Here is a 66,001-nt window from a genome sequence, read left to right on the forward strand (position 1 = left end):
CAGAGTCTCGTTTTTTCCAAATTGATTGGAAACACATGTAGACTAACACTTTCACCTCCCTTCTTCCAGTAGGTGGTGCAGGTAGGAACCACACAGTTTGGCATTGTGCTGTTGTGTTTTAAAGAAGCTGTGATCTGCTGTGTGTGGGAATAAGAAGATGTGGTGCAAATACTCACCCTCTTGCAGTGACTTTGGAAGAAGATCACGAGTGTGAACCTGGGAAATCGACACTGGTCACCGCTGCGCTACGTCGTATAAGCTCTGCATTTTAAAATACAAGAAGAATTAGAATTACCTAGATGCTAAGCTATAACACCCACCCACCCATTGATAGCCACACAAACACAGACAAATTCATCCATCCATGCACAAATATACATGCATCCATTCATTCCTCCACACACACATATACACGCATCCATACACACACCCTCATCCATCCTGCCTCGCCCATACACGCGCCCGCCCATTCTTTCATCCATTCATCCTGCCTCATCCATCCATCCATCCATCCATACATGCATCCCCGCAAACTTATACAAGCATACATACACACACACCCATGCACACCCCAAAAAAATTCAAAATTTTGGCAGTGTATATATAATAGTAAAAAAGGAACTGTCATCATGGATTACAAGCAACATGTAATACTGCTAGTGAACCAACTAATAGAGATGGACAAATAGAGAAAGAGAGAGACAGATAGAAAGAGAAATAGTTAGAGACAGATAGAAAGAGAGAAAGAGATACAGACAGATAGAAAGAGAAAGAGATAGAGACACAAAGAGAGAGACACACAAACGAGAGAGACAAAGAGAGTGAGAGAGACCGATAGAGAAAAAGAGAGAGACAGTTTTATAGATAAAGAGAGACAGATAGAGAAAAAGAGAGAGACAGAGAGAGAAAGAGAGAGACAGAGAGAGAGAGAAAGAGAGAGACAGAGAGAGAGAAATATATATATATAGAGAGAGAAAAAGAGACAGATAGAGAGAGAGAAAGAGATAGAGACAGATAGAGACACAAAGAGAGAGAAAGAGACACAAAGAGAGAGAGACACAAAACGAGAGAGACAAAGAGAGTGAGAGAGACCGATAGAGAAAAAGAGAGACAGTTTTATAGATAGAGAAAGAGAGAGACAGATAGAGAAAAAGAGAGAGACAGAGAGAGAGAAATAGATAGAGAGAGAGAGAGAGATAGAGACAGATAGAAAGAGAAAAATATAGAGACAGATAGAAAGAGAAAGAGATAGAGACACAAAGAGAGAGAAAGAGACACAAAGAGAGAGAGAGAGACAAAGAGAGTGAGAGAGACCGATAGAGAAAAAGAGAGAGACAGTTTTATAGATAGAGAAAGAGAGACAGATAGAGAAAAAGTTAGAGACATAGAGAGAGAAAGAGAGAGACAGAGAGAGAGAAATAGATAGAAAGCTGTATCGCGCGAGCACGCTGAAGCGGCTCGTCCTCAGAGCAGAAGACCCGTCTAAAAAAGCCAGAAGACACCAAAATTAGACGGAGCCATGGAGACGGGGACGCCAGCAACGGAGTGGGTAAGTGAATAACTTCTGTATGGCTCATATTTAATGCACGATGTATATTACAAAGTGCATTAATATGGCCATACAGAAGTGCTTAACCCCACTTGCTTTCGCGAGACAACCCCTTTAAGAACTGTCTTTTGTCATGTAAAGTCCATCTCTAGAGACAGAGACACTAAGATGGATTGCAAGTAATGGTGGTGGGGGGTCTTTGCTTGATGTCACCTTTTGCTGCCCACAGAAGTCTATAAGGAGGGGGAGGGAAAGAGAAACGTATACAGAGATGCAGCTGCAGATTTTAGTAAGTGTTTTCAATCTCACCCCAAAGCTGGATTCACATCTGCACTGCTCAGTACTGCTGTGTAATGTCATCCATGATGCTGTTACCTATGAGGATGTGCTACAGAGATGGACAAGAAGATATCCTGCTCAAAGTCACCAAACTCACCGTGTAGTCCCAGCCTTAAAGGAGATGTCTCGAGGCAGGAGTGGATTTTTTTTTATTGCCCAGTCCCCCTAATTAAGCATACATTACTAAGCCCCCCTGTAAATGACTTTTCTAGCTGGTTTGTACTTACCGTTCCAGCGTTTCAGCAACTTATAAAAATTTTCCCAAGATGGCCGCCGGCTCTTTTCCCGTCGCTTGCTGTAGCCCGACGTGCGCGCTCCCGAGACGCTACCAGCTGTGTCTCCATTACAACCAGACGCCCCGCAGCCGCCGACCGGACCCCTGGAGTGAACACGGCCGACCAGTCACCCACCGCCAGGCAGCAGGTAACCGGCGCAGCCCCCCCCATCGCAGCGACAGCCCCCCCATCGCAGCGACAGCCCCCCCATCACAGCGGCAGCCCCCCCCGGCACAGCGACAGCCCCCCATCGCAGCGACAGCCCCCCCATCACAGCGGCAGCCCCCCCCCATCACAGCGGCAGCCCCCCCATCACAGCGGCAGCCCCCCCATCACAGCGGCAACCCCCCCATCACAGCGGCAGCCCCCCCGGCACAGCGACAGCCCCCCCATCGCAGCGACAGCCCCCCCCATCGCAGCGGCAGCCCCCCCCATCGCAGCGACAGCCCCCCCCCCCATCGCAGCGACAGCCCCCTCATCGCAGCAGTAGCCCCCCCGGCACAGCGACGACAGCCCCCCCCGGCGCAGTGGCAGCCCCCCCATCGCAGTGGCAGCCCCCCCGGCGCAGCGGCAGCCCCCCTGGCCCATCACTTACCTAGGCGGCAGGACGGCGGGACAGCTGGGCGGCTTCTTGGGACAGCTGGGCGGCTCTGCACGTTCCTCTAACAGAGGATGGTACAGAATGGCCGCTCCAGCGCGCTCCCGAGCAGTGACAGCTCGTCTGCGCATGCGCAGAAGACCTGTAGCGGAGAGCACACTGAAGCGGCTCGTGCTGAAAGGAGAAGACCGGACTGCGCAAGCGCGTCTAAAAAAGCAAGCTGCCAGCGAATTTAGACGGAACCATGGAGACGAGGACGCTAGCAATGGAGCAGGTAAGTGAATAACTTCTGTATGGCTCATATTTAATGCACGATGTACATTACAAAGTGCATTAATATGGCCATACAGAAGGGTATAACCCCACTTCATTTCGCGAGACAACCCCTTTAAGCAGTAATATACTGTCACTTTTTGATGTTTGCTTGTTGGAAGGAGAAAAGCTGGGCAAGTATAAGGATCTGTGCAACTTTGCAAATGGCCAAATTCTGATCGCTAGAGCATCTCCAAAATGGTGGGTCTTTTGGGGTGTTCCTGGTGTACAGTGGATAGAACCCACCAAAAGGGGAATGGGCAACCAGGGCTCATTGATGCACAAAGGCTAGCCCATCTAGTCTGATCCCACCAAAGAGCTATTGTAGTGCAAATTGTTGAAAGAGTTACTGTGGGCTGTAAGAAAAAGGTGTTGAACATACACAAAAAAGACTGTATTATTTTCCAATGGACTCTCATGCTGTACTTGCATTTGGTTAAAAATGTATTCAATATAATAATACATTTCATTAAAAATTCTGTTTAATGAGAAGATCAGTATGGAAGTGTGTTATATGCATGAGGAAAAAACATTTACAGGCTTCCTGTGCAAAGTATTTCTCTGCCTCGCCCCAGAAGAACACACTGCCAAATGCATCAAATAGACTCATTCTTTAAAAACGATGTTCTACTTAAAATTGACACAGTACTGTGCCTAATGCAGCACTGAGCCCAGAAAAACATATATATTAAACATTAGTGCTGCACAAACTAAACATTTGAACCGTTTCAGCAAAAAGTTCAGTTAGGTAAGAACCTGAACCTCGGGTGATTCGTCTTGGCTGCACCCACTAAAAGAAACAAAAAAATCAAAAAAATGAGGAGAAAGAAGGAAAAAGGATGGAATCTTTTTTGCTTTCTTTCTCTTTTTTTCCTTTGTTTCTTTCTCTCGACTAACTTTGCCTTAAAAGCAGCTCAAAAGTATTAGATATACAGCTGCTTTAGTAGTATTGGTGAAATTTGGGTTCAGTTAAACTAATTTGGACTGAACCAAACCGTTTGCTTAAATTCGGTGAACTAGCAAATGCGAACTGTACAAAAGTTCGGTCATGACGTACATTTTCTTTTAATATAGTGTAGTAGACATGATAATTAATTAGTATAAAATGTCTATCGATTTGCACTAAACTAGACGCATTATGTGTGTTTTGTGACTTCAGCCTAATGTGAAACTCTGCTGCATAAGGAAAGGGTTAAATCACAGTGTTATATGTTATTGCTTGAGGGTCTTCCCAGTCCTCCCCATCCCCCACACAGAATCTTCTTGAACAAAGAGATATCTACTTTCAGTTTCAGATTCGAGCACATGTTTGTGAGACAAAGACTTGCTTATACATTGGACTTGAGAGAAGGTGGGCAGGAAGGAGGGGGGATTCTATATGATCCGACAAATGAGAATCATAAATGTTACTGATGTAATCTGTTAAACGCCCATAAAGGGCAGGTGTTATCCTTTTCAATAAAAGGCCCTGTCTGGCTGTTTCTAGGCAGAGAGCCATTTTGAGCATGAGACTGATACCTCGTGTTTGACCTGGTCAGTGTGCGCATACTGCTTCTACACAATTAGGAAGCTACAAAATACCCCGAAACCTGCTGGAGAAAAATAAATTCTGTGAGGGTTAATGTGTCGGAAGGGCGGACTCGGCTGTTTAGGTCTGAGGGAACACGCCAGACACTTGCTCCTAGGTAAACTAGTGTGAGGTTAGGAAAATTTATGATACGTATATTTACCTTTTATGATTGAGCGTGTTATGTTCTCATATGTGAAAAGGTATATACGTGTGAAGTATAGCCGTGCTTTGTGACGGCTGACTCCAGAAACTCTTGGTCATTGAAAATAATCGTCAGTCTCTGTGTATAGCTAAAATGTCCTGTCCAGACGGATTACTAGTAGGGTTGATATAAAGGTAGATGAGATATATACCTTGAGCCGTTGTGGGTATTCTCCAGTAATCCCGTCTGTTTGGTATTATAGAAAGAATGTGCAGTGTTTATTATTGGGGGGGAGGGTGCTGATAAGAGAGTGGACTGAAGTTAAGCCACTGAGAGCATTTCTCAATTAACCCTTTCTGTTTCCTTTGTCTTTCCCTGTGTTTTGTAGAATTAATGTGCATTGTAATGTGAGTGGGAAAGAGAGGTTATATTGGAAGGATTTGAAGAAAGCAGATTTTACAAGAGAAACACTACTGTGTCCAGAAACTTTGAATAGGATAGAATGAGAAGGTTAGGCGTAGACGCAGGTTGTTTAGAGAATAGAGTTGAGCAGAGTTTACTGAACAATGGGAAAGGACCAGGAAAAGTTGCAGAAAGAAATGTCAGGTCATGGACAGATAAGCAGAAATGAATATGGTAAGATAGATTGTAGAAAGTTTTCAGAAGATGAGCAGGAAGCCTAGCAGAAAGAAAGGCGTTTTTAGCTAGTTTTTTGGTATAACGTAGTTAAGAGATTCAAGAGGAGAAAGCATGTAGGGGGGTATGTGTATTGCTTATGAACAATGTAATGCCTTTGTGTTGACTACAGCCCCTCCCTGTAATGGCGGCCGCACTTGCAATGTTTACAACCCCACATAGTGTGACTCTGCAGTAAATGTAGTGAGGCCTGCCCCCACCCTGAAGTTACTTCCCCCCATGTTCTCACTTTCAGGGTGTGTGATGTTACTTCCGGTCCCTCCCCATCCGGGACAGGACCTGGCCCCGCCCCTTCCTCCTCCAGCGGCCATTTTGCCTCACCTGGAAGTGCTGCTGCCCCTGGCCCCGCCCCTTCTTCCGGGAGCCATTTTGCCTCACCTGGGAGATCTGTAGCCCCGCCCCTTTTCTGCCTCTGGCGGCCATTTTGCTGCACTTGGGAGGCCTATATTCCCCAATGCCACTGTATCCAGTGCTAACATCATGATTGTCTGAAGTAAGGTTTTGTTTGACCAGACTTTGTTACGCTCCAAGATGTGGCCACTTTGGATGCGTGATAAGTTCAGGGAAACAAACCTTTGTGAAGATGCAGCTTGGGACATAGTAGATGACTAAGCTGATTTATAGTGCATGGAAGATTGGAGTTGATGCATGGGGGGGCAGAGGCCGGGAATACATGACAGGGGACGCTCTCTCATGTGTTAAAAAATGCTAACTGCGACCTGAAAAGAAAAATTTTTTTTTTTTTTGTAAGGAGATTTTCGCTCAGACTTCGCTGCATACAATGTCACCTTGACCTACAAAGTGTTTGTTTTTGTGCCTCTTGGTTTACTAGTTTGAACGCAATTACTCTTTTTTTCCATTGAGTATTCCGGTTCAAAAGGGGGGAGGCATAGATGATCTGGGTCATAGATGATCTAGGTGTTGTAGATCAGCTGTTGGGTTTTTAAAAAAATAAATGGAATAAGATAACAAGATTCCGAGCCATGTGAAATAGAACATCAGTACGATTATTTAGTACTAATTCAGTAAGAAACTGCAGGTATGCAAACAGTTATCAGAACCTCTGTTGATAATGCATATGTTGAGCTTTTTGCAGATGGTACCAGGGTGAGGATTGATGACTCCACATCGGATATGCAGTGGTCACACAACAAGATGTCCTAGAAGCAGAAGTTCTGCCTCCGCATGTCTCAGCACAAGAAGCGGAATTGAAGGCCCTCACTGAGGCGAGTAGAGTGGCGAGAGGTAAGACCGGCAACCCTTTACAGTGACTCCTGGTATGCATTTGGCATAGCTCATGATTACGGCCCAATATGGAAGGCCAGACAGTTTTTTACCTTAGCAGGACAACCAATTGAGAATGGTGCAGCGGTACAGAGTCGCATGGAGGCCCTACTGCTACCTGACAAAGTTGAGAGTTCGCACCGATTCCTACACTGGAGAGGCGAGAGACGACACCCTCGCTGACAGCGCAGCAAAGGCAGCGGCCCTTAAGCCGTGGAAGAAAGAAGAAAAAGATACTGACGGCATGAGTCAGTGGTAAAAACTTTGGACATTGACAAAAATTTGGACTTTGATATGCTAAAGACTTTTACAGTTACAAGCCAGCAAGGAAGGAAAGGATAAATGGACTAATATGGGAGCAGCAGAAACAGGACAGCGTGTGGTGAACAGTCAACAGCACTTGCCTACCACAGTTCCTGTATCCCATGATGGCCCAGCTGATGGACGGAAAGACCCACGTAGTAAAGCAGCAATGACGACAACGCTTGAAAGAGGTTGGGCGACTTCTAGGTTCTCTGTAGCTGCTGCATCATTTGTCCGGTTTAGCATGATCTATGCCATGGGTGAGTCAGGGCAGAAGTAAATTTGCCACATCACACTTGCCTAGACCACTCTACCCATTTTCAGGGATTGCAAATTGACTACGTTCAGCTCCCACTTGTTGGGAAGTATGAATATGTGCTTGTTGTTGTTGATGTCTTTGCAGGTTAGAGGCTGACCCTGTTACCAAGGCGTACAAGTAGGTAACCCCAAAGAAGCTCATGAACGAGGTAAACTGTGAATATGGGGTACCAGAAGTGATTCAGAGTCAGACAGAGGTACAAACTTCGCAGGTGAATGTAACATGTCATGTCTGCTCTGGGTGTATCCCAGGCCTTTTACATACTGTACCATCTTTAGAGTAATGGAAAGGTGGAGAGACATAGTGGCACGCAAAAAGTAAGATACTTAAAAATGACGCCACTTTGGAAAGACTGTCATCCAATAGCCTTATACAGTGTTAGATATGAACCCAGGGGGGATTATACATTATCTCCCTATGAGATTGTTTGGGCTAGCCCCAAGGCTAGGTCGTTACTATCCTCAGTAGTTACAATTACAATCTGATGTGTTGACTGAGTATGTGATTTCCGTTGTTAAAGAACTAACCAAAGCCTATGCACAGGTGTTCTCTTCCAGACTCAGAGGCAGACACTGGGACACATATCTTGCAGCCTGGGGATTGGGTGTGCGTCAAGAAGTTCCTCAGGAAGCACCCTCTTGAGCCCCGATTTAATGGCCCCTACCAGGTGCTTCTGACTACTGCCACAGCTGTGAAACTAGCCGAAAGACTTACATGGATCCATGCTTCATACTGTAAGAAAGCTTCAGATCCGGGAGACCAGTCTTAGTTGTGACAAAGACATTACTCTGGTTAGGGCTAGTGAGAGAGGGGGGTGGCAACTGGAATCCTTAGTCGGAAGAATATGAGGGTATGGTTACCTTCTAGTATAACTCGTCCAATGCTCAAGTAGCTGCATATTCCTTCGACTATTGTACTGTGGTCCCGTGTCTAGGCGCAAGATCCCACCGCAGGCCAGATTTAGCTCAGTCCAGCTGGTTATAGGACTTATATACCCGGGGAATACAATATGTTTGCGCCACTGATAACGCCTGGGGAGAAGACTGCCGTTATCGGGGATTAGTGGGATGTAACGCAGGAATAGACTGGTCCTATAAACCGCAAAGTGCCTTAAATAAGAAAGACAAGAGCGGGAAATCCCTAATTAGTCGTATAATCCTCCTTGAGAATAATAAGGACAGCGGGTATTGGAAGGCTGAACTTAGTATGCTGCTTGGTTTTAATGCGGTTTTTACACTAACCATGGGAGATCCAAGCCCGGGGGACGGAGGGACTTATAGTCTGTGGACATACCGGTACGGGAGGACAGATCCCTTAGGGAAGTTTAAAATAAGGCGTATGGTAGATGCACCCGAATGGAAGCCTTCACTTAGTCCCGTGCCCATAATTAACCCCCTCCGCCGTAAGATAAAGACCTTGAGGAACATGATGATCATAGCTGACCCTACCTTTAGTGGACACCTTGACAGTAGCGACTGGCTACTCTGACCAGAATCTCTGGTTGGAGTTGATGAGGTACAATGCTAACAGGAGCAACAAGTCTAACTGTTGCGTGTGCGGTAGTGCCCGACTACACTCGGGGATGGTCCCCCTAAATCTCCCTGTAGATGCTGAAGAGTGGTTTATTAGTCTCTTCACGAACATTTCCGCTAATTACACTGTCCGTGAGAAATGGAAGAAGGAATACTCTATAACTACTTAAGTGTTTTGCACCGGAGAGAGTATTACTGACTACCCTGGAAACTACACCTGCCAGGCAAATAGGCAGGGTGGAGGGAGATTTTTTTGGGGGGAACTAACCAACGGGTATTGCTCCTCCTACAGTACGATAGGAGGGGAATGGATGCAGAATCAGGTCCAGTCCTTAGGAGACGTTTACTGGCTTTGTGGAGACATGAGGTAGAGGACCCGCCTGGAGGGTAATTGGACAGGGAGTGTGCCTTAGTAAAGCCCTTATGCTCCTCCACATCCTGTCAGACAGCATTGAGGATAATGAGGTTACCCCCAATAGTTAATTTATCTTGATCCAACTCAGTCTGTGTTCTGTGGTTATCCTGTCATGTTGGTCTATCCTTGTTTTCCGCATAGGTACGGCGGTTCCTTCCAGTCTTGTCACTAGGTAGTGTAGGGTCAGGGTGAGGCGACCTGGACGTGTTCACCATTAGGACTATCTCCAGGAGGGCCATTGGTGTGGGTGAAGATTAGGGAGTCCCACACCGTGCGTACCTGTGCACACTACTAGTATTGTAACATTATACTAGAGCGAGAAGAGAGACCCCTGGTGGTAGTTTTGATCTACACGTATACATTGACGTCATAGGATAGCCAAGGGGGGTACCTGACAAATTTTAAAAATTAGAGACGAAGTTAAAACTAGATTCAAGTCCATTTTCCTGATCATTATGGTAAATAAATGTTGACTGGATTAATTATGCTTTATTATAATTAGCAGTGGTTTATAAATTATACTAGAGATGCCTTATAGGGACTAGTCAACCAATAGGACCTACCTCGACTATGACTTTTTTTAAAAATTAGAATGGCCTTAGATATGACTTTAGCTAAAAAGGGGAGTGTCTGTAAGATGATAGGGGAGACTTGTGGTACCTACATCCTAGACGACACGTGACCCGCGGGTAAAGACGCAGTTGCCATTAAGAAGCTGACCGCGCTAACTAAAAAGAGCTAACTTTTGGGACCAGCACTCGCCATGGATGAGCGGGTGGTAAAGGATCCTGGCACAGACGGGCGTCGCTGTTGTATGTGAACTGATGATTACCTTTTCTGTTCTAGTCTGCTGTGTTATCCCCTGTGTCAGAGAGACCTGTGAAACTGATGCTGGAAAAGCCGTTCCCACCATGAGTTTGCTGGATGCATCCCCAGAAGGAGTGGACAAGTCCTACACCCCCTTGAAGACTCTAAAACGAACCTTCAACGCGCTCCAGTTATAGGCTTACGCGCAGAGAACTGTGAAAATCAGATAGAGAGTTAAAGGATAGACATTTTAAGGGGGGATTGTAGTAGACATGATAATTAATTAGTATAAAATGTCTATCGATTTGCACTAGACGTATTATGTGTGTTTTGTGACTTCAGCCTAATGTGAAACTCTGCTGCATAAGGAAAGAGTTAAATCACAGTGTTATGTTATTGCTTGAGTGTCTTCCCAGTCCTCCCCATCCCCCACACAGAATCTTCTTGAACAAAGAGATATCTACTTTCAGTTTCAGATTCGAGCACATGTTTGTGAGACAAAGACTTGCTTATACATTGGACTTGAGAGAAGGTGGGCAGGAAGGAGGGGGGATTCTATATGATCCGACAAATGAGAATCATAAATGTTACTGATGTAATCTGTTAAACGCCCATAAAGGGCAGGTGTTATCCTTTTCAATAAAAGGCCCTGTCTGGCTGTTTCTAGGCAGAGAGCCATTTTGAGCATGAGACTGATACCTCGTGTTTGACCTGGTCAGTGTGCGCATACTGCTTCTACACAATTAGGAAGCTACAAAATACCCCGAAACCTGCTGGAGAAAACCGTAATCCAGATCAATAGTAGTCTGTGGGTGATGGATGACACAGAGCGTGATCTGTGAGCAATTTATCGCTGGGAGATCATTGCCCGTGGACAGACAGACTAAATGAGAAAATATAGGCTTCTACCTCATTGATTTTTTTTTTTGGCTTCCTCTGGATGGACATTGGGGGAAAATAAGCTGAAGTGGTTGGACATGCATCTTTTGGCCTTACACACTATGTTGTTATTTTCCTTTTGCACATGGAGCTGTTAGAACAAGCAGGGGCGTAACTATAGAGGATGCGGTTGCACCCAGGCCCAGGAGCCTTGGGGGGCCCATAACTACTCTCTTCTCCATATAGGGAGCCCAGTACTATGAATAAAGCATGATAGGTGGGGGCCCTGTTACAGGTTTTGCATTGGGGCCCAGGAACTTCAAGTTACGCCTCTGAGAACAAGTGTGATAGAGCCACCCTTATTGTGGCAAATAGGACACAGCGAGTCTTCCTGTTCTCTGGGTCTCTGGCAATTCTGTCCCTAAAGCTACTCACATACCTTATATTAGCTGTCAACTCAATTAGTCAACAATAGAGATGAGCAAGTATACTCGCTAAAGGCAATTGCTCGAGCGAGCATTGCCTTTAGTGAGTACCTGCCCGCTCGAGACGGAAGGTTCGGGTGCCGTCAGCGGGCAGGGAACTGTGGGGGAGAGCGGGGCGGAACGGAGAGGAGATCTCTCTCTCCCTCTCCCCCCCCCCCCCCCGCTCCCTCCTGCTGACCGCTCCTTCGCGCCGGCACCTGAACCTTCCGTCTCGAGCGGTGAGATACTCGCTAAAGGCAATGCTCGCTCGAGCAATTGCCTTTAGCGAGTATACTCGCTCATCTTTAGTCAACACCTATTAACCCTGACTTCCCCACACGAGTTAAGCATGCATGTATTCTCATTGGGCTTATCACCCTTGAGAACAATGTTCCCCATCCTTCTTTAAGTGACAGTGACAGGAAGAGTTGGACATTACTGTACACAACTTGATGGGTTCATTTAACTTTTTTCTAATATGCTTTCTTCATCTTTCATTTTTAGATGATCTCTACTAAATCATAGAAGCAAGCTGATTGGTTACTTTTCAGCAGTGAGACGCTGACCAATAAGCAAGTTATCCTCTATCCTGTGGAACTTGTGATTCTGGTACAACCTCTTTAAAAGAAACTAGGTCTGGAATGTGACTAGTCATCTCGCTCAGATTTCACCTTCTTGTTCTCAGGGTTTTTTTGAGCCCATTCCAGCAGGCTATGATACACATTCCCATCATACATCCCAAGAGCCGATAACAACTGTTCATCTGTGAAATCAAAAGCATCAACCAGTAGAACTGCATCTTTCCTACAAATAGAAAAAGAAAATGTTTTAGAGTTGAGTAAATTTAAGTTTCTCCTAAATTTCAGTCTATTAATATCAATAGGATGCAACTCTAGTCACTGCACTTCAGGTGCCAACCTGCACCAAACCTCATGGTTACCCACCAGAGCTCAGCCAGGAGGCTCAGGTAAGCTGTAGTGACCACGTCCAGCTGTTTCCCTGATAGGTACCCATGTTGTAAGAAGTCACCAGCACTTGTGACTATTCCATGTAAAGCATACAGATCACAGAGCCGCTTCAGAACGGCTTTAACATCAGGCTGATCGGTGAGTGAATTCAGAGCCGAGATGAAAACCTTCACTGATAAAAAGTGTGAATGAGCCTAAAAGACATATAACCCCATTGACTGGATGCACTCAATGGGAAACCTAATGTATTGTGTTCACCGTGTATACATAACTCACTAATGCTGGGTTTACATTAGCATTTTTAGGTTTCTTAAATCTCATCTACATGGCTTGTAGTGTAAATGCTGCAGATTTTCCATCTGGAAATTCTGCAGCATTTCCATCCTGTGTGAAAATCCCCCTAGGGCAGTCTTGGAGACTGGAAAAAAAAATTAATTTCACATTCTCTGTATACATTGCAAAAACACGTACCGTACATTCATTTCTAAAAGACTTCTAACTGAGGTTAAAGGGAAAGGGTAACTAGGGTTACCTTACAGTTCTTCTTACTCATGATGCCACCGTTCCTCCCTGTGTGGTGAACCTTGAGACGGAAATAAAGTAGTCCATGCACATGGATAACTTTCTGAGGAAAATGGGGACAGTCTGTAATGCCTGTTTACTTAAGTCCAACAAAGTTCCAACAACAACAGTGACAATCCAGAAGAAGAATACTTTACATTTTCAGAAGGTGATGTGACAAGGAGGACTCTTGAGGTAATCCAATCAATCCACAGTCTCAGTTATCTGTGAGATTCTGCTCCAGGCAACACTCTCTCTCTCCTCTCCTACTCTCTATCAGTCATACAGCAAAAGTGGAGTGATTTACCACAGGATACCATACAGAACCTGTATGCCTCCATGCCCTCCTGTATCACATCTTACATCCAAGCTAGAAGCAGTACAATAGGGTACGAGAGCCACCATGGCCGCCTATATCACATCTTGTATCCAAGCTAAAGGCGGCTCAACAGGGTACTAGAGCCTCCATGCCCTCCTGTATCACATCTTGCATCCAAGCTAGAGGCAGCCCCACAGGTTACTAGAGCCTCCATGCCCACCCGTATCACATCTTGCATCCAAACTAGAGACACTACAACATGGTACTGCAGCCTACATGCCTGCCCATATCACATCTTGCATCCAAGCTAGAGATGGCCCAACAGGGTACTAGAGCCTACATGCCCACCCATATCACATCTTGCATCCAAGCTAGAGGTGGTACAACGGGGTACTAGAGACTCCCTTCAAATGTTCGGATTCCATAATAAGTTATCCCTTTGCTCTGATATTGTAATCACTTACTTATATCGATATTACAATCACACAGAGAAAGTTACATTCGATTCTGACAACTCCTTCTAGGTGTGTGTTTTTTTACAATGAGTGTATGTTAATCAGAGCTGGCACTCGATTAACCATTGAATGACATAATTGAATGGCTGTGATTGGTTCATTGAGCGCCGCTTCTGATTGGCTGACATGGCGCTCGATGAACCAATCAGAGCAATCGCTTGCTGAAGGCGGGGTATTCCATCCCCGCTACCAGAAAGAGAATACTTTGTAGGCGTTCAGGAGTACACGGAAGCCTGCAGTAGAACCACAGCCCAGCACGAAGGATCCAAACACAGTTTTTCAATGTAGTTTTGCTAGGGCTTATTTTTGGGGGAGGGCTTATATTTTTACTATCGGGGAAACACAGTATGAAGCTCAGCCAAGAGACTAAACTTCATAGGCCACCGTAGCTGGCAGACCCAGAGGCTGTATTCAACCAACCCATCAGGACCTCACGATCACATCAGGGTGGTCTGATGAGTGACAGAGGGAACCTTTTAAATGCCGCAATCACACTGACCATGACGTGTGAGGGGGTTAAACACCTGAAATCGGAGGTTTCTTCGATACTCGGTGTTACAAGTACCAGGCTGTTATCCAAGCACCCGCTCCCCCTGGCACAAGAGCCCAGCCAAGCTTCTGATGCAGCTGCCATCAAAAGATGTAAGGGCGGTTATTAAGGGGTTACAGCGACAATTCTGCTAAATTAGGCAAAAGAATAGGGCACATGCTTTTACAGAAAGAAATTGCATGCACAGCAATTCCTTAATTACCTAGTGATAAAATCTATTTCCCGCTGTCCTCTTATGTGAAGGAGCTCCAGTCAGAAGTACTGCAATGCATTACCATAGCGATCAGAGTTTTTGCAGCGTCCGAGGAGCGCGTCTTGGCCTAGGAGACAGCGGGGTTTAGGTTAGGGCCTCGTCACGGTGGCACTACCATCTCCCACCTGGAGGGTAACCCGCTTGCATTGACCCCCCAAAAATATCAACAATACAACAATTAAATTAAACCGTACCCCCTTACACAGTCACTTATGCCCCATTTACATGGGACAATTATCATGCAAATTTCATTTAATCAAATTGTATCTAAATGCAAACCATCATTTACTATTCGTTTGTTTCTCACTTTCAACCAGCATAAAAATCCTCGCTGTTTCGTTCACTTATCGCTGCGTCTAAACGCTCCCCGCTCAATGTGTCACATAGAATGGGAAGCACTGAGCAAGGAGTTACCAACAAGTGAGCGATTCTCAATGATGATCTACCTGTCTAAACGTTCTGCAGGAGTGCGAACAACTAGCGGTGACGTCACCCGCTCCTGCAGAACATGTAGCTGACAGTTGTCCAATGCTAATGGGTCTTTAGAAACACGGATGTAGTTTGGGTAAGAGCATAAGTAGTGTGCAGCAGCTATATGTTTCTATAGGGCGCTCTTGTACAAAGACAACTAAACCAATTGAGATACAAGAGGTCTTGTAAAAAGCGTTCAGGGTGTCCAAAGCAAGTGCAGTGAGCTACCTAGAAGTGAGGGGGACACAGTTGTCACTTATCACGTTAGTTCTACCATTTCCTTCCCTGTAAGGGTAGCATGGGACCTGTCCAAGTTACTACTAGGGGGAGGTCACGGGAAACCGCGGTTTTAACCTACAGTTTGTTGCCACAGGTGACGCCACCGTTCCTTCCTCTGCGGTGAATCCGGATGATGGAATAATAGTCCACACACACAGGGGGTCGTTTGAAACAAAGCCAAGAAAGGATGGCAGTGTTACTTTACCTGTAAATCCAAACAGAACAGTTCAGCAGGTAGATAGGTCAAAACAAGTCACTGGTGCAGATGCAGTTTATGGTGCAACAGGGAGGAAATCACAGGATGAATATCGGGCCCACAGTCTCAGTTATGTGTATGACTCCGCTCCTGGCCAAAACACTGACTGACTTGCACATCATCTTTGCAATCACATATATGAAGCATGGTCACCTGACTTCCAAACTCACAACATAAAATGATACATTTGCAGACAGAGACAGCTCATTTGCAGACACTAACCTTTTCATTCCTGCAAACTGTAATACACATTCTGCTGATTCATTTCCCATTCCAAGACAATGTACAAGACAATACAGACAATATACAGCAGACATTTTATAGGGGTCCTATTAATTCTTTGCCACTACACAATCAGATCTCGCAACTTATTTCCATAGTACCAGATACAAAATCAGAACTTTGGTCATCACAGCCTGCATAGTCACTTCTCTTTATCTAAGCTCTTTTGATACATGAAGTCTGTTATAAAATTCTATATCATTCCAAATACTGACATTGACAGCTCTAAAATGGTTGTCATTTTGCTCATATTAATAGCTTAGTTAATTATAGCTTAGTTAAACACAAATCATCCTTCCCATGCACAACGGAGGAACGGTACATGGTAAATGGTATTTAGGGACCAAACCCCCTGAAGAAATGCAAACCCCAGAACAGACCCCTATATGACTTCCCAGCCCAGATTCTCTCAGTAATGGCGGCATCACACGAACGTTTGTGCTGCGTAATTGTACATGAACGAGGTTTGAGTAGGATCATAATCAGTGTGTTGCTTGCGCTTCTGCACATATTACTGTAATTTTTGTGCACACAAGGCCCATTCACACACACTCTTGAATTTAATGGCTGTTTAAGCCTTATGAGGTTCAGCTAGGATGAGGTTCTGGGGTCGGTGTGAGGGTTCTTTCTCCTCAAGACATTGCATTGTGTATTTGTGCTACAAAGTTCCAGTTTTGTCTTCTCTTTCCATAGAACATTTTCCCAGAACCATTGTGGAGCATCCAGGTGTCTCAGGAAAGCTAGATGAGTAACAATGTTTTTTTGGATAACAGTGGCTTCCCTCATGGTGTCCTTCCATGAATACCATTTGTGTTCACTTGGTTTTCTATTAGTGGACACATGGACAGAGTTTATTTAGCATTTTCTGGAATCTTCTCTAGGCCTTTTGCTGTTACTCTTGGCTTCTTTGTCACCACTTTTAGGATTACCCATTGTGCTCTTGGAGAAATCTTAACAGGACACCCACCCCTAACATTATATTCACACTGCAGATATTTGCAGCGGATTTGACATCGAATTTACATCAAATCTGCAACAAATCCAAAATGCTCCATTGCTGTCATTGAAGTCACATTTTTTTATGCTGGCTGATATGAATTTTCTTCATTTGTAGATAATTTCTCTAACCATGGATTGATGTACACCAAGATACTTTGCAATTTCTGTAGCTTTTTCCAACCTTATGTGTCTCTGTATTATGCATTGTGAGGTCTTCTGAAAGTTGTTTGCATGAACCAGTCTTTCTTGAAAAGACTTTGTGTGCTTTTAATTAATGGGCAAGGCACCTGTTTAACCCACGCTTCCATCTCATTTCCTTAAAGGGGTTTTCTCATAAAAAAATAAATAAATCCTATACTCACCTATTCCTCCACAGGCGGTCTTCTTACAGCATCTTCTCCTTGCTCATCTTCTGCAGTCACCAGGGTCACGTCTCCTCCTGCCGTGCCGGTTTGTTATGAAGCCGGCATTGCTCACATTCTTCAGTGAAGGTCACATGACCATGACATAGCCTTCACTGACTAGGAAGGAAGCCCAATCTATTGCCGAGATTACATGCATGAGTAGTCTTTGCAGAAGCTCGGCATTTCCCCTGCTGGCCTGTGAACTGTGACGTAGTGTACATTGGCTGTCAGGAAGGAGACTGCCTGTGAATGTATGCTTTGACACAGGAAGTAGAGGAATCAGCCAGCTGGAGGGGAGGTGACTCCCCTGTACTGCAGGAGACAGGAGAAGATCAGGGAGGTGAAGATCTGGTAAGTATACTGACAGGGAACGAATAGGTAAGTACTGAATTTTTTCTTTTTAATGACAGAACCCCTTTAATTGAAACTCTTTTTGCCAATTAGCTCTTGCAGAAGTCACAGAGGCTCGCTTAAGGGCCATTTACACGGAAAGATAATTTTTCAAACGTTTGAAATTTTTAGCGATCTTTATGCATAGAGTGTTAATGGACACTAATGTCCATTAACACTTTATAATCTTGATTTGCAGGTAAAGGGGCCTCCAGGAGCTGTTTGCAAAGCCCAGCATGTGATTACTCACACACCCAGCTGTGCACACAGCTGTACTGCTCTCATCAGGGCTGCCAGTAGAATACAATGTAATCTCTGGCTCCTGTGGAGAACACAGCATGCAGTCTGTTGAGAGATTCTTTTTCTCTCTCACCTTATAATCATTGTTTAGACAAAAAGTGCATGATGGCAGTATTTACATGTAGCGATTATCACTCATTTTCAGTTGTTTGAACAAATTTTGAGCGATAATATTGCATGTAAATGGGTGTTTTCTTTTTCTCTCAGCACGGTGAATATTTAGTTAAAGGGGTTCTGTCACTAGAAAAAAAAACAATGCTTACCTATTCCTCCCCAGGCAGCCTACTTACCACATCTTCTCCTCACTGATCTTTTCTTGGCTCTTGCAGTTTCCCATCGATCCACAGTCAGTGGGGAAGCTGGAAAGGTGCACGCTTGTTGTCCAGACTCCGACTCCAAAGAATTAACCAGTAATCATCAAGACAAGTAGAGAGCATGCAGTACTCAGGAAACTTCTTGGTAGAAAATCATATGTGCAGATGTATTTTTATTCGGTCCACTAAGCCACGTTTTGACCAACTTGAATGGTCTTTATCAAGCTTGAGTGCTGCCTTCTCTCTACTAGTCTAACCGATTCTTCGCTGTCTTGTCGCGCAAGTTTCTATACTTTTGCAGAGAAACAGAGAGCATGCACAGTCTCTGCAATAGCTCGGCATTCCCTGCTAGGCAGTTAACGTTACGTCACTACTGAAGTAGCGAACATTGCCCAGCAGGAAGAAGAATGCTGGCAAAGGACACATCATAACAAGATGAAGAGGATCTGGATGGTTTGCAGTGAGGTGACCCAGGGACTGTAGAAGATGCTGTAAGAAGATGGCCTGCGGAGGAATAGACACGTTTTTTTTTCTTTTTTAATAACAAGACCCATATAATGTGCTTCACCCTGTGCCAGCACTGTATTGATGCCTCCACCCTGTACCAGTCATTGTTCTGGTTGCCATCCACTGTAGGTTACAATATAAACTCCTTGCTCTCATCCATAAAACTCTCCACAGCGCTGCACCACCCTATATCTTCTCCATATCTATCACCCTACCCTGCTTTGCAACTTGCTAATGATTGTACTCCAAGGGTGCCTTTACATGGGCCAACTGTCATTCTAATAGCAGCTGGAAACAGTCACTTGTGTATGGTTTTAGCATAAGAATAACTATTGTTTTTGCGCTTTTACACAGAACAAATGTTCTTGATTTGTTCATTTTGCGGGTGCTGAAGCGCGTCTCTCTGCAAAATTATTGGCTCGTTGTTGGAAGACGAATGATTAACCGCTTATACCAGATGATAAGCAACCAATCAGGGACTATTTTTAGGTGAGCTGAAACCAAGTGACCAGTGAACAAATTCTATCTCATCATCCTGCTGGTGGTCTTGTTTATACGGCGCAATGATTGCTTACATTTTCTGTTTTGAGATATTATTTGAAAGACAGTTGTCCTTTGTAAAGACGCCCTAAACTCATCAGACAGAGAACAGAAGAATTGGAAGAAACACAAACTAAGGATTTGTTTTAAGTAGAGGAACTCTTTTTTAATTTTTCAATTTTTTTAATTATTAATATATCAATGGTAAAAGGGGGAAAGGGTAGGAAGAAAGGGGAAAGGGTAAAGAAAGGGTAAAGGGAAGTTAGGAAGTAGAACGAAATGTTCCGCTGTTTTCATCTTTTTCAAGATGACTATGTTTTCCTCTTGGGATCATCAGGCCAGTTTCAGGTGTAGACTGGACCCTAGAAGAACAATGAAACATAAGAATACCTGAGTAGATGCAAGTAACAAAGCCATCTGTTATATCATCACGATAACATTATAATAAGCCACCCTTATAAAAGAGATACCCGTGTGAAGGTACTCTCAGAGGGAGAAAATCGTGCGAGTTTTGTGCATTGTAAAACGCACAAAATATCCTCGAAAATACAGCCCGTTATTTCTGATGGGTATATTTACATTGGAGACTTTTCTCTGGCAGCGATGCTGTAAGACGGAAAAATCACAGCATGTTCTATTCTCATGCAGATGTGCGTCTCCTGCTCGGCACACAGACAACGGGGAGTCCGTGTGTTGTGCGATGCGACTTCTGTCCGAGAATGTTGGGTGGAACACGCTCTCGCCCATGTGAATTCAGAGCTCTTCACAATAAATCATGTGGCACATAAGTAGATTTGGTTTTGCTAAAAGATTTTTAAAGTTTTATCAGTCTTCATCCAACTGAAAACAGCAAACTACAAGTTCAAGTTTGTACAAGTATATTAAACTCCTGCTCCCTCTCCACCCCTCTCTGGCTGTCAGCAAGGTAGAAGGCAGGAGGGGGCGGGCGCTAGTGTGCTAATTTCCTGCCCCCTCCCCTTGCTGGAAGCCGGCAAGGGGAGGAGAGGGGGAGAGAAGAGGGAGGGAGTTTAGCAGAGCCTCTGATAAAGTCCCTCCCACCTCCCTTTTTTCGGCAGCTCCCATAGAAGTCTGAGGGACTGGCTGCCTTATTCCGGCTGGAAGATAGTTCCAGAACTGTCGTTTTTGACCGGTGTAAAAATAGCCGGCCAGAATGCACACTATATGCTCAATTTTTTGTGGCCGGCCTTTTTTACAGACAGGAGAATCATCCATCTGAACTGATGCATTGGGATTCAGTGCATCAGATGGTCGCATATATCGGCCAGTCGGGAAAACTTGGCAGAAATACGCTGCCGTGGAGAAAAGAGAAAGGGAGAGATTTGAGCGATGACGATATCTGTATAGCTGCAAAATATGATAAAGATATAAAAACAACAGGAACAAATGATTACCTTTATTTAGATGGAACGCTTGTCATTCAGCCATTTGTCTTTGAGGAGTGTCTTCAGAGTAGGTCTTTTTCGCGGGTCTGGCTGCAGGAGTTTCCTTATAAAGTTTACAGCTCCTGATTTAAAATTACATTTACAAAATAAATCTGAGTATATATTCTTGTTCTAGACTATAGATGAGCGAGCATTGCCTTTAGCGAGTATCTCCCCCGCTCGAGACGGAAGGTTCGGGTGGCGGCAGCGGGCACGGAGCTGCGGGGGAGAGCGGGGTGGAAAGGAGGGGAGATTTCTCTCTCCCTCTCTCCCCCCTGCTTCCTCCTGCTGACAGCCGCCACTCACCGCTCCCCCACGCCGGCACCCGAACCTTCTGTCTCGAGCTGGGGAGATACTCGCTAAAAGCAATGCTCACTCGAACAATTGCCTTTAGCGAGTATACTCACTCATCTCTATTCTAGACACTACAGAGACAAGTTCTGAAGGCAATGCTTTATGTCCCATGTTTGATGGTAACAGCCCCCTGTCATACACTGAATGTTACCTTTAGACAGTTCTGTTGGGAATACTATTTGCCTGTCTTTCAGTTGGTTGACAAAGTTATTTCCGATGTTTAGCTCTGAATTATAAGGGAACTGGCCAGTCAGCATTGCGTAGACGGTGACTCCACTGAAATAGAGAATACAAATCAAAGAGGTAAGTTAGAAATTATCCATATTGTTGTACTTGTACAATTGGGCTAAATGGAAGCTTTTAATAGAATCCATCATCAGTTTTCTGCTGCCGAAGGACGGTACTGGCTTCTTCTTGCCCGGATCATCTACTCTGCCAGGTCTCTCCCTGTTTGTGCATAGAAAGAGACATGTCCGTCTAGGCGAACTGGGCAGGGAGAAGCCTGCGGGGCCTGAGGAGTCCTTATAAAACCAGCTAAGTCTACTTACATTGACCAGACGTCAACTTTCGCATCGTACGGTTTGCCCATAAGTAGTTCTGGGGCCGCATAAGCTCTTGTCCCGCACTGGGTTCTAAGAGGCTGGGGGCATAAGCCATAATAGCTGATGGTGTTGCTTAGGCCAAAATCTGTAAATTATAAATAAATATTCATAAGAAGTGATTCCTAATTCTATATAGATTCACATCCTACACAAATCTAGAAGGAATTGTATCTAATTTATCTACAATTCTGCTCTTTCTATGCCTAGGAGTCTTCACTGAAGCATTCATGGAAGGCGCTGTGCGGGGCATCAGCAGGAAAGTTACTTACCCACAAGTTTGATTTGATTATCCTCATCCAGCAAGATATTTTCCAATTTGATGTCTCTATGAATAACAAAGGAAATCGTAAATCAGTTCAGTAATAATAAATTACAAGCTAAGTACAAGGTAATGGAAATGATCTTTAGGGCGGCTGCACATGAGTGTTTGCAAAAACTGCTCGCTGCAGCGCATGAACGAGGTGTGTCTGCGCAGAGTGCTGAACTTTTTGGGCATGCAGGGCCATTTCACACACGACACACCCTTTCCATGGATTAAAAGGCTAATTAGCCCAATGAGGTCCAGATGTGTTCTTTTCCTTTTACGCGGTGTTTCACACTTCCCCTTTCGTATTTGCACACCTGACGTAGGCCGCTATTGGATCTTTGTTGTGCAGAATACAGGAAAATAGAGCAGGTCCTACTTTTTAACGGGCGTGCAAAACGCAAACCTATTGATATCAATTGGTTCTATTCTATGCTTTTTGCTGTGCAAATACGGTCGTGTGGAGAAGCCCCTACTTTATTATATGTATGGCATTTTCAATTCGCCATGAAGTAACTGCATTGCATTATGTATCCGGCTCTAGTCCTGAATTTTACAACCCAGAGCCGCAGTCACAGTTTTGCTGGTTTATGTTGGAAACCGACAAGAATCTTGCTGGCGGACTCCTCCATAACAGCTTAGCTGAGTCCCTATATAACGCAGTGAGGCGGTTATGCTTCATAGACCAGATCATTGCAATAACGCCACTTTCAAAAATGTCAATCACTGGAGGAAGCTTTGAAAGAACATTGCCTTAGTAAAAAAGGACAGGAGATTTCAGCTCTGAAGCCTCCAGAAATGTAAAGCTAGAATCGTAGAATTCAGTATCAGAGCACAATAAGTAATACAATGTATATAGAATGTGAATGTATGTAATATACAGTGCATAAAGATGTTTTACCTGTGCACAATCCCCTTTTTGTGGAGATGCTCTACGGCGGTGACAATTTGCCTGATGTAACTTTTGGCTTCCCGTTCTTCAATTTTATTTTTTTCAGATAACTTATCAAGGAGGTCACCGCCCTCGCAGAGCTCCATTACCAGATAATATGAACTGCCGGTCTCATAAGCTTCATATAAAGGCACGATGTTTGTGTGCTGAATCATTTTCTGGATCTTGATCTCCCGCTGCAGGTTCTTTATGGCAGTCGGGGTCTTCAGGGATTTGGCCTTATTAATGATTTTTACTGCGACCTATATTACAGACAGGATACATGATGTGCAGTTAGCAAGCGGAAATGAACCCAAACTTTATATATTAACTATACTAGGATATAGCAGAGGTGAATTCATCATTATAGCCATTCAGTTCTTCACCTTGATCACTCAGATAACTGAGGGTTTACATGCCGTCCTATGAACCTCAGAGATACCATCTAGCAATATGATGGCACATGTTGGCACACTGGCGCATGATTAACAGCTCTTCTGCATTAAAACAATTCAGCTCTGCTATACCCGTGTGGGTATTGGTCTGTGTCGTTGATTGTAAGGTAATAAATGATGATACAATAGTCTTCTTATAATAGATAGAAATAAAAACTGTACCTTGTGGCCGGTTGGATAGTGCAGGCCTTCAACTACTTTCCCGAAGGAACCTTGGTTTATGGTTTTTCCGATATAATATTCCCCCACTCGCAGCCTATGGGGGTAGTGTGGCAGACTGGGCTGCCCACCTCTTGTGCCGTCCTTGACAGGCATGTTTCTGCTAAAGAAGAAAAGATTTCTTTGCATGTTAGTCCCAAAAAACATAGAGTTTTAATGAGGCAATAATGCCTGTCCTGAGTTATAAGCCTATACATATGTCCATATAACCATATTATTCAGTGCCTAATTAACTATAGCATACAGGCTGGTGCACAAATAACACCTATACATTGACCAAACATTACACTTCTAATGTTGATCCAGAGAAGGGCAAAAAAAATGAGGTAAAAGCCAATTTTCCCCATTAAAGGGGAAAAAATCACTTGCTGAGCCCAGCCTGGCAATCGGAATAATCCCCGGATCATGACCCTTCTGGAGTAATTAGTGGCTATAACACCTAATATTGTATTGCTCAAAAAAGGCGTCTTGGACCCTCTTGTACTCTTCAGTGATTTCACCATCATCCAGACAGCTGTTTCATGGTTTTTGCCCCTCATTAGTGTACAGTAGGTCAAAAACCCAGAAGCAGCTGTCTGTGTATGGTATTCTGGCTTAGTTAACAATTCCTAGTCATTATTATAAGGCTTGTCTAAAAAGTCTACATTGACTTGCAGGAATGGTGCCTTCCAATAGGGGGCGATGCAGAGGTATTGTTCCATCTCCCATATTTACAAAATTCCCAGAGGAGCACACGTGGCCTTATAAGTTTTTTCACTAAAATATACCCTTCCTGACCCATGTATTATGGCCGAAAACAGAGCTGAAATCTGGTCCCGGCCAAATGTTGATGTTGCAGCAAATGAGACCATTACTTGCCCACTCAGGAACTGATATCAATTACAAGACAGAAAAAATGTGAATTTTTCCCAGCAAACAGTGCAGATTGTATACATGATGATGGTGGTCTTACCTCAGTATGCAGGTCAGGCACTTTCTCTCTTCCAAAATGGAGGAGGACAATCCGTCCCCTCGCCCCCAAAGGGGGAGCGGAGGTAAAGAAAGCTCTGGAAAGTAAAGAAAGTGGATCATTTACTGAACACAGGCCCCTGGGCACATCTAGTAGCCCCCAGTATCAGCCCTAGGAGCCAAAGTGCTCCTTATCCCCTTCACGCCCCAGGATGGACATTTATGTCCTCTGGGTGTTGGGTCAATATGACGCACGATCGGAAGCCGAGGTCGCTCCATAATATGGATTTTGTGCATATGTGCTGCAAACTTGCAGGTTTCCTGCATATGTCTGGCGCATTTATGCTCTTGCACTGTGCAGAAAATAGGACATGTCACATATTTGTTTGTGCTACCAACATGCCCGTACAAAATACGCATATGGGGACAAACCCGTTGTAATCACTGGGTTCTATTCACTGCGTGTCATGTGCGCTGGTTTTGCGCGCATTATACATAATGCAAATATGACCATGTGAACCCGGCCTAAGTGTCAAGTTGAACTTTGCTACATCTGTACACATCCAGTCACTGAGCTACCTAATAATATGAGGTGAATTATATACGGCAATCTGCTATCATATTACAACCACTGACAGAGGAATTAAATAACATCAACTATCTCATTACACGGACACCATAGTGTTACCTTATAGGAGGGGATACAATTATAACATTGACTTGTACATTCCCACCCCCTAAATAATGCATTTGCCAGCACCCCATATTTTGGACTATTGGCAATTACTCCAGCTTTTGCTTCAGGTACTTAATAATAAAAGTTCTTACCTGATGAGCTTTTCTCTCAATAAAGGTTTTTTTCACCAGATGAGTTTTTCTCTCGATAAAAGTTATCAATCCTATGTAGGAAATGTGAAAAGTGCGAGCACAGTGTCACCAAGATGCCACTGCGTCCCACCGTCCACAATGTCTGGCCAGCCAAGCGGCTGCTAGAATGTTAACCGCTGTCTGGATTGTGACATCATCATGGTAGTGATGCCATACAGATCGTGGCATACTGCGTATACAGCACTGATACATGTACTGCTTAGGCTGTCTTTACCATCATGGCATTCATTTATAGTGACTGTAAGACACCATTGTTTTATAATGGCGGCCCTTTAGGTTTCTGCAATGTTTCCATTGTTTGGTGGCATAATATTGCTGCGTGCGGCGCTATTCATTGCAGTCAAATATTAAAATCCGCAGACAAAATCCCCAATACCCTGAAATTTGTGTTGTTTTATTTCTGTACAATATCTGAGTGCGGCTCTAAAACCCCATTCACATGTATTATAGTGTAAGTTCTTCCAGCGTATCGGTGCAGAACCCATGAGACGCCCACCATGGCTGTCTGGTAACTTAACCCCTTAGTCACGGGCCCATTTTATGTCCCAAGGACGATCTGATATGTCAGTTTTTTTCATTGTGACATTCCTAGAGCCATTACTAGGGCTCATTTTTTGCGGGATAAGTTGTATTTTTTATTACATCATATTGGGGTAGATATAATATGTTGGGGGTGAGTTTGAGAGAAAAAAAATCACTATTGTTTCTTTAATTTCCTTTTCTCGGCATTCAGCATGCAGAATAAATAATGGGATGACATTATTCTTTGGGTCAGCATGCTTCTGGTGATACGAAGTTTATACAGTTTTTTTTAATTTGCTATTTTTGTAAAGTGAAAACACTTTTCTTTATGAATGATTTGTTTTTACATTCGAGGAGCTCTATGAGGCTTGTTTCCTTGCGGGATGAGCTCTAGTCCTCATTTGTTCTATTTTCAGGACCCTTTTTTGTCTTACGGTGTTCACCATGCAGTATCAACAATATGTAAAATTAATTCTGCTGGTCAGTACGATTCCATCAATATGAAACTTATGTAGTTTAAAAAATATTTTACTGCTTTTTTCACCCTTTTTTAAAAATGTTTTTTTGTATAATCGCATTCATAGACCCCCCACATTTATTTTTCTTTGCTCAGCTGTGCAGTTTGAGGCTTTTAATTTTTGCAAGACAAATTCTAATTTTTGTCCGTACCATTTGGTGACCCATATGGCTTTTTGATCACTTTCTATTTAATTTATTCTGAGGCGAGATTTACAAAATTAGCTATTTTTGCCATGTTTTTTGTGCGGGCAAAATAATGTACTAACTTTTCTTTGTGTGTTATTACAAACTCGGCATCACAAGATTTGTAATGATATATATTTATAAATATATATTATTTTTGTACATAATGAAGTGGGAAAGGTGAAGTTTTAACATTTTTATTTTCCTTTTCTCTTTAATATTTTTTTACTTTTTAATCTTTGTTCCATAATCGGACTTCAATATCTCTACATTTGATGTTAAAATACATTAAAGAGGTTTTCTGAGATTCATTTTTTTGCACATACGTACTTATACAAGTTTAAAAATAAGCAACTCAGCTATATATTTTCATTATTGGTTTGTCTTTCGCTGCTGAATGCAGACGGCTGGGTCAGATCCTGCTGCGAGAACTCCCACAGCGGGATGCGACCCGTGCTCCTGCAGTGATCCGTGGCTCACCTCCTCCTGCCGTCTTGTCTCTGCACTACTATGTGCGGCTGGCGCATAGCGCACATAAGAGAGCAGAGCCAGCGCGTCACCAGTGATGTTTCTGTGCAGGCCTCTGCGAGGCTCACACAGAAATAGGGCATGCCGCAATTTGTTTACCACGCGACTTTTCACAAGGTCAGATTGCGGCTGCCCGCATAGGATTGCAGGATTGTGTGCATGTATGCAATACTATGCCAGAGTGCACGGGTGGAAATTCTGCGGAAAATATCGCTGCGGAATTTCCGCCTGTCTGCATTCACCCTTAGTTAAAATACTGCGTTTACATGCAAACAATATTTCCAAGATCCAGCAGCTTGTGCCATGTGCTGAAGTGCCTGCTTTGTGAAGGTGCATTTAGACACAACGATGATCGCTCAAAAGATGGCTTTTGATTGATCATTTTGCATAATCTACTAATTGGTACTAATGCCTATTAGTGCCCATTAGTAGCGTGTGTGCCACTGGGAGTTGAATTTATTTAGGGGACCGCACACTGTTCTCTGAATAAATTCTCTTTGTTCTGCAGGGCTGACAGCTGAGAACAGTTGAGACAATGTAATCAGCTGTTATCAGCACTCACCAGCAGAGCACAGCGTGCGGTCCGTCTTATCAGCTGTTCTGCTGAACTACGGATTTCAAGCCAAACTGAAATCCATCGTCCAACAGAAAACTGAAAGATGGGCACATTTACATGCAACAATTAGAGCTCAAAAGTTGTCTTTTGAGCATATTTTCAGCAATAATCGTGTCTAAATGGGGCTTAAAACCCTGGACTACGCAGCCACTTCAAAAAGAAAGTGGGCACTAAATAGAAAAACATTCAACTCCAATTTATACCATAATCTTTATTAGTGGCAAAGACACAAAGATTTTAGGAAAAAAATCAAGATGAAAAAAGTCTATTTTACATTATCAAGTTGTTTATTAGTGGAAAAAATTAAAACATACAATAAAAAAAGTACAGAATTGGACTCTGGATCTGTAATGACCTAAACATTAACCGTTTTAGGCTATTTGTTCCACATAGTGAATACCATAGAAGCGAAAAACAAAAAAACAGGAAAACAATACCAGAATAGCTGTTTTTTAGTCACTTTGCTTCCTAAATATGGAAAACTGTGTGATCAAAAAGTTGCATCTACCCAAAAATGGTATCAATGGAAACCTCAACTCATCCCTCCCTCAAACAAAATCTCTCACTCAGCTCCACTGATAACAGAATAATGAGACTTCAAAATATGTTGACAAATCAGTTTCTTTTTGTTAAATTTCATCCACTGACTGGGGGGTCAGTGTTGTGTTCTTTAGCTTCCATGAAATAGTGGAGTAGAAGACGCACCAGAGTGCCTCTGTTAACACAACACTGGGCACAACACCGCACCTGGGCTTGTTAAGTTGCTAACTGAACCCTAGAAGACTGGCAACATATCATGGCCCAATGAGTCATAGAATCATGGAATGGTAGAGTTGGAAGGGACCTCCAGGGACATTGGGTCCGACCCCCTGCTCAATGAAGGATCACTAAATCATCCCAGACAGATGTCTGACCAGCCTCTGTTTGAAGACTTCCATTGAAGGAGAACTCACCACCTTGATCACCATCACTATCAAAAAGTTTTTTCTAATATCTAATCTGTGTCTCCTCCCTTTCCGTTTCATCCCTTGTGCAAATGAGAATAGGGCTGATCCCTCTGCACTGTGACAGCTCTTCAGATATTTGTAGACTGCTATTAAGTCTCCTCTTAGCCTTCTTTTTTGCAAGCTAAACATTACCGGATCCTACAACTGTTCTTCACAGGACAATTTGCAGACCACTCATCATCCTGGTAGCTCTTCTCTGATCTGTTTGTCTATGTCTTCTTTTAATTCTGGGTGCCCACAACTGGACACAGTATTCCAAATAAGTTCTTGCTAAGGAAGACTAGAGGGGGATAATTACCTCATATGATCTAGACTTTAGGCTTCTCTTAATACATCCCAGAATTTTGTTTGCCTTTTTTTTGCTGCTGCAATACGCTGTTGACTCATATTCAGTCTATGCTCTATTAGTATACCCAAGTCTTTTTCACATGTGCTGCTTAGTTCAATTCCTCCTGCAGCATCCGAGGAGTGGACCCACAGGCGAAAAGATAGCGGGGAAGAGTTAGTCCCTGTCAATTGGCTCTAACATCTCCTCCCCTGGGGGTAGCATGGGGCCCATCTAAGTTACCGCTGGGGAAACTTTCACGGGGGTAAACCAAAAGTAGATTATCTTACGAGTCCTGTCACTTGTGACACCACCGTTCCTTCCTCCGTGGTGAACCCAGATGATTAAATAAATGGTCCAAACACAGGAAAACGTTTAAGGAGCAAAGTCGGGAACAGTCTGCCGTGCTCGTTTTCTTGAGAAATTATTCACAGTCCAAAAACAGTAGATTCACGCGGCAGCAGGGAATGGTGTATAACACAAGGGAGGAAATCACAGGATCACAGAAGAATCCACAGTCCAAAGTTATCTGTGGAATTCTGTTTCCCGTCACTCTTCTTCACTCTAGCTCTCTACCTATCAACACTCACATTTGGAAGCAGAAATCACTCAGCGCTGCTTGGCGGTTTCTCTCTCTTGTTTCACTCACAGTGTTTTAGGGGTAACACTGGCATCTCCCGGGTAAAGTAGGCCCAGGGAAGACTGTTGGATATCTCTCAGCCTCTTCCATTCCGGCCCACACAGAACAGATGGTGTCTGTGTGATTCACATGCAGAACTCCACACACTCCTCTCTCTTGCAAGACTAGAAGAGACTCCTTGCAAAACACCTTGCAAACACATATACATAGCACAATCACATGACAAACAACAAGATTCATTTTCCAGACACTTCACATACCAGACAGTTAACCCACTCAGTGCTGCAGCTATGCAATACACATCACATTCATGCAACATATAAGACACTGACAACACATAGACACAAGACAAATGCATACATACATTATGGAGGGGCCCTGTTAACTCCCATTCTGTAGGTGCTTTTATTCTTTTTTTTTGCCTAGATGTAGGACCTTGCATTTCTACTCATTAAATATCATTCTTTTAATCGTTTCCCACTGTTCCTGCTTTTCTAGATCTTTTTGAATCCCCTCTCTCTCTCTTCTATCCAACACAGCTTTGTTTCATCTGCAAATTTGATCAGTTTCCCATCAATCTCCTCTTCCAGATAATTTATAAAAAGGTTGAACAACACTGGGCCCAGGACAGAGCTAGCTTTGTCGTACCCTACTTGACACATTCACCTAATTGAATGAGCAGCTATTTATGACCACTCTCTGAGTATGACCACGCAGCCAGTGGGAAATCCACCTAACATTTGCTTTGTCAATCCTATTATTTGGTCATTTTTATCAATAAGGATGATATGACACATTTTGTCAAATGCTTCACCAAATTCAAGATTTACTATATCCACCACATTTCCAGTCAGTGATTCTGTCATAAAGGAAATTAGATTTGTCTGGCATGACTTGTTTTTTTTACAAATCCATGCTGGCTCTGGTTAATTACTCCATTCTCATCCAAGTACTTGCACATACGCTGTTTAGTAATTTGCTCAAACACCTTACTCAGTATAGAAGTCAGGCTCAAAGGCCTGTAGTTTCCTGGATCCACCTTCTTCCCTTTTTTGAAGACTTACTTCATTTGAAGGAGATATTGCAGTGTTCCTAATAAGAGCGCATGATAACGTTTTTTCATTATCAACCCCTTGTTATCCAAAATTCAAGAATAGCATAATCAATGCCTCCTAAGGTCCCAACCACCCGTACTTCCTCAACCATTTCCTCCCTACCAGTTGTTTCAGGCTAATGGTCAGGTTCGTGTGTGGTGCAGACCCCTTGAAGCAATGGACCCCAGTTGTCAAGAAGTGGTTGCATACTGGTGTACGGTGTGTTCTCATGGCATGGGTTGGGTCCACTGATCCATGTAAACACATCATTGAACAGTGCCTGCTACATTTCCCTGCTTGGTGACCATTTGCAGTCCTTTATGGATTTCATGTAGCCCCAAGATGATAGGATATTTTAGCAGGATAATGCACCATGCCATGAGGCTCAAGTTTTCCAGAATTAGTTTGAGGAGCGCTTGTGAGAGTTCCTATGAATAGAAAGGCCTGCACATGTGCCCATCATGAGCTCAATGGAGCATGTATGTGGAGGATAAATCCATTCACACCCTAGATCATGCACAAACAAATATCCAAACAATTATCATAGAGGGTGTCCTATATGATAATAGTTCCTATCCCATGACTTTTGGCATATCAGTAAGATGCCAATAGTATACCTTTAACACAAGTGAGAAACTGGATACTCCAGGATAAAATTTGAGATATTTATTCAAGTTGGATTAAAAACAATGAAAATGGCTAGTAGACCCCAGGTTCGTGAGTGCACATGCATGGACCTGGGTCTGCTATCCATTTGCATTGTTTTTAATCCTTCTTTAATTAATGGAAATGTTCATTCAATGTTTGTCAATATTGTGGACAGATATGCACATCTGTATGTATCGGAATCTCTGTGCTTGTTTATAATGTACTTTATTTCCACTGTGAAAATTAATAAAATTTATATTTTTTTAAATCCTTCTTTAATAAAAATCTTGGATATTTCAGGCACAGAGTAAAAGCCATTATAGTTGCTACTTCCGCTTGCTTCAGCAAGGAATGTATGAACAAGGGCTAATGATGTCATGAGGTGATCACAGGTGAGAAGGACACTTATTCACATCCACAGATATAGGTAACACCAACCAGTATTGACGACAGTCATGAAATATACCAGAGGCTATTAGTTTATTCATTATTTTACTTCTTGAATAGATGCGCTCAGATATATACATACATAAATGGGAATTTATACTATTACATTGTGCAACAGAAAACAAGGGTTTTGGTAACATTACAGGAGCAGTCCCATGAAAATAACGCATCTCCTATCCACAGTACTGAAGTTAAGTATCTAATTTGTGGAGTACTACTGACACACACAATGGTCACGAGGATGGGAAAGCGCAGTGGCAAATGGCTCAGTTTAAATGGGAAAATATTCCTGATAGCATAGTACTGCTCTATGGGCTTCTATTAGATGGTTTGTCATACTTTAATTATCCAGATATGATATGGGAAAACAAAACCTGTGAATCTCACAAGGGTGATAAGTTATTGAGAACAAATAAACATAGCTACTAGAGATGAGCAGTGTAGTGTCTTACGCGAGTACCTACCCGCTCATCTCAGAAGATTCAGGTGCCGGCGGTGGAGTGCAGTGAGTTGCGGGAGTGAGCAGGGGGGAGAGCCGGGGGGGGGGGGGGGGGGAGAGTGAGATCTCCCCCCTCCGTTCCTCCCCGCTCTCCGTCGCCGCCCCCCGACGGTACCCGAACCACCAGTTACTCGCATAAGGCACTACTCGCTTGAGTAGTTTGCCTTGGCGAGTACCCTCGCTCATCTCTAATAGCTACCTTACCCAACTTGTATGGGAGCCTGCTAGAGGGAGCGACGCTCTGGATTTATTATTAATAGTTAATTTCCAGCTGTCATTCAATAGGAAGTCTTATCAGGAAGCGACAAAAAAACAAAACTTTAGTAAAGCAAAATTTGATCAGAACTACTATCGGTAACATTAATTGGGACTGCGTCCTCAAAAATAAAAGTACAGACGACAAATTGGAGAAGTTTAAAAACATCCTAAATACCTCATGTGAGCAGTTCATACCCTTTAAGAATAAAAGAACTATAAGTAGAATGTGGCTCAACAAGACGGTAAGGGGGGCAATAAGCAGAAAAGAAAACTAAAATTATTAAAACAAGAAGACAGTGAGAAACCGCTAAAAACATACAGGAAGAAAACAAATGATGTAAGGAAAAGATAAAAACTGCAATAAAGGAGGCAGAAAGACTGATTGCAAACAGAGCAAACATAACCCCAAAGTATTTTTCAATTATATAAATGGTAAAAGGATTGGACTGGAAGCACTGGCCCTTTAACAAATAATGCAGGAGAAATCATAGAAGATGAAGGGGAAAGGCAAATCTATTAAATGTTTTTTTTCTCAAGTGTATTCACGAAGGTAAAAGAAATTTCACATGAGATTCAGGAGGATAAAATGTACCCCTCACAAGAAAGAGATGGTTCAAAAAGATTAAAATCGACAAATCGTCAAGCCCAGATGGAATACACCCAAAGGTTCTAAGGGAACTAAGTGACGTCATAGACAGACTGCTATTTCTTATATTTAGGGACACTATTGAGACCTGGGTTGTACCACTCGATAGGTGTATTGTTAATGTGGTTCCATTATACAAAAAGGGGTCAAGAAGAGAGCCTGGTAACTACAGGCCGGTAAGCCTCACTTCAATAATTGGAAAAATATTCAAGGGGTTTCTGAGAGATGCCATCCTGGAACACCTCAAGAAAAACAACTGCATAACTCCTCATCAGCATGGGTTCATGAGGGGTTGATCATGTCAGACCAATTTGATCAGCTTCTACAATGAAGTAAGTTCTAGGCTGGACCAGGGAGACTCTATTGATGTTGCATATCTAATTCCTTCTAAAGCATTTGACACCTGGCTGAATAATAGGCTGGTATATAAAATAAGACAGCTCAGACTGGGCAAAATTGTGTGTAGTTGGATAAAGAACTGGCTCAGTGATAGAAAGCAGAGAGTGATAATAAATGGTTCATACTCTGATTGGGCCACCGTTGCTAGTGGGGTGCCACAGAGTTCAGTAGTAGGCCCCATTCTATTCAATAAATTTATCAATGACCTGATAGAGGAACTGCACAGTAAAATATCGATTTTTGCATACGATACAAAATCATACAATGTGATTAATACAAAGAAGGACATGTACAGCTGCAAATGGACCTAGATAGGGATATACTGCATATGTAATAGTCTGGAGGAACAGAATTTATCTTGTGATAATTTGCCCTGTTCCAGTCTATTCAGTGCAAGCTAATGCCTCCATAGATTCATCTCAGGTTACTTATTGGAGAGTACTGATGCAGTGTGCAAGAAGTGAGCCCACAGCCGAGGAGATGGCAGGGTTGTAACTTGTCATGGTAGTTCTACCATCTCCTCCCCTGTAAAGGTAACACAGGAATCGTCCAAGTTACTACTAAGGGGAGGTCTCGGGAAACCGCAGTGTGGTTTTAACTTGCAGTTCGTTGTCATGGGTGACACTACCATTCCTTCCTCTGAGGTGAATCCGGATGATGGATTAATAGTCCACACACACAGGGGGTAGTTTGAAACAAAGTCAGGAATGGACGGCAGTGTTACTTTACTTGTAAATCCAAACAGAACCGTTCAACAGGTACGTGGGCTAAAACATGTCTCTGGTGCAAATGCAGTTGATGGTACTAGCTGGGAGCAGGGAGATTTTAATTCTCCCAGGCTCCCCTGCCTTCTATGCATGTGCCAAGCATTTAACATGTGGGACATCAAGGAGGACGGAGGTGAGTGGGTTTTAGCACCCCTCATTGATCCAATCCATGAGGGGAGTTGAAACTTTAGCTTTATTTCACTTTTTGTTTACTTTTATGTGATCACTGTTATCCATTGGATAAATCAGTTTTAGCTTAGTGTCTGAAGGAGGCAGACCTCCTGCTTTGCAGGATTTCTATTTTTCATTATTTTTCTCCCTTCTTCTAGCTGGGCATCAGGGACTGGCTAACAAGTGGGGAGAGGTCAAACAGTGCTGCCAGATACACTGTTATCCCCTCCTCCCAGAAGGTAAAGTAGACCAGACATCACTAACGACTCTGCTTCCAATCAGCAATAGGGTCATCTGAGTGTGCCTGACTCCTACCCCCAATTACAGTGACTTCTCAATGCAACATCACTGAAGCAGTGACATTGCTGGTGGCAGAGAGAGCTGAAGGAAAGAGGATTAAGATACGTGAGTAGATGGAAGTAGGTGAATATTGCACCATCGTCCCTCCACTCCTCTTCCCCTTCTCACCTTCCCTCTTAGATCTATCCACCACCGCTCCAATGACTGTAGTTGCTGGCATGCTCCTCCCTCCCCCATCAGTGCAGTGATGATGTACCTTTGCGGGCAGGGGGCAATATCTGGGGTCCCATTAGTATGCAGGGAGGGAGTGCAATTACCCGTCATCCCTGCACTTTCCTTCACCATCTCCTCTCAGTCCGGCCACGTTATGCTCCAGCGAGCCCCTAGCCTCTAGACCCCTAAAGGATGCAACTAGGGGTCTCCCTCTGCCCATGTGGCTATTTGAAGATGGAGACGCCTTTGGCCTAGGCTTAACTCAAGCCTCCAGCTCTAGGCTGGTATACCACAACTGGAGGCAAAACTCCTGACGGATGGGGTGTGGGTGAAAATTGCATGAATCCTCTAGGTATCCAGCCTAGCCCTTGCTCCCAACCATGAGTGCTACTGGCCTCACCTCTAGGCAGGGGGTGGAACCTTCTCTCCATGCATGTCTCGCTTACAGCACTGAAAATTGAGCCCCTTCCCCTCAGCTTCCAGGCCTTTTTAGGCGGCAAGGGAGGGGAGCAGAGTATAGAAAGCCAACAGAACTCTAGCTGCCCGGTGGACAATCATTCGTCATCTGTAAAGCAGGAGACGCATTATAGCTCCTCTGCCTTCATACATTGAGTTGTATTGTGAGTCGGAGTATTTGCGCCCTTTTTTCTGAGGTGCAAATATCCTGTTGATAGACCCCATGTGTGACAGGACATATGGCCTTTCAGTATCTGACATCATAGTTATATACGCAATGGTAAGGGAATCTTCTATAGCCTAAGAATGGTACCCTTCACATAGCAGTATCTTTACTATGCTTAGGCATGGTATGTACGGATAATTAACATTTCCATCCATGGTAGTAAACTTAATCCTGCGGCAGTCTGCATAGCCTCACTTTACATTCCCAGGAGTTTGAGTGGTCAACATCTACCACGGTTTATGACAAAACTTTATTTGTATGTGGTGTGGCAAGTGGAGTTCTTTCGCCTCTGGATCGTCAACCTCTCTGTTAGGAAATGGGCACCACAGGTGTACAAAACAGCTCACGAGACTTCAGATCTCTTTAAATCTGGCACCTGTCAGTTTTATTTTGTGCCAGAGCAAAGTAAATACAACATATCATAAAGTCCGATGCATCACTCTGAATCTCTTCCCTCATCTCGGTCTACTTCCCCTATCTATGCTCTCCACTCTGCTAAGAACTTAAAGTAAATTTCTCTCTAATTCAAACCTCCTACTTCTGCCTCCAAGATTTTGCACGAGCCGCACCAGTTTTCTGGAATGCACTATCCCAGACAATCAGGTTAATTCCCAACATAGTAACATAGTAACATAGTTTGTAAGGTTGAATGAAGACAATGTCCATCTAGTCCAGCCTGTTTATCCTCCTGTTTTGTTGATCCAGAGGAAGGCAAAAAAAAAAACCACGAGCAGAAGCCAATTAGCCCTTTTGGGGAAAAAATTCCTTCCCGACTCCCTAATGGCAATTAGACTAATCCCTGGATCAACCCCTAATAGTTCCTACCTGCCTGTATACCCGGATTAACAATTAACCTAAGATTTATATCCTGTAATATCCTTCCGCTCCAGAAAGACATCAAGTCCTCTTTTAAACTCCTCTATGGATTTTGCCATCACCACATCCTCAGACAGAGAGTTCCACAGTCTAACTGCTCTTACAGTAAAGAACCCCTTTCTGTGTTGGTGATGAAACCTGCTTTCCTCTAAACGTAGCAGATGCCCTCTCGTTACCGTCGCAGTCCTGGGTATAAACAGATCATGGGAGAGATCCTTGTATAGTCCCCTCATGTATTTATACATAGTTATTTGATCACCCCTTAGCCGTCTTTTTTCTAGAGTAAATAATCCCAATTTGGATAGTCTTTCTGGGTATTCCAGTCCCTTCATTCCATGTATTAGTTTAGTTGCTCATCTTTGAACCCCCTCCAGTACTGTAACATCTTTCCTGAGCACCGGTGACCAGAACTATGCGCAGTATTCCATATGGGGCCTGATAAATGCCTTATATAGTAGAAGGATAATGTTCTCGTCCTTCACCCCTATACCTCTTTTAATGCACCCCAAGACTTTATTAGCTTTTGCAGCAGCTGACTGGCATTGGTTACTCCAGTTTAGTCTACAGTCCACTAGTACCCCCAGGTTTTTTTCCATATCACTTTTCCCTAGCGGTACCCCATTTAGTGTATATTGGTGACATCCGTTTTTGCTGCCCATGTGCATAACCTTTCATTTTTCAACATTGAACTTCATTTGCCATTTTTCTGCCCAAGCCCCCAGCTTTTCCAGGTCTGTTTGTAGCCGTACCTTGTCCTCCGTTGCATTCATTATATTGTATTATTTTGTGTCATCTGCAAATATTGATATTTTACTGTGCAGCCCCGCTATCAGGTTGTTAATAAATATATTAAACAGAATGGGGCCTAATACTGAACCCTGTGTCATACCCCGCTAGCAAGGGTGGCCCAATCAGAGTACAAACCATTTAGTACCACCCTCTGCTTTCTATCATTGAGCCAATTCTTTACGCAAATACACACGTTTTCACCCAATCCGAGCTGTCTCATTTTATATATTAGCCTATTATGCGACACAGTGTCAAATGCTTTAGAGAAGTCCAGATATACGAGATCAATAGACTCTCCCAGGTCCAGCCTAGACCTTACTTCATTGTAGAAGCTAATCAGATTTGTCTGACATGATCGACCCTTCATGAATCCATGCTGGTGAGGAGTTATTCCCTTGTTCTCCTTGAGGTATTCTTCAATGGCGTCTCTCAGAAACCCTTTGACTATTTTTCCCGTTATTGAAGTGACACTTACCAGTCTGTAGTTTCCAGGCTCACTTTTGGTCCCCTTTTTGTAAATTGGAACCACGTTGGCAATGCGCCAATCCAATGGTACAACCCCGGTCTTGATAGTATCCAGAAATATTAGATATAGCGGCCTAGCTATCTCATCACTTAGCTTTCTTAGTACCCTTGGGTGTATTCCATCTGGGCCTAGCGATTTATCGATTTTAATCTTCTTTAACCTGTTCCGCACTTCCTCCTGCGTTAGGTATGAGATATTTTGTGAGGGGTTTATTTTATTCCCCTGCATCTCATGAGGCATTTCCTTTTCGTTTGAGAATACACATGAAAAGAAACTATTCAATAGATTTGCCTTCCCTTCATCATCTTCAAAGATTTCTCCTGCATTATTTGTTAAAGGGCCAGTGCTCTCGGTGCAAATCCTCTTGCTGTTAATATAGTTGAAAAATAGTTTCAGATTGTTTTTGCTCTCTTTGGCGATCAGTCTTTCTGCCTCCTCCTTAGCAATTTTCATCCTATCTTTGCATATTTTGTTTTTTTCCCAGTACGATTTTAGTGCTTCTCCGCTGCCTTCTTGCTTTAGTAGTTTGAACGCTTTCTTTTTTTCATTTATTGCCCCCTTACCGTCTTGTCGAGCCACATTGGTTTCCTTTTAGTCAAAGTTCTTTTATTTTTTAAAAGGACAGCTTTAAGCATGCCCTAGAAACACATCTTTTTATGGAGGCCTACCATATTTCCTAAGCTAAACTCTTCTTAATCTACACTGCCTCTACACTCTCCCTTGAAAACCTGTGACCGTTCTTCCCATTGCATCCCCCACACACCACATCCATGCATTATTCATCCATGCAGATTTATTCATAAACACGCTGGTGATCCACTCACACAGCTTTATGTATGTATAGTATCCTATGTGTATACTTCTTTATAGTCTGCAAGCTCTTGCGAGCAGGGCCCTCACACCGATGGTTCAAGATGTTCATTGGTTTAATACTGGATGTTATGACCTTTTTGTTAAGGTTTTCCCCAATTAATAAAGTGCAACAAATTATATTATCCCTATATAAATAAAGATTATTATTATTACTCCAAATAGCCAATGGAAGCCAGGAAGGGGAGTAGGTGATAGACACACTACTTTTCTCTACATTACAGTCTATAAGAGGTAACTGAAAATAGCCAACATGATATGGGTTTTCTCATCATAGACATTGGTGGCACATCTGGATTAGTGGAGTCCAACGTGTGTGCTCCCAGCCAATCACTGTAAATCAGCTGTGCTTCAGGCCTCTTCTAGTTGGACCCAAGAATTGGCTAATTTACAACAGCTATAGTTAGCAGTTTGGGATCTATAATTGTCACCAATCTTTGTGGTTTTCAAAGAATAATGTGCTCCCCTTGACCTATCCACTTAAATTCAATAAAGTGCCTGTCCTATGGAAATTTGAAAGTGAAAATCTAGAAGAATCAATTCAGATGTAAAAGGGGTTTTCCAGGGAAATATTATTGGTGACCTATTTTCAGTTGATCGACTAGATTCTGCTGCTTAGGACTCATTGGATGCTCGCTAGCAGCACAACACACAGGTGTATGGAACGTAAGCTGCTGCTCTGACCCCTGTATAGTGGAGAACACTTGCAATTGGAAGTGAATTTCCCATTGATGTTAATGAGAGCAGTGCCTGCAATTAAGTAGTAAAAGTCATCAGAGCAGCAACTTCCACTTCATACCCCTGTGTATTGATGCGCTGACAGTAGGCACCTAATCATAAAATCATAGAATCGTAGAGTTGGAAGGGACCTCCAGGGTCATCGGGCCCAACCCCCTGCTAAGTGCAGGATTCACTAAATCCTCCCAGACAGATATTTGTCCAGCCTTTGTTTGAACACTTCCATTGAAGGAGAACTCGCCACCTCCCGTGGTAACCTGTTCCACTCATTGATCACCCTCACTATCAGAAAGTTTTTTCTAATATCTAATTGTGTCTCCTCACTTTCAGTTTCATCCCATTGCGTCAAGTCTTTCCTTGTGCAAATGAGAATAGGGCTGATCCCTATGCTGTGTGACAACCCTTCAGATATTTGTAGCAGGGATTGCAGTCAGTAGGTCAGGGAGCATGTTGTCAGGTGGCATACGGAGGAGTTTGTTTAGGGAATGCGGTATGCCTTCCTGAAGAGGTATGTTTTTAGAGCACGCCTGAAGTTTTTCGAGTCCTGGATTGCCCGGGTAGCCTTTGGTAATCCGTTCCACAGGATCGGTGCTGCTCTGGAGAAGTCTTGGAGGCGGGAGTGAGAAGTTCAAATTAGAGGAGTCTAGTTTCCTTAGCAGAGCGGAGAGCCCGGGCTGGGTGATGGATTGGGATGAGGGAGGCAATATAGGGGGGTGCTGCACTGTGGAGGGCTTTGTGGATGAAGGTAGTAAGTTTAAATTAAATTCCAAATTTAACGGGCAACCCATGCAGTGACCGGCACAGCGCAGAGGCATCTGAGTAGCGGCTGGACAGGAATATGAGCCTGGCTGCTGCATTCAGGATGGATTGAAGAGGGTAGAGTCTGGTGCAGGGGAGGCCGATCAGCAACGAGTTGCAGTAATCGAGCCGTGAGTGTAACAATAAGAGTTTTAGCGTGTCTACAGTGAGAAAAGAGCAGACTCTTACGATGTTCTTGAGGTGCAGCTGACATGTTCGGGCAAGAGATTGGATGTATGGGGTAAATGAGAGATCGGAGTCAAATATGGATGAGGTCAGTTAGTGGAGGATGGAAATACCAGTAAGTCAGTTTTAGAGAGGTTTAGTTTTAGGTAGAGAGAGGACATAGTGTTAGAGACAGCGGACAGACAGTCAGTGATGCTTTGGACAAAAGGTGCAGAGATGTCATGGGAAGAGGTGTATAGCTGGGTGTCGTCAGCATAGAGGTGGTATTGGAGGCCAAATCTCCTGATGGTTTGTCCAACAGGGGCTGTGTAGATAGAGAAATGGAGGGGGCCGAGGACCGAGCCTTGGGGGACACCAATAGCAAGGGGAAGAGAAGGAGAGGTAGAGCCAGCAAAGGAGACGCTGAAAGAGCGGTCAGATAGGTAGGAGGAGAACCAGGAGAGAGCAGTGTCTTTGAGGACGATGGAGCGAAGCATACTGAGAAGGAGTTTGTGGTTGACAGTGTCAAATGCTGCAGAGAGCTCAAGGAGGATCAGTAGGGAGTAATTGCCCCTCGATTTGGCTGTCAGTAGGTTGTGTGATACCCTTGTAAGGGCAGTTTCTGTTGAGTGTTGGAGTCGGAAGCCAAACTATAGGGGGTCGAGGAGAGAGTTCTCTGATAGATAGCTTACAAGGTGGGAGTAAACCAGGCGTTCTAGTAGTTTGGAGATGAAGGGAAGGTTTGAGATGGGTCGGTAGTTGGCAGCATCAGTCGCATCAAGAGTCGGCTTCTTTAGCGGGGATATGATGGCGTGTTTGAAAGAAGAGGGAAAGAAACCAGAGGTCAGAGAGAGGTTGAATATAGTGGTGAGATGGGAGATGACCACTGGGGAGAGGGATCGGAGGAGGTGTGAGGGGAGAGGGTCGTTAGCGCAGGTGGTGGGGCGAGCAGAGAAGAGCAATTTGGAGACTTCTTCCTCTGTCATGGGTCTGAGTACAGACAGTGAGCAGGTGCTAGATGCAGTGCTGACAAGACTAGGGTCAGGGCTAGTCTGGGATTGGGAAGTTATTTCTTGACGGATGTCATCAATTTTCTTTTTGAAGTAGGCAGCAAACTTTACAGCACAGAGATCTGTCACAGGGGGCTGTGGTTTAGGGCTGAGAAGGGAGTGAAAGTATCAAAGAGCCGTTTAGGGTTGTGGGATAATGAGGAAATGAGAGAGGTGAAGTAGACTTGTTTAGCATGATGGAGGGCAAGGTTGTAGGTTTTGAGCATGAATTTGTAGTGGAGAACGTCCACGAACGTTTTCAACTTCCTCCACAGCCGTTCAGCACTTCTAGAGCACCGCTGGATGAAGCAAGTTTGAGGCGTGAACCAGGATTGCCGTGTTCTACATTGATGGCTTGGATCCTGGGGGGCGCCGCTTTATCCAGGGCATGGGTTTGTTTGTTACAAACCCATGCTGGCTCTAGTTACTTGCTCTATTTTCATCCAAGTACTTGCATACATGCTGTTTAATAATTTGTTCAAATATCTTACCCAGTATAGAAGTCAGGCTCACAGGCCTGTAGTTTCCTGGATCCATCTTCTTCCCTTTTTTGAAGATAGTGACAACATTTGCCGTTTTACAATCTTTTGGGCCTTCACCTGATCTTCAGGAATTTTCAAAGATTATGGCGAGAGGTTCAGCAATTACCTCCACTGCTTCCTTTAGTATCCCAGGATGTAATTCATCTAGACCTTGAGACTTGAATTAATTTAAATTAGCTAAGTGTTCCCTCACCATCTCTCTGCTTACAGATAGGCTGCATTCTTTTATTCCCCCAATAGCACAGGGAAGATCAGTTGATGTTCCATACACTTTCTGAGAGAAAACACATACAAAATAGGTATTTAAAAGTTCGTCCTTCTCAACATAATTTTTAACCTATTCACCATTTTCATCTATAAGCATCCAATAGCATCTTTGACTTTTCTTCTGCTTTTGACATACCCCCCAAATCCTTTTTTTATTGCTTTTGGCTTCTGTTGCAAGCCTCAATTCATTATTAGCTTTAACTTTTCTGACACATGCCCTACAGTTTCTACAGACCGCATTATGTTCTTCTTTAGATATTTCCCCCTCTTTCCATCTGCTAAACATTTTTTTCTTCCTTTTTAACGTGTGCAAGTTCTGTGTTCGTCCATCCTGCTTCCTATTCTTCCTTCTTTTAGGGATTGTTAACGATTGTGCTTTGAAAATCTCATTTCGCAGTATTTCCCAACCTTCTTGGACATTTACCTCCTTAAGAACATCCAGCCATTGGATTCTTCCTATCCTCTTTCTGAGTACATTGGATGATGTGCCTATGTCATCAACAAGCGGCTCCAGATCTCACTGGAGTGCGCAAGACCTGAGAATGGCGCTTGTACAGAGAAAAAAACAACTGTACATACTCCTGTTCCAAAAACAAAATAGAGGAATATTAAAATATCAATAAATTTGTAGATAATTGACAGAAAAGCTATAGCATTAGAAATACGAGTCCACAATCAGGAGAAGGCATGCTGATTGCCGGAGATATGAAATCCAAAAAACAAGGTTGGAATTTCTTTTTTTTTCAATCCCCCCCAAAAAAACTATTAAAAAATTATACAATAAACTATTTGTACCCCAAAATTATGTAATTAAAAAATACAACTTGTCCCGCATGAAAGAAGCCATCATACAGCTGTGTCAATTGAAAAATGTAAAAGTTATAGCTCTAGAAATTTAGCAATTAAAAAAACTGAAAAAGTGTTTGGCCATTAGGGCCTAACATTAGAGGGTTATTGCCCCTCTGCCACTAATATGTGTGTTGTGTGGTTGTGATTCTTTGTTCCTATTTTGTCTTTTGTACTAAAGATTGCATAGTACCTATTTTATTTGATAGTCAATTAAAGTTATATTTCAGTGATAATGCCCTTAAGTGATAGTTTACCCGTGACACTGCATGTAGATCCAGTTAAAGTTATATTTCAGTGATAATGCCCTTTAGTGATAGTTTACCTGTGACACCGCATGTAGATCCGGTTTTGATCTATGGGGATTTTTTCAGTTACCATTAATTATGCATCTGTCATGTTAATATTTTTGCTTTTCCCAGCTTTAGATGTTAGCCTGCGAAATTCATTAATTTTGATCATAAAATGGAAATAGTTTTTATCATGTATAATTTGTACAATGTTACATTCCTCAATTCACAGTGTCCCTGTGTGCATTGGGAATATACCATAGAACGCATTACCACCCGCAATGGACAACGCAGTGGCTGCCCATGGGTGCCTAATGTTTGTAACCAGTGGCGTCTGGCTAGAATTGTCAGTGCGAACATATAATTGACCCCATCAGAAATCACATCCACATTCAATGCAGGATGGTCCACAGGCATATCCCGCAGGTCAGTGCAGAGTTCTTTAGCTTCCATGGGATATGGGAGCTGAAGAGACACCAGTACCTATTGATTCAGGCTGATGGTAGGGTTCATGTGTGGCACAAAACCCATGAAGCCATGGACCCTAGTTGTCAACAAGGCATTGTGCAGGCTAGTGGTGGTTCCTTTCTGATGTGGGGTGTGTTTAAGACATGGATTAAGTCCACTGGTCCACCTAAACACATGATTGAATGGTGCCCACAACATTTCACTGCTTGGTGAACATTTGCAGCCCTTTTTGAACTTCATGTACCCCCACAATGATGGGATATTCCAGCAGGACAATGCACCATACCATCGGGCTCAAGTTGTCCAGAATTGGTTTGAGGCACATTCTGGAGAGTTCCTACAAATGTTGTGGCTTGCATGTTTGCCCGACATGAGCCCAATCAACGACTTATGGGATGTGATACAGATGTGCATTTGGACCTGAGATCCTGCACCTACAAATACCATGGCTATCTAGATGACTCAACATATCTCCAGACGATTTTTGTCCACTTCAGGAATCTATGCCACGTCAAATTACTGCACTTTGCCAGGCAAAGAGGAGGTCCTACATGATATTAGCACTTATCCCATGACTTTTGGCACATCAGTGTCATTTTTTTCGGAGCACATGGCAGCTTCTGCTCCACCACATCAATCTGATCATAGATTGTAGGCATAACTGTCATATTCAAACACACCAATAATGAGTCTTATTTCTAAGGCATGCTTTATGTCACTTCAGGATAGAATGGACTTACCATGTCCTAGTTCAGTCTGTGCATAAATTCCTAGGATCTTATAATCCATTGCAAGGCTCATCCACTTGGCAATCTGCTCCTCCGTGCCCAGGACATTGATCATTTTCATAAAGACATTGTGTACAACATCAGTTTCTCCATTTAGCGCCCTAAAATCGAAAGAACTGAATAGAAAAACAAAGTAACACGGCTGGAAACTCTGATATCGAGAGACCTCGTACCAACACAGACCCACAGTAGTGTTCTTATAGTAAAGCTATGGAAATCAGTAGATGAAATGGTATCAAATAACTCAAAGTCAGTAGAAAAAAAAATTAAAGTACTTACATATTTATTTCATATTTTTTATGTAAAGCATAAAACATAGTGAGGTAATTTAGAGAACGTTAAAGACAAACATGGAGACGCGGCCCTTCGGTTATAATCCGATTATCCACAAATTCTCATTACAAATGGATCAGCGCAGCTTTTGATAATTGGTGAAAGTGATCCCAGCCGTATTACTGAACTCCCAATTTAATATCTTTGTTTTATAATGCGGTTATTAATGGCCTTGAGGTTTTCTTATATTAAAACCCCATCACCTATTTATTTGAAAACTATGTGTGTTAAGTGATATAATCTCCCCTATCTACATGGACTCCAGGCTAACTATTGTATTTTTCCAATCTTCAAATATTCAAACATGTTAGAAGCTCAAATTTTTGGTGGCACAGAATCTACGATTCCAACATGACTTGAAGAAATAGTTTCTCATACTTCAAGAGTGAAGCTATAGAGCAGTAATGACGAACCTTTTAGAGACCGAGTGCCCAAACTGCAACCCAAAACCCACTTATTTATCGCAAAGTGCCAACACGTCAGGGGGCGGGGCTAATCACGACATATGATTTTACCCCCATCATTCTGAAAAAGGACAGGACCGCTTCAAAAATAGACAGGGTGTGGATTTGCACTTCTTTTTAGATGAGGAAATGCTGCAGAATGTCCTCAGAGGAAATTTCTGTGGAAAATTCTGCAGCATTTCCGCATCCAAAAAGCAGTCAAAATCTGCATGCTGTCTATTTTAAAACAGCCCTGCCCATTTCTGCCACATGTAAGCATACCCCAGCGGTAATAGTGATCCCCCACAGCTGCCCCCAGTATAGTAGTGACACCCCACAGCCACCCCCACGTAATAGTGACACCCCCCAGCGCCCCCCGCATAATAGGCACACCCCACAGCGGTCCCCTGCGTAATAGTGACAGACCACAGGGCTCCCCCACGCAATACTGACACCCCACAGCGCACCGCCGCGTAATACTGACACCCCACAGTGCCACCCAGCGTAATAGTGACACCCCACAGCGCACCCCCGCGTAATAGTGACACCCCACAGCGTACCCCCGCGTAATAAGCGAAACCCCACAGCGCACCCCCGCGTAATAGTGACACCCCACAGCGGCCCCAGTAGTAATAGCGACACCCCACAGCAGCCCCCCGCATAATAGCGACACACCACAGTGGCCCCCAAAATAATAGCGACACCCCAAAGTGGCCCCACGCATAATAGCGACACACCACAACGAGCCCCCGAGTAATAGCAACACCCCACAATGGCTCCCCGCATAATAGTGACACCCCACAGCAGCCCCCCGCATAATAGTGACACCCCACAGCGTCCCCCAAAGTAATATCGACACCCCACAGCATACCCCCAGTCTGTGCTGCAGCCGCTCTGTGTCCTGCTCTCCAGCTGCCACCGCCGCTCCCTCCACTGGCAATGGCCGTGCTTATGCCGCCGGTACTCTGTCTCCTGCTGCCGACGCCGCTCCCTTCAGCGTCCCTGCTGCTCTCTCTGCTCGGTCCGCCGCTGCTCTCTCTGCTCGGTCTGCCGCTGCTCTCTCTGCTCGGTCCGCCGCTGCTCCCTCTGCTCAGTCTGCCACTGCTCCCTCTGCTCCGTCCGCTGCCGATGCTTCCCCTGGTAAGGCCACACACGCCCCCAGCCTATCAAAAGCTGTGGGGGTTACACCATTTCAAACCCCTGTATTATGTCGCCACCCCTAACTTCTGGTGGCGATATAATACAAGATTACTGGGCAGCCATGGCCCCTGCTGGTACTCACAAGTGGTGAGCCGCCATTGGCAGCGCGTGCCAGCAGTGAGGACTCTGCGTGCCACCTCTGGCACAAGTGCCATAGGTTCGCAACCACTGCTATAGGGGGTGTAGAGGTGGCAATCAAATCCAAACTTTGCCACATAGGAAGAAATTAGTATTAGAAATGGCATATAAGTTTTGCCTTGGGGCCCAGGACTTTCAGGTGGCTGGTGCCTCGTTATGGGGCCATCATCAGTTTTCACACAATTCAAGGCTTTGGACTCTTAGGACAGGCCTTGGAGCATAGTGCCATAATATAAGAATGGTAACAGCCAGCTGTGAGTTTATTCATTGGCCAGTGTTTTTGGGTGAAAAAGGTGGCAACCCCAAGTCTAAGAGTACTTTTAGATGGGACAACTGCTGGGCGCTTAAGTGCCTGACAGTGGTCAGTACCACTATCGCTTCTGTGCATTCACACTGTAGTTATAGTCGTTCATTGAATGAAGGTAGAGCGCACCATAGATTTCTTACTTCCATTCACTGTGATCAGGCAGTCACTCAAAGATGAATGATTGACCATTTACAAGTGGGAACCTGCTCACTGTCTATATATATTTTTTAACGTGATTGTCAATGGGACTTTCTAATGTTAAAAACGCATCGCACAAAAATTGCAAAGCACCAACTTGCAATGTGTTTTTAACATTAGAAAGTCCCATTGAAAATCATGATAAAAAAACACTGCGATATCACAGCATTAAAAGAACTTAAATGGGTAGGAGCCCTAAGAGGGATCTTCTGATCTACTGGGAATGGACTTCATGCAAAAAAAAATGTTCAAGCAAATGTGTTGTGAGACGTTTTTGGTTTTTTAAAGCAAAATGTGAAAAATGCAGCAAGTTTGCAACATAATCAATGGGAAAATTCACATGAAGAAGTTGCCAAAGTTTTATACCAGAATCAGAAGGTCAGACATGGTGTATATTTTCTGCCTTCTGCGTCTGGTATGAAACTCTGGCAAAATCTTCACTTATCGCTTTCCTTGACCCAACAATGAGTAGACCCAGCAAGGTCACTTTATTGCTGGCAGTGGCCAAGACTCCACTGACTGCCTACGAAGCTCGGTACTTGATTAGATTGGAGGATTAGCTGCTTAATAATTACAATATTAATATCCATGTTCCCTTTTAGTTACTGCATCAGCCATCCCTTTAACATCATGACACATGGATGTGGGTAAATAACCTGTAAATATATTTAACCTCTCGGCCATTTTCATCCCATCCCATTTCTTTGATTTTCTTCTGCATGTGTAAACTGTTCCTAATGGCTCCTTCATATCTCTGGGAGCGGGTCTTGAAGTACATGTATTCTCGGCTGAAGACAGGGTCCTTGATTACGAGCTGTACTTTAGGCTGCTTTTACACCTGTGAGGGGGTTCCATTTTTCTGCTCCATTCGCGGAGCCGGAAAGAGGAATCCCCTGGCCGAACAAATCCGTGTCAGGCTGTCATTCAATAGCTGAGAGCAGCCTCTGATTGGTCCCTGCGCTGAGCCAATCAGAGGCAGCACTCACTTACCCATTCATGAATTCATGAATGGGTGAGTGAGAGCTGCCTCTGATTGGTGAGGGCTGTGACCAATCAGAGGCAGCTCATTCAGCAGGCGGGGATTTTAAATCCTCGCCTGCTGAATACTACTCACATCAGTTCAGGAGAACTGCCAGCCGGCCGCGGCTGAACTCCGTCTGCCGGGACAAGGTGAGTATATATATTTTTTTACTTTTTACACATTTTTGGATGATTTTCAGGGAAGGGCTTATATTTTTAAGCCCTTCCCGAAAATTCATCCTGAGATCGCCCGCAGCCCCATTGCTTTCAATGGAGCCGGCTATATTGTCGGCTCCATTGAATTCAATGGGCTGGACAGCTCTCCACTGCTCGGACCTGTTTCAAAGGAAACGCAGCTAGAAGCAGATTTTTCGGCCCCGGTCACGCGATTTGCGGATACGCATCCATCATGCGATCCGCAAATCGCGGCAAAAAGCGCCCGTGTGACCGAGGCCTTATAATGAAAAAAATCAAAATAAAAAAAGCATATTTGGTATTGCTGCATCTGTAAAAGTCCAGTTTATCAAAGTAACACATTATTTGGACCGCATAATGAACATCCTCAGAAAAAAATACAAAAGTCAAACTTGTGCTTTTCTGGTCACCCTGTCTCCAGGAGAAAATTTAATAAAAAGCAATCAAAATGTTGTATGTACTCCAAATTGGTATTAATAGAAACCACAGGACACAAAAAACAAGCCCTCCCACCACTATGTCGATAAGAAAATAAAAAAGCTACGGTTGCAAAAATAATTTCATTTTTCTAAAGATATTTAATTTTTAAAAGTGGTACAGCAAAGAAAGAAAAATAAAGACATTTTATACAGTCACAATCATACTAACCCGTAGAAGAAACCATCTTGTCATTTTTGCCTGCAGTGTGTACACTGTAGAAACAAGACCCCCCAAAATGTGGCAAAATTGTGTTTTTCTTCCATTTCACTCCACTTAGAATTTTTAAATAGTTTTTCAGTACATTATATGGCACCTTAAATAGTACCATTAAAATATATAATTTGACAGCAAAACAACAAGCCCTGAGACAGCTATGTTGATGGATAAATAAAAGAGTTAGGACTTTTTGAAACTGGGGAAGAAAAAACAAAAATGAAAAAAAAAGGCAGCGTTCTTAAGGGGTTAAGATCACAATTAATTGCATGCGGTGTTGTTGCATTGTGTTATATTGGAGACGGTGAGGCATGTGGTGGTTATTATATAATTTTCAGTTCTTTGTACTTTGTTCTGGAGCTTTAAAACACATTTACAGCCTGTAGCTCAGAAACATCAAATATTCACGTTTCCTAGAGAGGTTTACTGCCACCGGCTTCTATCAACCTTCACAATAATTCATTCAGAGCATTCTGTAGTGGCCCAGAGTTAACGGGGCCCCTCCATAATGGTATGTTTGTCATGTGCAATGGTATTGTCAGTGTCTTCTATGTTGTATGCATTTGATGTTTATTGCACCTCTGCAGCACTGAATGAGTTAACATCTAGGTTAGCGCTGTGGAATATGTTGGTGCTATACAAATAAAGTTTATTATTATTATTTCTAAGGAATGTATCTTGTGTTATGTCATGTGACTATGTCTTATATATGTGATTGCAAGGTGGAATGCAAGCTAGTTAGTTAGTCTAGAAGAGTCTTGAAAAGTCTGCAAATGAGTGAGCCACACAGACACTGTCTGGTCTGTTTGTTCCAGAATGGAAGAGGCAAAAAATTATCCATCAGCTTGACCTGGGACTGCTTCAACCAGGATGCGGAAGTGCTACCACTAAGCACTGGGAACGAGAGAGAGGAAAGCAGGAAAGCACCTGAAGTGCGAGTGGTGAGTCGCAGGAGGAGGATCACACAGATAACTGGGACTGTGGTTTGTCCGGATTTTTCCGAGAAAGCCTACTTGACACGCCATCCTCTGAGAGTGTAAATTGTGTCAAACTGTTATTGTTGTATTGGAACTTTATTGGAGTTAAGTAAAAGGACATTACGGACAAAAAGTTATCCCTGTGCGCGGACTACTTTATACTCACTTCAAGATTCACCGCAGAGAATGGAACGGTGGTGTAACGACTAACGAGTGACAACAGACTTTAAGGTAACCGCTAGTTACCCTTTCCCTGAGACCTCCCCCAGCAGTAATTTGGACGGGTCCCAAGCTACCCTCAGGAGAGGAGATGGTAGAGCCACCGTGACAGAAGCCTTTATCTACCCCGCCATCTCCTCGGCTGTGTACCCGCTCCTCGGATGCTGCAATTTTATAACTGTGACCAACCAACAATATGCAAATAAACAGATCTGTCCAATGATCCAGCAGCAAGAAAATAAAGGATCTGTATTGCAGAGTATGAACACACGAGTATAGAGCAAAGCTTACAGTTTCTCTTCTATGTGACTTGTTTGTACGTCATGATAATGCTAAGGTAATGCAGTACTTATAGGCTTCCTTCACACTGGCATAGTTATAGATGCAAAATGTGCGTACACAATACGCAGAGAATAGAGCCCACTGATATCAATGGGTTCATACACATTTTCCATTTTTGTGTGCGCGTATCTCGTGCGTGCAATAAAATAGGAGTTAGTCTATTTTGTGCGCATTTGTGCACCAAAGTCCCCCAAAGAAGTGTATGGGAGATGCGAGAATGTGCTTACAATAAACGGTACAATTTCATGAAAAAATAACACATCTGGGTACTTGTGGGTTATCTGTCACCACTTTTTGGAGTCGACCCATTCGATGCTATCTTGCAGGCTATTGCCGCGTTTATACCACCTGAATAATATTATAAATATTTATGTTTTGGAGAAGAGTTTAAGAAATAAATAGTGTTTTTGTAAGACATATGTATTTGTGAACAATTTGTGAAATTAATTAAAAACGTGGTGACAGATAACCCACAAGTACCCACATCTGGAACTCATTAGGCGGGTTTGTCTACTGTATGCAAATGAATGCTCTGCGTGCACAAAAATACAGTAAAATGTGCCAGTATGCACACAAACCAACCTCATTCATAGCACAAATACGTTGTGCTGCATAGTGCCCATATGCCCGTGAGAACCCTTCACTGGGTAGAATCCTTAAAATGTAACTTTTATTTATATGCAACTTAAAAATATGTATATTGGTCTGAGAGCAAACACACATACATGTAAAAAAGGCTGTGTTCTCCACCAATGAGGGTGTGATCAAGAATAGTCCAGACAAAAAGAGGCAGACTGAGAAAATGTCTTGCCTGTTTGTATAACTGCCCCCCTAATACTAAGAAGAGAGAAGTTACATAAATGTAGGTCGACCACCTGTCAAATGAATTTAGGTCTTTTATTAGATATACTCACTGAGCTATCATACACCCATATGATGATTACTGTATCACTACAGATGGATATTCAGTTAGCAACAACCACAAAGTAGCTACTTCCTAGACCGTTATGAAACATATCGATATTAAAGATGAGCGAACGTGTTCGGCTCCGCCCCTTTTCGCCCGAACACCGAACTTTGCGAGCAATTCCGTGCTCGGGCGAAAAAAGTTCGGGGGTCGCCGTGGCAGCGCGGGGGGGGGGGTGCGGCGGGGAGTGGGGGGGAGAGGGAGAGAGAGAGGGCTCCCCCCTGTTCCCCGCTGCTGCCGCCCGCGCCGCCGCGCCTCTCCCCGCCCCCCGGCGCCCCCCGAATCTTTACGCGCGGACACTGAAGTCCTCGGTAAAGCCGGTGTCCGGGTGCGTAAGTGTTCGTTAAGAACACGTTCGCTCATCTCTAATCGATATACTAGAGGTTCAAGTCCTTACAGCCAAGATCAGTCTAATATAGGCCGCCTGCGCACGTCCAGGTCGGATTCCACATGCTGGATCTTGCAGGGGCATCCGACCCTGTGCCCAGCCGGTGATTCTGTACTGTGGATGTGCTGCGGTCGCACCAGTGCACATGAGCAGTACAGATTATACTGCGCCGTCACTAGGTGATTTTTGCTCATGGGCAGGGAAATCTGCTTTTCCATAGCCTGCTATGTAAGGTATTTGCTGCATAATCTGGTTTACGCAATGCAAATCCGGTCGTATGCAGTCTGCCATACCAGAAGAACAATACTCCAATAAATAAAAATTTTTTTTAGTTACTAGACTGACCATTATATCATAATACAGGAGTAGCATTGCTCGGTTGACTGATCCTTAATCCTATGTCCGGTAAAAGAGATCAGCCAAATTAAATAGTAGGTGTACTTTCCTGTTAGGCTTAGATTGAATGGGGTTCTAGTGTATAATTGATGTATTAGAGGTTTACAAGGTCCATGGTTTGACACATTTCTTTTGATTACTCAAATCATCAGGAAGCTTATAGCTGAGTTTGTTATGAGAGGATCACAATTATGGTCCCCTATCCCTTGATCCAATGGAACACATATCCTGTTGGATATCCATGAGGAGCAACCTTTTGGGGTCAAAAGGTCTCCCTATCTTTTCCAATATTAGAGTTCTAGGTTTTATCGAGTAATAGCACAAAGCAAAAATAAGAATAAGGGCTCACACCCACTGGCGTTTTTTTTTCTTGCGCTGCGAGAGTGAGTGAAAACACTCACCTCACAGTGCGATGTCACCACTGTTTTCAATGGGGCCAGCGGCAGCAGCGCTAGCCCAATTGAAAACATAAGGAGAATATCGCTGCCTGCAATTGGCTGAGTGCTCAGCCAATCAGCACATCCCTTTCAGGAGGTGGGGCTTTTTAAATCCCCACCTGCTGAAAGTGCTGGACAGCAGTGCAGGGGAGCCAGCCAGAGGACACGTCTGAGCGGCGGAGAGGTGAGCAAAGATTTTTTTTTTTTAACCAGCTAGGGATGATTTTCAGGGAAGGGCTTATATTTCAAGCCCTTCCCCAAAAATCATGCTGCGGGGGTTGCCACAAAACCACTGCTTTCAATGGGGCCGGCAGCGCAACAATGACTTCCAGATCAGATCTTACCTACTGCTTTCCTGATGCGAGTCTCCTCCTTACCTCCATTAAAATATTAGTAAGGGTCTTCACATTAAAGGAAGGTCTTTCCCTTTCACTGGCAAGGTCAGGGTTAAGGTGTCTCCTTGCAGCGCTCACTTTCCTCCAGGCCATTGTATAATGTATACAGGGAGCGAGGGCCTTCCTTGCAGGGTGGCTGTCTGGATGGTAACTTCACAGATATAACATCCCCAGATAGTAGAGTCAGGACTCGATTGTCAGAGACAACACAAACCAATATAAGAAGTTGTCCTATGTTTTTTTTTATTAAGTACCAGGCAAATAGGAGGGGAAGATATACAAGTGTTGTCATGAGCCTGTAGAGGGAAGGCTTGTAGATGATAGATAGATACAAAGGAGGAAGCATTGTAATTAAAGACGATGAATTTTATGATTTAGAGGCTTTTGTAATTCTTAAAGATATAAACTACCCAAAAAAATTAGACAATAAACCTACAGGAGAAATCACTATCACTTTACATGAACTGGCAGAGGAAGCTTTATTATATGAGTGCTTGACAAAATACATTTCTTTACTCCAATATACCAGATATGAAGGGGATCGAGGCAATATGCCTCTTTTAGATTCAGATGCTTTGATGCCAAATCATCCGAAGTTGTTTTAAAATCTATTCATTTCATTTTACGCAATAATCTACAATAAACAATTTTATCTTCAAACGAAAAGAACAGCCAAGGGGACTAAATTTGCCCCAAGTTATGCAAATTTGTATATGGGTGCTTTTGAGTTGGAAATACATGACCGCCGTATAATATTTTACAAGATTCATTGATGATGTTCTGATCATTTGGGATGCGGGTGAGATCGATCGTCTGACTTTGCACATTCCCTAAACCAAAACTCATGGGGGCTTGAGTTCACTGGGACTTTTAATAGAGACAGAATTACCTCTTTAGACTTGGCAATTTATATCAAAAATGGTTCCATTTTAACTAGGGCACTTTTTTTAAACCAGTAGACTCAAACACCTACTTGGATTTTACGCTAAAGAATGGAAAGTAAATATCCTGTATGAACAATTTAGAAAAATACGCAGAAATTGTATGACTGCTGAATATTCTAAAGATCAATCTGAAGTTCTAATTAGACGTTTTAGGGAAAAAGGGTATCCCAATACTCTGGTCGAGTCTGTCTATAGTACGGTTTTGAGCCAAAATTGGACCAGTATATTCACAGAGGAGGCAGTCGAAAAAGTCTCCAAAATTATATATAAAGCCCTATCACAGAGGGGACTTAAAATAAAAGAATGAATTTTATTAGGAAAATTGTTAAAATTGGAACACACTGGGGCACAACAAATAACAAACACAAAGAAAAACGTAGTGTGGTGGGATATAGGACACATATAACACGATCCCTGGGGATAATTTGTCAGCCAACGCAGATCTTGGTCCGATGCGAGAGTATCGGTTGCAACTTTTTGGACCACAACGTCCAATGCGTAATGGCCTGACAAATAAACCCTTAATTGGAATCCACAAAGGTCTTGTCAATAATAGTTGGATGAATAGAAGACTATTGTGGTTTCGAATTAAATGGAGGAAATAAATATTTCCAGCTGCTAATTAGTCTCAGGAAAGTTAGTGGTGTTCAACAGCCTAGACACCGTCACCGAGTCTAATGCATGCAAACTTGTTAAAAAAAAATTTTTCTCTTCACAATTGATGGGTGTTTTTTTAGTTTCGGTATTCCGAATCTCTGAGTGTCAGAGTCGGAATTGAACCAAAAGTGATAGAGTTATGGAGATTTGGTACTGTTGTTTCTGCCAAATCCCTTTTTAACCAAAAAGTCTCACAAAGAAATATGAGACTCGGTGTATTCTTGAGGGTCAACTAACTCAGATTTTGGTTCAAGACCCGTGGCTCCAAATTCCTCTATTTTATTACTCTGTTACTTGACGCGTTTCACCACAAAATTACGTGGATCATCAGGAGCATACTGGAGTTAGAAAAAAGTTTTTTCCATCATGTGGAGAAAGTTAAAAAGTCTAAATAGACTTGAATGAAGAAAAATGAGTGTCCTAACGGACAGGGACAACTGTTTTAGCAGGAGATTCTGAAGGTAAGCATAATACGGAGAAGGTCTCTGTTCCTGGTCCTTTAAAGTGAAGAGGGACCAATCTTCAAATTTACGATAGTAGGAACACGCGGCCAAAACTGCTAAAACAGTTGTCCCTGTCCGTTAGGACACTCATTTTTCTTCATTCAAGTCTATTTAGACTTTTTAACTTTCTCCACATGATGGAAAAAACTTTTTTCTAACTCCAGTATGCTCCTGATGATCCACGTAATTTTGTGGTGAAACGCGTCGAGTAACAGAGTAATAAAATAGAGGAATTTGGAGCCACGGGTCTTGAACCAAAATCTGAGTTAGTTGACCCTCAAGAATACACCGAGTCTCATATTTCTTTGTGAGACTTTTTGGTTAAAAAGGGATTTGGCAGAAACAACAGTACCAAATCTCCATAACTCTATCACTTTTGGTTCAATTCCGACTCTGACACTCAGAGATTCGGAATACCGAAACTAAAAAAACACCCATCAATTGTGAAGAGAAAAAATTTTTTTTTAACAAGTTTGCATGCATTAGACTCGGTGACGGTGCCTAGGCTGTTGAACACCACTAACTTTCCTGAGACTAATTAGCAGCTGGAAATATTTATTTCCTCCATTTAATTCGAAACCACAATAGTCTTCTATTCATCCAACTATTATTGACAAGACCTTTGTGGATTCCAATTAAGGGTTTATTTGTCAGGCCATTACGCCTTGGACGTTGTGGTCCAAAAAGTTGCAACCGATACTCTCGCATCGGACCAAGATCTGCGTTGGCTGACAAATTATCCCCAGGGATCGTGTTATATGTGTCCTATATCCCACCACACTACGTTTTTCTTTGTGTTTGTTATTTGTTGTGCCCCAGTGTGTTCCAATTTTAACAATTTTCCTAATAAAATTCATTCTTTTATTTTAAGTCCCCTCTGTGATAGGGAAAATTGGACCAGTGGTTTAATAGGTGTATCAAAAGAGGATCTTTTGACTTTAAACCCCTCGTTATAACCCACTGTAGCTCCCAACATCATCTTTTGAAAAAAAAATGTAAATAAGCATTGAGGCATTCTGAGGGGGGATCCTTTTTTACAGGAATAGATCCTACATAAACTGAAGGTCGTCTTTCAAAAAAACAGCAACCTCAAGAACATCTTAGCTCCCTCTTGTCGATGCCCCCCTAATAAAATGTTACAGAGTGGGCCCAAAAATAATAAAGAAAAAAAAATTATAAAGCAATTTTTAAACTGCAGGTCTTCATATTTAAGTGTGTCCAAGCATTTTTTTTTACCATCACAACAAGGACGCTGCTAAAATGCGAATCACTCCATTTATCACACCTAAAACCCAAGGAGATGTTTGGATTTTTGTCTGAATACTTTGAAACCCCATGGTTTAAATTAAAGGGGTTGTCCCGCGAAAGCAAGTGGGTCTTTACACTTCTGTATGGCCATATTAATGCACTTTGTAATGTACATTGTGCATTAATTATGAGCCATACAGAAGTTATTCACTTACCTGTTCCGTTGCTAGCGTGCTCGTCTCCATGGTGCCGTCTAATTTTCAGCGTCTAATCGCCGGATTAGACGCGCTTGCGCAATCCGGTCTTCTTCTTTTCTGAATGGGGCCGCTCGTGCCGGAGAGCGGCTCCTTGTAGCTCCGCCCCGTCACGTGCCTATTCCAGCCAATCAGGTGGCTGGAATCGGCAATGGACCGCACAGAAGCCCTGCGGTCCACCGAGGGTGAAGATCCCGGCGGCCATCTTCACCAGGTAAGTAAGAAGTCACCGGAGCGCGGGGATTCAGGTAAGCACTCTCCGGTTTTCTTTTTTAACCCCTGCATCGGGTTTGTCTCGCGCCGAACGGGGGGGCTATTGAAAAAAAAAAAACCCGTTTCGGCGCGGGACAACCCCTTTAAGTTTTAGAAAGTTTGAAGTATACATTATATATTACTATTTGATTATTACAACACCATTACTATTAAATAATGTATACATATATTACATTTTTGTAGATAATATTGCTCTTAACCATGTGACATATATATATATATATACACACACACATTCCCACCTATATACGTCTCTCATCCCTACGGTCCGTTTGTGGTTACTTTTATTTCATCTTCCTTTTGGAATTATGATGCATTAGTTTTTTAATAATTTAACTACTTATTCCTATACCCTAAACTTGATATATTATTAACCAGCTGTTTAATATTCTGACAGGCATTCAGTCATTTATTATATGTCCTTTAACAGTCTTAAAGGAGATGTCCCGCGCCGAAACGGGTTTTTTTTTTTTTAAACCCCCCCCCCGTTCGGCGCGAGACAACACCGATGCAGGGGTTAAAAAAACCACCCGCACAGCGCTTACCTGAATCCCGGCGGTCCGGCGTCTTCATACTCACCTGCTGAAGATGGCCGCCGGGATCCTCTGTCTTCATGGACCGCAGGGCTTCTGTGCGGTCCATTGCCGATTCCAGCCTCCTGATTGGCTGGAATCGGCACGTGACGGGGCGGAGCTACACGGAGCTACACGGAGCCCCATAGAGAAGAGGAGAAGACCCGGACTGCGCAAGCGCGGCTAATTTGGCCATCGGAGGGCGAAAATTAGTCGGCACCATGGAGACGAGGACGCCAGCAACGGAGCAGGTAAGTATAAAACTTTTTATAACTTCTGTATGGCTCATAATTAATGCACAATGTACATTACAAAGTGCATTATTATGGCCATGCAGAAGTGTATAGACCCACTTGCTGCCTCGGGACAACCCCTTTAAATACTAAATTCAAGCAGGGGGTTCATTATTTCATTCAGGGGTTCATTATTTCATTCAGGGGTTCATTATTTCATTCGCACATATTTGTTTATTGTTTATGGTAGTATGTTTTTTTCTATCATGGTTTGTGATTTTTTTGCTTTATATGGTTTATAAGTTCATGACATTGTCATGCATTCTGTGTTCATTTTAATTGTATACTTTTCTTTAAATATCCATGTTTTTTCTCATACATATTATTGATTAATCAAATAAGAACATTCTTTGTCCTTCTCTTCTTGTACAATAATTGGTAACATTATACACCGCACAACATCTTGTTTCCTTGTAGTTCATTAAACACCGATGTCTTTTGGTGCTTAGGCCTTAGTCACACGGGCGTTTTTTCACGCGATTTGCCGATCGCATGACGAATGCGCATCCGCAAATCACGTGACTGGTGCGCGCAAGTCGCCCGCAAATCGCCCGAAAATCTGCTCCTAGCCGTGTTTCATTAGAAACGGGCCGGAGCTGTCCAGGGCATTGCATTCAATGGAGACGGCAATAGAGCCAGCTCCATTTAAAGCAATGCGCTGCGGGCGAGCCCGGGATGAATTGTCGGGAAGGGCTTAAATATATAAGCCCTTCCCTGCAATTCATCCTAAAATGTGTAAAAATAAAAAATATATATATACTCACCTTCTCCCGGCAGCCAGAGCTCCGCGCGGCCGTCCTGCAGTAGGTGTGAAGGGGGTGTGAGTCAGACCTGCCCCCTGATTGGCTCAGAGCTGAGCCAATCAGAGGCATGTCTCACTCACACCCATTCATGAATTCATGAATGGATGTGAGTCAGACCTGCCCCTGATTGGCTCAGCACTGAGAGGCAGCAGTCACTCACCCATTCATGAATTCATGAATGGGTGTGTGAGTGAAACCTGCCTCTGATTGGTCAGGGCTGTGACCAATCAGAGGCAGATCATTCAGCAGGCGGGGATTTAAAAGCCCCGCCGGCTGAATAGTGCCGAGAAGCAGTTCAGGAGAACTGACAGCGGCCGCGGCTGGACTCCGGCTGCAGCGGAAAGGTGAGTATCCAATTTTTTTTTATTTTAACACATTTTAGGATGAATTGCAGGGAAGGGCTTATATATTTAAGCCCTTCCCGACAATTCACCCCGCGCACGCCGGCAGCCTATTGCTTTCAATGGAGCGGCTGTATTGCCGGCTCCATTGAATTCAATGGGCAAAAGTCGTTCTTCTCTGCCACAGCTGTTACAGCTGTGGCAGAGAAGAATGATTTGTCTTCTATATGTTCTCAATGGGGTCGGCGCTGCTGCCGCCGGCCCCATTGAGCGCATATAGAGAAGAGAACAGGAATCGCAGATCGCAGATAGGTGCGATCTGCGATTTCTGTTCTATAATTTATCGGATGAGCGCATAAAAAGCGCTCATGTGTCCCATACCATTGCAAAGCAATGGTTTTATAAAATCGACGGACGCATGCGCATGCGCAAATCGCGGCTAAAAACGCCCGTCTGACTAAGGCCTCAGAATGCACATTAAGCGCCGACCCCATTGAGAACATATAGAAGACAAATCATTCCTCTCTGCCACAGCTGTAACAGCTGTGACAGAGAAGAACGATGTTTGCCCATTGAATTCAATGGAGCCGGCAATACAGCCGCTCCATTGAAAGCAATGGGCTGCCGGCGTGCGCCGGGTGAATTGTCGGGAAGGGCTTAAATATATAAGCCCTTCCCTGCAATTCATCCTAAAATGTGTTAAAATAAAAAAAATTGTATACTCACCTTTCTGCTGCAAGCTTTAAAATCCCCGCCTGCTGAATGATCTGCCTCTGATTGGTCACAGCCCTGACCAATCAGAGGCAGGTTTCACTCACACACCCATTCATGAATTCATGAATGGGTGAGTGACTGCTGCCTCTCAGCGCTGAGCCAATCAGGGGCAGGTCTGACTCACATCCATTCATGAATTCATGAATGGGTGTGAGTGAGACATGCCTCTGATTGGCTCAGCGCTGAGCCAATCAGGGGGCAGGTCTGACTCACACCCCCTTCACACCCACTGCAGGACGGCCGCGCGGAACTCCGGCTGCCGGGAGCAGGTGAGTATGTATATATTTTTTATTTTAACACTTTTCTGGATGAATTGCAGGGAAGGGCTTATATATTTAAGCCCTTCCCGACAATTCATCCCACACTCGCCCGCAGCGCATTGTTTTCAATGGAGCGGGCTGTATTGCCGGCTCCATTGAATGCAATGCACTGGACAGCTCCGGTCCGTTTCTAATGAAACGCGGCTAGGAGCAGATTTTCGGACGATTTTCGGGCACCCGGTCACTTGATTTGCGGATGCGCATCCGTCATGCGATCCGCAAATCGCGCGAAAAAACGCCCGTCTGACTAAGGCCTAACACAGATAAGGAGATATTTGTTCATAGCCCTGTTCGGCCACTTACAGTATTCACATGTGTCAGTTGGGAAGAATGAAAAGAATGTGCATGTTCCAGGTGGAATTATGCGTGTCATTTGGGCCCCTCGTCTGTGTTTGCGGTATCTCTGTCCATGAGTCCAGTTCACAGTTTTCTGTGTTCTGTCTGAGTTCCTGAGTTCTTGTGTTAGCTGGACTTCACAGAATGCACACGTATTGAGGAAGGAGTGACTAGATTACAGGAAGCAGAATAGTGAAGGATGAATTGTTATACAAAGAAAAGAAAGTAAAGGAAACAGTTTAACAACGGATCTCTGTGTGTGTTGTTTGTGTTCTGTTCCTCTCCTTGTCTGTCACACATGTGTATCTGTATTAGGCCTGTATGGATAAGTCCTACGTGTCATTCTGTCAATCTGGCTTATGTCTGTTTTCTGTCCTATGTCAAATCCACCGGTCCACTGGTTGTTGGACTCCTGGTTCTTGTTTGTTTATTCTACCCGTCTGTTAGTGAATGGCCACCCGAGCCTGTTCCTGATCCCTTCATCCTTTGGTAGGCTTATGCTAGGATTTTGATTGTTCGTTTATCAGTAATTTGTGTATGTCTGCTCGTGTGATATAAGCAGACATACAAAATCTGCATGTAGGTATGATACCTTTTTATGACTAACAAAAATACATGATGTTACAGCAAGCTTTCAAGTTCTTCTATCGACCCTTCATCAGGCTAATAAAACTGGTTTGGACGGGGCACAAATATAGCATAGAAATGCAGAAGGGAGGGGACACACACACAGAAATCAACTTTTTGGACACCACCATAAAAATTTCAAACAACTCAATTTAGGCATCCCTATACTGCAAACCAATTTATCGACCCACATACCTCCTAACTTGCTCTTAACTTGATATCACTTGTTACATCATTAGTTCCATTTTGTGGGTTTGACCTCTAAGTGCAGGAGAACCTTTTTTTATTTAGTTCTGATAGATAGATATCAAAATAGGTGCTTCTCCCAGACAGCTTGAATTCATCTATTGTTGATTTTTCAACCACATCTGCTAGAAGTTTGTTCCAAGAATTGACTACACTTTCAGTAAAATTATATTTCTTGATGTTGCTTCTGATTTTTCTCCAATCTGTCTCGGATTGCACTCCCTTGTTCTACTGCTTAGCTTCACACAAGATGGAAATTTTCTCCAAGACCATTGGTGCAGATTTTATTGAGTTTTTAACAGCGTTCTGCAGAACCTCTCGTTGAATTTATTGCTTTTTTCTCCTACAAAATTTTATTGCAGAATTAAATCTTTTGTACATTAGACGTCCGCAACAACGATTCCACAAGACGTCCTTAATTCCACAGCAGAAAGCTTTTCCACTGCAAAATAAAATGAAATAAATCTTGTTATTTGTATAGCGCCAACTTATTCCGCAGCGCTTTCAGGTAATTTTTTTATTTATTACCCCCCACCAAATTGGGTACTCATTTTACCGACCTCGGAAGGATGGAAGGCTGAGTCGACCTTGAGCCGGCTACCTGAACCAAGCGGGGATTGAAGTTGCAACCTTCAGGTTGTGAGCGAGAGCAGTTTTAAAGCAAAGAAACACAGATTTTAACAGGTTGAGAATTCAAGCCCCATAGGGACAACATTGTAACATAGAAATCTCCACGCAGACTAATTCTGTCCCGTGGGAAAGGTCCCAATAAAAGCACTTCCCTCGTAAACCTTAGTATGGCAGAAAGCACTCAAAGACAATCGTCATACAGTAATCAGAAGTGGGAAGAGTAAAGTAGAATACTTACTCTACCAAGGAGGTGCATAGGTCCCGGATGAACCTCCGTCAGCACCCCATATCCGGAAATACAGTGATCCACATGGGTACTCCAGAGTTGGTACATGCAGTATAAAGAGACTATTGTTGATAGGGTTTATTGGGGATAAATAACAATTAATCACTTCGTTATACCTTTACCATATATAGTATAAGTTTTCCATCATGTCCCCCCTCTCCCTTCTCTTCTCCTGTAACATATAAAGGTTTCCATCATGTCACCCTCTTCCTTTATGTTCTCCTGTAACATATATAAGGGTTTTCATCACATTCCCCCTCTCCCATCTTCTTTCTGGAACATATATAAAGGTTTCCATCATGCCCCCCTATCCCTTCTTCTTCCTGTAACATATATAAAGATTTGCATCATGTCCCCCTCTCCCTTCTTCTTCCTGTAACATATATAAAGGTTTCCGTCATGTCTCCTCTCTCTTCTTCTTCCTGTAACATATATAAAGGTTTCCATCATGCCCCCCTGTCCCTTCTTCTTCCTGTAACATATATAAAGATTTGCATCATGTCTCCTCTCTTTTCTTCTTCCTGTAACATATATAAAGGTTTCCATCATGTCTCCTCTCTCTTCTTCTTCCTGGAACATATATAAAGATTTGCATCATGTCCCCCTCTCCCTTCTTCTTCCTGTAACATATATAAAGGTTTCCATCATGTCTCCTCTCTCTTCTTCTTCCTGTAACATATATAAAGGTTTCCACCATGTCTCCTGTCTCTTCTTATTCCTGTAACATATATAAAGGTTTCCATCATATTCCCCCTCTCCCTTCTCTCGTTCTGTAACATATATAATGGTTTTCATCATGTCCCCCTCTCCCTTCTTCTTCCTGTAACATATATAAAGGTTTCCATCATGTCTCCTCTCTCTTCTTCTTCCTGTAACATATATAAAGGTTTCCACCATGTCTCCTCTCTCTTCTTATTCCTGTAACATATATAAAGGCTTCCATCATATTCCCCCTCTCCCTTCTCTTGTTCTGTAACATATATAATGGTTTTCATCATGTCCTCCTCTCCCTTCTTTGCTTCTATCTATATAAAGGTGAAAGCCTTCACTAACTGACTGACTCACCACTAATTCTATGAAATGTGGCATAACCATTCTTCAGGTCTCAAATAGGAAAGATAAAGGGGTCACAACTCGATTATTCAATGCTCAGTGCAAAAGTCTTGACACACCTGTGTAATGTACAAAATCTAATTCTCTAACTTTCCAATGTCGTACAAACATGAAATTTGGCATGACCATTCTTTACGTTCTAAATAGGAAAGTAAAGTGATCACAACTCGTTTACTCAATGCTAAGTGCAAAAGTATTGGCACCCCTATGTAATGTACCAAATCTAATTCTCTAACTTCCGGATGCAGTACAAACATGAAATTTGGCACACGCATTCTTCAGGTCCTAAATAGGAAATATACGGTCCTAAATAGGAAAAGTAAGTGGGTCACAACTCGATTTCTATGGCATACAGACTGCTACAAAAATGACATGATAACTTTATTCTATGGATATAGGGTTTTTTATCCTATACTACTTTTTTCCAAAGATAGTTAATGTTTTTTAATTATTTTATTCTGCCATCTTCTGACAGCCAGAACTTTTTTATTTTCCGTCAGCGTTGTTTTGTTAGGGCTCATTTTTTTGCGGGACTTGCTGTAGTTTCTATTCGTACCATATTGGAGTAAATACGAATTTTTGATCGCTTTATTACATATTTTCTTAGAGAAAGAGCAACCAAAAAAGCGCAATTCTGGCGTTATTTTCTTTTCTGATGACATTCACCGTGCAAGGTAAATAATCTGTGATCGCTGTTCATCCATACCCCGAATCTGCAGGACATAACTATACACCCTGTATTGTTAAGGGATTAATATTCTCTCTGGTCTGCTTCGCTAGAATGCATTATCTTTGTATGTTTAGCAGCTTGTTGTTGCTCAGTACAGTTCTTTCCTATTTTGACACTTTGCAATCACCTCCATTACTGCATTAATTACTTTATTCATACAGCAGTCAGTGTGTGTATATATATATATATATATATATATATATATTTTTTTTTAATTGCATTCATGATCGATTCTGTGTGTATTCTACTCGTGTGACAGCTGTCAGATGTCATTACGCTATCACGAGTGTCTGATAATCCTGGCTCTTTAAATGTGTTTATTAACTTTAAGTTTTCTGTGAATGGCCAGAGGAGGGTGCTGATGCAGCACTGAAATGCCTTGCCCAGCCAATAAAGATTCCAATTTCCTTGAAGAACTGTTTCCTCCTGGATATCATGCCTGACATACCCATTCTTCTCCTCCCCTTGTCCAGTCTGAGGGGGTCAGTCATAATGAAGACAACCTGGTCACTGCTGCTGCAGCGATACTGATAAGGCGGTCTTTGGCTAGGGGAAGGGCATATGGCAAATGGCAACACTGTTTTGTCCTGTAAAATGCCTGACGGCCAAATGGAAGCTGTATGGACCCCGTTGTAGTTAATGAAGTCCATTAAAGGGGTTGTCCCGAGGCAGAAGTGAAATTTTTTTTTTGCCCAGTCCCCCTTCTAAAGCAAACATTACTATGCACAAGTGTAAATGACTTTTAATGATGGTTTCTACTCACCGTTCCAGCGTTTCAGCAACTTATAAAATTTCTTCCAAAGATGGCCGCCGGTCCTTTCCCAAGGTGCACCGCGGTTTTCTCCCATGGTGCACCGCGCTTGATGGAGCCCGACGTGTGCGCTCCCGAGACGCCAGTCACGTGATTCAGTCGATGATGTCATCGCGGGAGGCGGGGAACTCTACTGCTTGTAATGCCTATTCCAGCCACCCCATTGGTTGGACGGCACGACCAGCAGTAGGGAGGTGGAGAGATTTGAGAGGCCGTGCAAGGGAGGATTCAGCCAGCACATGTTTCTCACTGCCATTTTCCATAAAGAAGCCTAGGTAAGAGCACCCGACCCGCTCCCCGCAGCAAATAACCCCCTCCATCCAGCCCTCTATATAGTCCCCGTTGATGCACTGTCTCAGCACCTCCTATATACTGCCTATATACTGACAATAATCTGCCTGCAACCTGCCTACTTACTGCTTGTAATCTGTCTGTAATCCATCCAACAATCTGCATACAATCTGCATACAATCTGCCTGCAATCTGCCTGCAATCTGCCTGCAATGTGCCTGTAATCTGCCTGCAATCTGCCTGCAATGTGCCTATAATCTGCCTGCAATCTGCCTGTAATCCGTCAAACG

General features: G+C 43.3%; 1 protein-coding gene across 1 annotated transcript; it reads right to left on the reverse strand.

The window, feature by feature from the left end:
- Window positions 1–12,131: 12,131 nt before the first annotated feature.
- Window positions 12,132–48,408, reverse strand: LOC136620202 (hormonally up-regulated neu tumor-associated kinase-like). Its single transcript, XM_066594908.1, has 10 exons — window positions 48,287–48,408; window positions 44,964–45,112; window positions 25,476–25,546; window positions 22,996–23,288; window positions 22,060–22,115; window positions 21,737–21,875; window positions 21,522–21,635; window positions 21,340–21,464; window positions 12,429–12,624; window positions 12,132–12,288 (listed from the first exon to the last, which is right to left on the reverse strand). The coding sequence occupies exons 1-10, from the start codon at window positions 48,406–48,408 to the stop codon at window positions 12,132–12,134; spliced, it is 1,422 nt and encodes a 473-aa protein (XP_066451005.1).
- Between the last annotated feature and the right edge of the window lie 17,593 nt (window positions 48,409–66,001).

Source organism: Eleutherodactylus coqui, chromosome 3, assembly GCF_035609145.1.
Source record: "Eleutherodactylus coqui strain aEleCoq1 chromosome 3, aEleCoq1.hap1, whole genome shotgun sequence".
In the NCBI taxonomy this organism is placed as follows: domain Eukaryota; kingdom Metazoa; phylum Chordata; class Amphibia; order Anura; family Eleutherodactylidae; genus Eleutherodactylus; species Eleutherodactylus coqui.

Excerpts from the sequence above, each read along its gene's own strand:
- LOC136620202 (XM_066594908.1), bottom strand. The coding sequence starts at position 48,408 with ATGTACTTCAAGACCCGCTCCCAGAGATATGAAGGAGCCATTAGGAAC. Across the intron at positions 22,116-22,995 it reads AAAAAGGGGATTGTGCACAG|AGACATCAAATTGGAAAATA; the intron begins GTAAAACATCTT and ends TGTTATTCATAG. Across the intron at positions 12,289-12,428 it reads AGCCTCCTGGCTGAGCTCTG|GAAAGATGCAGTTCTACTGG; the intron begins GTGGGTAACCAT and ends TTCTATTTGTAG.